Raw genomic sequence first — 72,089 nt, forward strand, 5'->3', positions numbered from 1 at the left:
CTCAACCATAGGGATTACCCAGTACAAATGTTCTCACAGCAGCCCAAGGCTGCATAACCTGGAAGGTTAAATGGCCTTACTCCCAATGTATGGTTCTTCAGATACACCAGGCTACACTTATAGAGAACATGGATTCCCCTATGGCGGGATTTTGAAGGCACTACCATACAAATCAATAAAGTATAGGTAAAATATATACCTTTATTACATATCCAAACAAAGAAAAGGATAACAAAATATATACAAATCAAAACAAAGAATATATACAAAAAAAAAGCATTTGAAGCAAAGTACATGTAGTTATGGATACGAATGGAAGTGTAATGGAAGAAGGACCATATATATAGGTTGAAAAGTCTCACTGAACCGACGCGTTTCAGAGAATCCTTCATCAGGGTTCACAGAGTGAGAATTCACATTTCCGATATATAAATGCTACATAGGTATCCATGGTATAAAAACAACTTCACGGAAGACTCCCAGGCAGTGTACACTTGAAAATTGGCTAGAGAGTATCTCTCCTTAGATCGTGGATAGTTGGTATGCCAGGGAGAAAAGAGTACGGCTGTGGACCTGTTAGGTTGGAGGGGGATACTGAGTTTATGCTTTGTTACCCGGCTGCTCAACCTGTTGGTTCCAAGCCCAGACTCTCAGTGGGTTTTTCCCCTTACCTGACAAGCTGAAGGCCATACCTTCGAACCTTGTTAACAGGTCCACAGCCGTTCGGACCCCAGCCTGCACACAGATGCTGCATCCAGTTTTGGGGTGCGGCGACTTTCAGCGCCATTTGGGGTACTCTTTTCTCCCTGGCATACCAACTATCCGCGACACTATCTAAGGAGAGATACTCTCTAGACAATTTTCAAGTGTACACTGCCTGGGAGACTTCCGTGAAGTTGTTTTTATACCATGGATACCTATGTAGCATTTATATATCGGAAATGTGAATTCTCACTCTGTGAACCCTGATGAAGGATTCTCTGAAACGCGTCAGTTCAGTGAGACTTTTCAACCTAAATATATGGTCCTTCTTCCATTACACTTCCATTCGTATCCATAACTACATGTACTTTGCTTCAAATGCTTTTTTTTTTGTATATATTCTTTGTTTTGATTCGTATATATTTTGTTATCCTTTTCTTTGTTTGGATATGTAATAAAAGTATATATTTTACCTATACTCTATTGATTTGTATGGTAGTGCCTTCAAAATCCCGCCATAGGGGAATCCATGTTCGCTTTTAGACATATGGGATGTGGCACACCCTCCTAACCTACTTTCTGTCAGATTCTCTCCAGGCTACACTTATAGACACTTTTTTTTTAGTAAAAAAAAACTCCAACCACTTCTTACTTGAATAAAATATATTTTACTGAAGAGCTTGAGGATTACAGATACATCACACATTAATCTTCACATACGTGTACAATTAGTTCACATAAACTGGCTGAGGCAGAACTGGCTGTGCTAGCGGTTCCCCAAAAGATAGGGTGCATAAGGAACATAGCGCGGACCATACCCATGATGGATACTGTCCATAGTCAATATTAACTGGAGTTCCTAAAGGTGGGCCCTTTTGAGGGGTAGCGACATCAGAGGAAAAATCACATTACAGCAGTCCTTCCTAACAACAAACTCCCATCGGTCAATAGTGGCCCTGGTCTAGTCCTCTAACAGCAACAGTTAGCACCTGTTTACAGTACATATGTCCTGAGTTCTTGTCACTTCCCACTTACTGTCTGAATCTGGATTGAGGTTAAATCTCCCTAATAAGGACACAAAGTCACTAAGGACCTGTCAGAGGCTTAAACATTTCCCCACTCAATCCAAAATAAAATGAAAAACACTTCCATTTGTATGCAGGTGGTAGTGGTAGAGGCTGCTAATCTGGAAGATTGACAGGTTGGGAGGTGATGCAACAAACTAGTGAAGTTACTTCCTGTTTTTTTTCCCAGCAGTAAACAAAGTGGTCACTTGACTACTGTTAAGGCCCCATTCACACCTGAGCGTTTTGTAGCTTGAAGCCTGAAGCTACAAAACACTGGAGGGGAAAAAATCATTTATTCTCTATGGAGATGGTTAACATCTCCACTACAAAACGCCTGAAGCCAGAAGCTACAAAACTCCTGAAGCTCAAACAAGTTCTGGAACCTTTTTTTTTTTAGGCAGATTTGGGCGTTTTTGTGCTTTTTACATTGGTGACCTTTTGCCCTGCACAAAATCGCGACAAATCGCAGTAAAAAAACGCTGCAAAATTGTGGTAAAAAACACTGTGAAAACTGCCGCAAAATCGCAGTACAATCGCGCAATTTTCTGCCTGAAAAGCTACGCTCAGGTGTGAATGCAGCCTTACTGCTCGCACTAAGGAAGGCCAGCATAAGACCAAACCTCTGCAATGGGCTCTGGGTGCCATCTTGGGAAAGCCTGTGTCTAGATGTGACACTTTAACCACTTGAGTTCCGGATGCTTTTACTCCTTTCGTGACCAGGGCATTTTTTTGCTATTCGGCACTGCGCTACTTTAACCGCCAATTGCACGGTTGTGCAATACTGTACGCAAATTCATTTTTTACCATTTTTTTCACGCAAATAGAGCTTTCTTTTGCTGGTATTTGATCTCCACTGGATTTTTTTATTTTTGATTACATAAATGAAAAAAGATCAAACATTTTGAAGAAAAAAAACACGTTTTTTACTTTCTGCTATAAAACATATCCAATATTTTTTTTTTTTTCATAAATTTAGGCCAAAATGAATTCTGCCACAAAAATAGCGTGATTTCAAAGCCACACTGGTGTGAACCATGGCATAGAGTGTTGGCATTTACCTCATGCAGAGCAATTTTGACATTGGTTTTAAGAGGATAGAGATCATCCTCTATCTCTCCCACTTGGCCCTCTAGGGCTGGTGTGTGCTCCTGCACCTTCAGGGGGTCATGGCAGAGCAGCAGCAGGTCCTTCCTAGCCCCCTTCACCTGGCCCGCAAGATTGTGCAGAGAAGCATTGCACTACTGCAAAGCAGAGAGTACATCCTCCAATTTGGGCTTTGAATTTGTGCCTGAATCTGTTCTTTTTAGGGGTTTTAGGGGCTTGAGCAGGCATAATCAGGAGTGGAAAAGACAAATCTTGCCATGTGTTGTTTGCAGCTAGAAAGGCCTCTACAGGTCTGTCTCCACAGAGAAGGGTGCCCAGTCTGTAATCAGGAGCAGGAAAGGGCATGTGACCACTTATTTCAGGTGTAGCAGATAGTTGGGCAAACTTTTTTAGTTTGGCAGCTGTCATGGTTTAGCCTGCAGTTTCCTGCCTGTGAAATTCTTACCTCTTTGTCACAGTGGTTCTGCTAGTCCTGTCATTCTATTCACATGTGTTGTTTGGCTTCTCAGTTCACGTATGGGTGTCACCTGCTGTACTGTGGGTGTTTTTTTCCTTTCCCTTCTATCACTTGCTTGCCCGCTTCCCAGTTTGCTTCCCCATATAAGACATGCTCAGTGCAGCCCACATTGCCTGAGCAACTTCTTAGTTCTCTGTGCTTTCATTTGCAGACATCCCAACCTGTGAAAACTAATTTCAGGGAGGTGGCAAACTCATTTCGCGCCCCACCTAATTTAACACAACTAGAGGATGATCAAATAAAATGGAATCAGTATACAGAGGTTTGCTTCTTCTGAGAGATATTAAAGGAACACTCTAATCACCATGACCACTACAGTGATTTGAAGTGGTCATGGTGGTAGGAGTCAGTATGTGCAGTGTTTCTGCTTGAAACAGGTAGGGGGGCTGAGAGAGAGAGAGACGTGGGGCTGAAAGAGGGGAAGGCTGAGAGAGGGGGGGTGCTGGGAGGGGGAGGGCTGAGAGAGGGGAGGGCTGAGAGAGAGAGAGGGGAGATGAAAGAAATCCCTAGCCATGTCCCTATCTGCAGTCCCTCCTCTGTCCCATTGTACCAGAGTCTATCTTTCAGCTGCTCCCGACCATCCTCTGTGCCCCAAGTCAGCCTGTCCTCACTCCGGGCTTCATGTGACCCTAGAGAGCGGAGGGAGTTGGAGCAATCCATGTTGCTCTGGAAGCGCGGGGTATGGTATGCTGCGCTCGCCCCGCTGCTTCTCGCCTCTTCGGGGGCGGTGTCAAGGAGGAAGAGGCGCTGCTGGTGGAGCTCTTATTTTGCGTCCTGGGCTCTCTCTGGCCTGCCAGCCTATCTGCCCTCGGCTTGCAGCAGGTAGGGGAGGGGTAGAGAATGAGGCACAGCCACTGACAAGCTCCAGGTGCCTCTCTCCTCCCAATGCCTGGAGAGTAGGTAAGCCTGCAGCCCTGGATCAGCGCTGCAGCCGGGATATTGCCCCCCACTTGCGGGTGTACAGGAGCCACAGCTGAAATGCGGGAGGCTCCCGCACCTCGCAGGAGACTTGGGATGTCTGCATTAGCCTAGTATTGCCTGTATTCAGTGTCTGACTTCCTGTGTACTGACCCCTGTTTTGTCTACCGCTTGTGTTTGCCTGACCTTGGTTTGTTTCCTGAATCTCCTTCTGTTTCCTGTCGCTTGTACTGTTCACACAGTGGTCTCTGCATCTTCAGCTGGATGTACTTGGAGGCCATGACCTGTTTCCAGCTTGCTGTAAGTCCATCCCCTCCATCAGGGGGCCCTGGGGAAGAAGCAGGCTGGGTCTTAGGCTTTACAACCTGGGGAACCCCAAGTTTTTTGGGACTTACTACCACTGAAACATGACAGCAGCCACAAATTCACATATTCACTCCCTGGTAGCCTTTCCTCCGTGCAGAGTCTAAGAGCTGCCACCACCATCTTGGACACCGAGATCTGTGGAGGCCACACTGTCTCTTCTTTTTTCCTTGCCATGCTGGATGATGGTAGGTCCAGTAGGGCAATAGCAAGAAGATTAGGGCAGCGGCGAGGTCTATTTCAGGATTAGATCAGGATGAGAAGGGTTGGTGCTTCTGTGCTGCAGACGCCATGTCTACCTAAAGGATTTTCCATAAGCCTGAAGATATCTACTCAGGAGGTATTCTTTCCATATATGACCTGACTTACTATCCGAGAGAGTGTCCTGACCAGCTGGCTTCTTCTGAGATCCTTATAGCCTTCAATTAGCATCTATCAAATTTCGTATACTACACTGTTATCAATTAACCTCTGAAGAAGAGTCCTCGAAACGCATTCATCTATATCACTTTGGGACTGTTCCCTTATAATCGCTGTTCTTTTATCTAATTTCTGTATATATATATATATATATATATATATATATATATATATATATATATATATATATCCATCGATTGTGAACAATATATAATCTAGGATGTCTATTCTAGGATGCTTTTTACTTTTTGTACCAATAAATGGCCAAAACCTTTTATTGTTAATACTCTTTAGTTTGTGCCTTTATAGTCCCATTCCCAAGAGGAGTATCAGTTCTATGTAGATCAGGATGGGATGCCAGAGCTCCAAGATGTGCGTCAACTCACATGAAGTAGTTGGACACACTCCCACACCTAGTATACCTCACCTCCCTTTTTTGTCAGTGAGTGCCTGTTTTTGGATATTTTTGATATATACCATATATTGATTTTGTATGGCATACATACATTGGGGAAAATATTTATTTGATCCCCTGCAGGTTTTGTAAGTTTACCCACTTACACAGAAATGAAGGGCCTATCATTTTTATCCTAGGTGTATTTTAAATGATAGAGACAGAAAATAAACCCAAAATCCAGAAAAAAAACACATGATGAAAATGTTATAAATTGAGTTGCAGTTCAGTGAGTAATTAGTAATAAGTATTTCATCCCCTACCAACCAGCAACAATTTTGGCTCCCACAGACTGGCTACAGTATGTGCTCATGTGGTACACAGATTAATCCTGTCAATTTAGGAAGGTGCTCCTAACGACAACTCGTTATGTGTATAAAAGACACCTGTCCACAAAATCTCTTTCTTCTATTCAAACCTCACCATCATGGCCAAGACCAAAGAGCTGTCCAAGGATGTCAGGGACAAAATTGTAGACCTGCACAAGGCTGGAATGGGCTACAAGACCATCAGCAAGAAGCTTGGTGAGAAGACAACTGTTGGAGCGATTATTCGTAAATGGAAGAAATATAAAATAACCATCAATCGCCCTCGGTCTGAAGCTCCATGCAAGATTTTGCCTCATGGGATAAGGATGATCATGAGAAAAGTGAGAGATCAGCCCATAACTACACAGGAGGAGCTTGTGAGTGGTCTCAAGGCAGTTGGGACTACAGTCACCAAACAAACCATTTGTAGTACAATACAATGCCATGGATTAAAATCCTGCAGCGCTGCAAGTTCCCCCTCCTTAAGAAGGCACATGTACAGGCCCATCTGAAGTTTGTCATTGAACATCTAAATGATTCACAGAAGGATTGGGAGAATGTGCTGTGGTCAAATGTGATCAAAATCTGTTTAGAGAAAGAAAAATGCTGACTATTACCCTTAGAACACCATCCCTACAGTCAAACACGGAGGTGGAAAGATTATGCTTTGAGGCTGTTTCTCTGCTAAAGGTACAGTCTGACTTTGCCGCATTGAGGGGCCAATGGGCGGGGCCATGTATTGTAAAATCTTGGATGAGAACCTTCTTCCCTCAGCCAGAATAATGAAGATGGGTTGTGGATGGATCTTCCAGCATGATAATGGCCCAAAATATACCGCCAACAAAGGAGTGGCTCAAAAGGAAGCACATTAAGGCCATGGAGTGGCCTAGCCAGTCTCCAGACCTTAGTCCTATAGAAAATTTATGGAGGGAGCTGAAATTTCAAGTTGCCAAGAAACCTTAAGGACTTAAAGAAGATCTGTAAAGAAGAGTGGACCAAAATAACTCCTGAGATGTGTGCAAACCTGGTAACCATCTACAAGAAACGTCTTACCTGTGTGCTTGCCAACAAGGTTTTCTCCACCAAGTACTTAATCATGTTTTGCTTGGAATCAAATACATATTTTACTCACTCAACTGCAACTCAGTTTATAACATTTGTATCATGTGGGGTTTTTTCTGGATTTTTGGTGTATATTCGGTCTCTATCATTAAAAAATCACATATGATAAAAACTATAAACCCTTCATTTCTTTGTAAGTTGGACAAACTTACAAAATCTGCAGGGGATCAAATGATTATTTTCCCCACTGTAGACCATCATTAGACATGCAGTACTGTAGTGACTTGAGAATTCTGTGCCCCAAACATGTTAAGTAGACCTATGGCACAATACAGGGACGTATTTCAGATTTTTTCATATGTCCCCAATGGTTAGAGCCAAAAATAACACGTATTTTCTTCTTACGGAAAGGCTTGTTGGCTCTTTGAACTGACATTAGTAACTTACATTAAATACAATAAGTTTTAAGTAGAATTCCACAGCCAGAGGATTTTTTGAATGCTATTCTCCAACAAAACAGCTCTACAGATGTATTGTCTCTTCTGACCTATGTGCTGGAGAGACAAAAGTCACTTTAAATCACTTTAGGGGGCAGATAAGGAATGCACCGAATAGCTTGTCATATACCTTATCAGGGAAGGAATGGGTCTGAACAGCAAAGGAAGAAAAACAATTCAAAAACTCAATGACTAGACTGTATTTGCGATATTTTGTTTCCTTGCTACTTGGCATCTTTAGCTACTTGCCCAACTAAGAACAATGATATCTGAGTCAGGAAGATGAATTGCAGAGCCCAGAGGAAAACAGGAATGGTCTACGGGGTTAAAGACTCCTTAGAAAATTCTGATGGGAAAGGGGAAATGGTAAAGGTCCCTGTGCTCACAGAGCACCAACAAATCTCATGGATGTACAGAACAGCTAGTTACAGGGAAATGCCAAAATTATTATTAATACAGATAGATTGCCCTTCTCGATAGCCTAAAAGGCAGGTAGACCGCGTAGTGGGAACAAGATGTCAACGAGACGCAGAAGTAATAGGGTCAGAGAGAGGCCAAGGCCAGACTACACGGGTATCCTTATTGTACACTATATTGTCAAAAGTATTGAGACGCCTGCCTTTGCATGCACATGAACTTTAATGGCATCCCAGTCTTAGTCAGTAGGGTTCAATATCCTTCAGAGGTCGAATATATCTTCAATTTCAACATTGATTTTTACATAAACACTTGTGATTTCATTTCACCTGTTTGGACTGTTTTATGTTTTTTTCTCTCATGGGTTATTTATTCACAATGCCATTTCACATATATGGATTTTTTAGTGATTTCAATCTATGAATTGTATTTATATTCGTTTATTGCTGTTTGCACATACAGTAATGCTGTGTACACACGGGCGGACTTTTCAGCATCAAAGGTCCGACAGTCTTTCCGACGGACTTTCGACAGACTTTTGACGGACTTCCGACGGACTTTCGAATGAATGGACTTGCCTACACACGATCGCACCAAAGTCCGACGGATTCGTACGTGATGACGTACGACCGGACTAAAATAAGGAAGTTGATAGCCAGTAGCCAATAGCTGCCCTAGCGTCGGTTTTCGTCCGTCGGACTAGCATACAGACGAGTGGATTTTTCGACCGGACTCAAGTCCATCGGAAAGATTTGAAACATGTTCCAAATCTAAAGTCCGTCTGATTTTCGACCGAAAAAGTCTGCTGCAGGTCCGATGAAGCCCACACACGGTCGGATTGTTCGACGGATTCGTCCCGTCGGACCAGTCCAGTCGAAAAGTCCGCCTGTGTGTACACAGCATTACACTTTATTTTACTTTGCACAGTCATTGTCTTATACTTACTGTTTGCATACTTGCACAATTTTTTAATATATACACACAATATGGATTAGCGCTACACTTATAATTCCCATTATCCACTCAATTTGTCTGATTGTAGTGTTTGCAGCTTTTCCTAATCTGTTGAGTAGCACAGTGCACATTTTTGAAATTTAGACTAATGCCGCGTACACACGATCGGACTTTCCAACTGGAGATGTTCGATGTGAGCTTGTTGTCAGAAAGTCCGACCGTGTGTATGCTCCATCGAACATTTGCTGTTGGAATTTCCGCACACAAATATTTGAGAGCAGGTTTTCAAATTTTCCGACAACAAAGGAAAGTCTGATCGTGTGTACACAAGTCCGACGCACAAAAGTCCACGCATGCTCAGATTCAGGTACGAGACGGAAGCGCTCGGTCTTGTAAAACTAGCGTTCGTAATGGAGATAGCAAATTCGTCATGCAGCAAATTTTGTAATCTTTCAATGCAGCGCATTCTTTTCTTCTTTATAATGCTAGAATTATGAAGCTGCTTTGCTGCTGATATTCACACAGAGTTCTGACAAACGGATTTTTTAGTTTTTCTTGTGATCTCATGAATAATCTTTGTTTTTGTTGTTTTTTTTTTTATCAAGATCTCCAGAATAATCTTTTTTTATTTTTTATAGTGATCTCCTTTTTTTTTTTAAAACATTTCTCCAGATCTCCGGAATCAATTTTTAATTTTTTTTTTCTAGTGATCTCCATAATATTTTTTTGTCGTTTTTGTGTGTCAAGTTACCACAACACCATTATTATCTTGTATTTTTTTACCTCAAATAGGTTGGTTGGTGTTGGTGTCCCTTGTTAATTTGACATTGTATTTTTGAAATGTACCTGCCTACTCACAAACAAACTGTCCTGTTTGAAGTAAAACACATAGCCAAGTATTTTTCAAAACAAAAAAATAAAATGTATTAGGTGTCCTAAAAAAATAAAAAGGAAGGCAATGCTGCAGAAACAGTTGGAATTGTTGATGCCTTTGTACCCCAGTGCAGACATCAATTATTTGACATGCCAAATTGGTAACCTGAGGAGTCCATTTAATAGGGAGCACAATACGGTCCAGAACTCCGAGAGATTGGGAGCAGCAGCAGATGACATATATGTCCCAAGGCTGTGGTCTTACAACAGTCTTTTGCCAGACAACACCAAACCCAGGCCATCACTCTCAACACTTCCTTCCACGCTTCCTTCCATGCTGCTGTCGTGGTTTGGGTGGCTGTGTTGTTGGAGGTGTTGCTGGAGGTGGTGGTGTTGCTGGAGGTGGTGGAGGAGTAATATGGTCCAACTCACACACGTGGCTTTTAGTTGTGAGTTGGCCCCTCATCCCCTTGTTTAGGGCCTGAAGTATTACCTCCTCACAGATGAAACGTTGGCCCTCCTCCATTTGTTCCAGTTTACTGGCTGTCAGACAGCCATATGACTCGGGGCCACCAGGGGTTGTTGTGAGGACCACAGTAGCCTGCCGAATCAAAACAGTCGCTGACTCCTCCAGGTTCTTCGCCTTCCTTTTCCTTTTTTTTGGAAGGCGGAGGGGAGGAACCTGGGATTCGGTCTGGCTGCTGGGCACGGCCACCTCCTGGCTGCCACTTTCCACGGCCACCTCCTGGCTGCCACTATCCATGGCCACCTACTGGCTGCCACTTTCCACGGCCTCCTCCTGGCTGAGACTTTCCTGTGTATGAAAATGGGACAGTTTTAGTTTTTTGGTCAGCAATCACACACAATTTTGAGCTCATGACTGTTGCAAATTGAATGTTAACACATTGAAAAGACTATGCTTCTGACCCCAGCATTTTGAATTCTTGTCCCAATCATTTTTGGCTACTATTGTCTATTGATATGTTAACCACTTTGTTAAATCGTAAATTAGTGATCAATAATAGCATCTAGTTAACATCATTCAATTTTTGACAAGAAATATGTTGAACAATGCTATACCTGGCTCAAGCTGGGCTCCTCCACATCTTCTTCCTGGGTGGAAGGCCCTGATTGGACTTCTGAAGCCTCATCTGATGGAAGGAAGTGTGGAAGGAAGTGTGGAAGGAAGTGTTGATAGCGATGGCCAGGGTTCACTCTGGTCTGACAAAAAATGCAGTCTGTCGTAGTACCACAGCCTGGGGACATAAACCTCATATGCTGCTGCTCCTGATCTCATGGAATCCTGGACCTTCTTGTGCTCCCTATTATATGTGCTCCTCAGGCCACCAATTTTGGCCTTCAAATAGTTGATGTCTGCCATGGGAGTCACCGGCTTCACTAATTCCAATAGTTGCTCTAGCACTGCCTTCCTCTTTAGCTTGTTGGAGTATTCTCTGTTTTTGACTTGCCAAAGACATAGCAGCTCCCTGTACATGTCTATGAAGTTTGGCAGGAAGTCTGGGTCAGTAAATTTATCCATTTTCTCTGCAAGACACAACACAAGACAAACCCTAATGTCAGGCTAAACTCTCCTAATCTTGTCCCAATATAGGCCTCAATCTATAAGCAGTATAGGCCACTAACCACTGATGCCCCGAGTTAAAATTGTACCTTCATTTGCACGATCGGCGCTTACGCTACTCCGTCCTCCGCTCACAGATCGTACGTACGACGCACGCGTGTTATGCTTTATATACACTGCGCATGAGTGAAACTCCGCCCCTGACCTTCTTTCTAGTGTATTCCCCGCCCCTTCTCTTTCGGCGCAGTGGGAGAGCACAAGGTGGAGAAGAGACAGCAGGTGCATGCAGAGAGCAGAACGAGGAGGACAAGGAAAGCCCGGAGCAAGAAACGTCCCGATCCAGGACGAGATATAAGGCCTCAAATATGTCCTTTGTAGAGATGGTGGAGATAGTGAACATCTTGAAGAGGGCCAACTATGATGGGAAGTATGGACCGTACAGCAACCAAAATGTGAGTAAATTTCAGTTAAAAGTAGAGCAATCATCAAGGGGAACACCTGGGACTCTGGGAATGGGGGGGGGGGGGGGGACTCTGATGACCAGAGACCACCTTCTGCAGAAAGAATACACTAAGATAAGGGGGGGGGTGAGTTAAAGATATAGGGGGAAACTTTTATATCAGTGCCCTCTTACATTATTATATTTACTCCCCCTTACATCAGTGACCCCACCCCCCCCTCAGACTGGCCTGGCGGTGCTGTCACTGACCTCCTCTCAGGTGCACCTTCAGGGATCAATCAGTTGGCTCCAGGTTGGTGGCTCTGGTTTTCCTATAGTCTCCTCTCCACAGTCCACACACGTCTGACTTCTCCCATGATCCCCATCCCGGCGGTGCTCCCATTCTTGACTCCTCTCCAGACTCCCTCAGAGACTGCAGACATTATGTAAGACAAGAGATGGTCAGAGGTTGCGGACATGATACAGGAGATGGTTAGAGGCTGCGGGCATAGTACAGAAGATGTCAAGATGTTATGGTACAGGAGATGGTCAGAGACTGAGGACATGATACTAAAGATGTTAAGAGAATGTAGACATGATACAGGAGATGGTCAGAGACTGCAGACATGGTACAAGAGATCAATGCAGCTTCACCAATGCCCATCAAATGCAGCCTCACTGTGCCCGTCAATGCAGCCTCACTGTTCCCATCATTGCAGCCTCACTGTGCCCATCATTGCAGCCTTACTGTGCCCATCATTGCAGCCTCACTGTGCCCATCATTGCAGCCTCACTGTGGCCATCTTTGCAGCCTTACTGTGCCCATCATTGCAGCCTCACTGTGCCCATCATTGCAGCCACTCTGTGCCCATCATTGCCACCTCACCGTGCCCATCATTGCCACCTCACCGTGCCCATCATTGCCGCCTTACTGTGCCCATCATTGCTGCCTTACCAAGCCCTCATTGCAGCCTCAACGTGCTCTCATTGCAGCCTTACCATCATTGCATCCTTACTGTGCCCATCATTGCCGCCTCACCATGCCCATTATTGCAGCCTCACATGCCCTCATTGCAGCCTCACCAGTCAGTGCGTTCATTATGCACAGCTGGCATCTCCTACTGTGTCACGGAGCTGAGTGTGAAAAGTTTGGCCGTGCTGTGATAAAAGTCCCGCCCTCTTCCTAGACCAGCTCGTGTGGTAGACAGAATGCTGCGTTTATTACACAAGCTGGTCTAGGAGGAGGGCGGGACTTTTATCACAGCAAACTTTTCACACTCAGCTCCGTGACACAGCAGTCTTCGCTGTGTGACAAGTAGGCAGGAGGAGGGGGGGGAGGAGGGAGGGGAGCACTACAGCCACAGCATAGATCAAAGCGGCCCTAGGGCAGGCAGCCTACCGGGAAATGTCCCGGTATCCTGGTAGACCAGTCCGGCCCTGGGTAAGCACTACAATGGAGCTGACAAAATACATTGTTAAGTGACTAGGCTAGGTGTGTATAGGCCCAGGATAGCATGCTGGGGAGGTTAGTGAAGGCAAATATGCATAAAGGACAAAAAAGGAGCATTAAAAGCCTCCAGCATGCATGAGGACAAAGAGGACATTCACAGCATATTACAATCATGGTAATTAGGGAATGATGAAATAAATACAATACATTAGCTAACATTAAATACATAGAATGTGATGGTAAAGGATAAAACTTACCTTAATATAGTCCTTCTGCAGGACCTGAATGATGGCAGAACAGGTCCCTGGAATAATGATTCCCAGAGCCTGGGGGGAGATTCCATTTGTAAACTTGATATCCTGGAGACTTCTCCCTGTCACCATTTACCGCAAGGTGGCGACGAGCCTCTGCTCGGGAGTGATGGCTTGCCACATGCAGGTGTCCTGCTTCGTAATATAAGGGGACAGCAAAGCCAACCGACGGTGAAAAACGGGGTCCGTCATCCGGAGATAATTCCTGAAATCATCAGGATTATTCTCCTGGATCCCTCGCAACAAAGGCATGTGAGAGAATTGGTCACGCTGGAGTAACCAATTCCTCGTCCATGAGCTCCTCCCCACCCTGTTCATGGACTGAACTTGGGTCAAAGCAAGAACTCCAACACCAAACCCAAGCACAGCACGAACTCTACAAGGAGAACGTACCCGAAACATGGCTTGAAAACGGTCGGCTGGTCAGAATGAACTGACAGAACGCACTGAAAATCAGAAAGGACCTGAGAAGAACGATCTGAAAATCAGAAACGATCGGACAAGAACGCACTGAAAAACAGAAGCAAACTATTAAATAGAACGCACTGAAAGACAGGAACGAACTGACAACATGCACTAAAGAACAGATACGAACCCACAAGCACAAACGGAAAAGCAGAAACAAACTGAAAAGCACGGGGCTGTAAAGCGCGAATCGTCAATCACCAAACATCTACTAACACGAGATAAACACGAGATTAGCAGAAGGAGCCCAAAGGGTGGCACACTGGCTATTGAACTTCCCTTTTATAGTGCCGTCGTACGTGTTGTACGTCACCGCGTTCTTGGCGTTCGGAATTTCCGACAACATTTGTGTGACCGTGTGTATGCAAGACACGTTTGAGCCAACATCCTTCGGAAAAAAATCTACGGTTTTGTTGTCGGAAAATCCGATTGTGTGTACGGGGCATAAGGCTGCTTTCACACTGAGGTGCTTTACAGGCACTATAGCGCTAAAAATAGCGCCTGCATAGCACCTGTAAAGAGCCTCTCCTCTCACTCCAGTGTGAAAGCCCGAGTGCTTTCACATGGGAGCAGTGCACTTGCAGGACGGTAAAAAAAGCCCGGCATGCAGCATCTTTGCAGTGCTGTAGGAGCGGTGTACACACCGCTCCTAAAGCGCCCCTGCCCATTGGAATCAATGGGCAGCGCCGCTAAACCGCCGGACGGTTTTAACCCTTTTTCGCCCGCTAGCGGGGGTTAAAAGCGCCCAGCTAGCAGCCGAATAGCGTCGCTAAAACGACGGTAAATTGTCGCTAAGTTGCGGCGCTTTACCACCGACGCGCCCAAAGCCCCAGTGTCAAAGCAGCCTTACTACAACGCAGTGCCAAAAAGCAAAAAATGGGGGGGGATAAATCTTCTGGAGCTGAAGTGGTTAAAAGGTTCCTGCACTATTTTGATGCAACTTTCTTGAGACTTGAGTGTCAGATAGTGTAAAGTTGCATGAAAGTCGCAGTCCAAGGTCGCACTTGAAATTGTACGACTTTGGAGTCGCACTAGTGTGAACGGAGTCTTATAGTGGAATAAAAATGACACAAGGAAAAGATCATAGGATTTGGGCTATTGTAAGGTCATGCTTAGGGGTTAAAACTGATGTTTAGGTACAAAAATTTTGCATGCTTGCATTGGCCCATTTATGAATGCATGTGCTACTCCAACGCTAGCTTCTGGGGTCCCGTGCTGAGCAGGTGCCCTGCATTCTGAGCACAGGAGGTCACTTGCTCGGCACGGACACCATATAGGGAACTCATTGCATTTTCTTTAAATATGCAAGCATTTTTATTCTTTTAGAGTTTACCTTCATCTTTATGTCAAGAGCAAATTAGTATATCATTGTTGTTTATGGTATACTTTATTACTCATTCTTAGCGACTCCACACTATTGACATGTTATTTACATGCTTACAATTGTGTTTTGTCATTATGGGATATGATGTTTCTTGTCAACCAGTTATAGTCCAGATCATAGGCGTGCGCAGGGGGTGTGCCAGGTGTGCCTGGGCACACCCTAATCTCTACATGCGGTGCCGATTCCCCCTACTGCCCAGGTTTACGGGCAGTATTGGCCTGACAGTGCTGCTGGTTTCCCTCCTCTCCTCTCCCTCCAGCTGCTGTGGGGGATATTTCAAAATCGGGGGGAAGGGGCTAGTAAATATGTAATTTACCAGCCCCTTCCTTTTTAAATGAACACACTCGCTTACCGTGTTCATAATCATAATCATAACTGAAGCATAGTAAAATGTGTTTACTATGCTTAATTTTTTGAATGAAGAGGAATCCACTGAGCATACAGCACTTCCCATTCATTCACTGCCCTGTGCAACTGAGGCTGCATGTGTGTTTCAGCTTTGGGGTGCACACCCTAATGCATGGGGCTGCGCACACCTATGGTCCAGATGCAAACCCTTAACTACTTCACGACTGCCCTACAGCAGATTTACTGCTACAGGGGTGGGCGCCGTGCAGGATCACACACATATATATATATATATATATATATATATATATATATATGTGAACCCGCACTTTCGGGTAGCAGGCACTCGATGTCTGCCGGCACCCGCTGATTGTTCGTTACAGAGGCAAAACGGCAGTCTGCCTATGTAAACAAGGCAGATTGCCGTTCTGTCAGGAAGGCATGGATCCTGTGTTGCTGCAAAGCAGGGACATGGATCCAAGTCTTCCCCTAGTAAAAGCTCCTCCCCCACAGTACACAAACACTGGCTAGGCACACAGTTAACCCTTTGATCGTCCCTGATATTAACCCCTTCCCAGACAGTGTCATTAGCATACTTCCCAACTTTTTGAGATGGTATTGAGGGACACCTATCAGCAAAAGTATGCAGGCATAGGACACACCCCTTGCCACGCCCCATTAAAGGAGAATTGTACAAAAAAAACAAGGTTGATTAAACCCACAAGTGTTTTTTTTACCACTACTATTCCTTTATATTGGCTTTTGAAAATGGAGCAATTTAGAAATCGGATGAAAGGTTTAGCGCTGGAAAACACTTTTTGATAGATAAAAAGTGCATTTTATATACAACTATATAGATTAGACCAAGATGAGGGACAAATGAGGAGGAAAGAGGGACAGAGGGACATTGCTTCAAATCAGGGACAGCCCCTCGAAATCAGGGACAGTTGGGAGCTATGTCATTAGTACAGTGACAGTGCATATTTTTAGCAACGATTCCTGTATTAGTGTCACTGGTCCCCAAAAAAGTGCCAAAAGTGTCAGTTAATGTCCAATTTGTCTGTCGCAATATCGCAATCCAGCTATAAGTCACTGATCACCACCATTGCTAAGTAAAATTTACATAAATATCACCCCCCCCACCAAACTGGGGAGCTCCCTCAAAGGCCACAACATTTAAGGAGGCCTGCCCCCTGCCAATCCAGATTGGGGATTGATCAGGTCTCCTCAGAATACTCCAGGCAGCTCCACCTCTCATCTCCTCCTGGCTTTCCAGAAGATTCTACTACCGTGTTTTCCCGAAAATAAGCCCGGGCCTTATATTAATTTTGGCAACAAAAGACACAGTAGGGCTTATTTTTGGGGTAGGTCTTACCATGTAATGTGCTGTCATCTCTCTCCCTCTCTCTCCATACCTGACATGAATCCCCAGTGTGAACTGATTTAAAATGCTTGTAAAATCCTATAATCCACTCGATTACAGTGGTATATAATGTACAATGTGTGTGTTTCTGTAATATAATTGTGCCAAATACCTTCATTATAGAGCCGCTCTGCGCTTCTGTGACCCGCTGGAGCTCTCTTCCCCACAATTATATTACATAAACAAACACATTGTACAGTAGATACTATGTAATAGAGTGGATTATAGGATTTTTCAAGCATTTTAAACTAGGGCTTATTTTCGGGGTAGGGCTTATATTGCAGCCCTCCTGGCTAATGCACTTGGGTGGCAAACATATGAACACAATCTATACACTGGAGGGAGAACCTCTGGGGGGATCTAGGATGGAAATAGACCTGGAGGTCCTAGTAGATGATAGGCTCAGTAATGGCATGCAATGCCAAGCTGCTGCTAACAAAGCAAACAGAATATTGGCATTAAAAAGGGGATCAACTCCAGAGATAAAACAATAATTCTCCCGCTCTACAAGGCTCTGGTCCGGCCGCACCTGGAGTATGCTGTCCAGTTCTGGGCACCAGTCCTCAGGAAGGATGTACTGGAAATGGAGCGAGTACAAAGAAGGGCAACAAAGCTAATAAAGGGTCTGGAGGATCTTAGTTATGAGGAAAGGTTGCGAGCTCTGAACTTATTCTCTCTGGAGAAGAGACGCTTGAGAGGGGATATGATTTCAATATACAAATACCGTACTGGTGACCCCACAATAGGGATAAAACTTTTTTGCAGAAGGTTTAACAAGACTTGTGGCCACTCATTAAAATTAGAAGAAAAGAGGTTTAACCTTAAACTACGTAGAGGGTTCTTTACTGTAAGAGCGGCAAGGATGTGGAATTCCCTTCCACAGGTGGTGGTCTCAGAGGGGGGTATTGATAGTTTAAAAAAACTATTAGATAATCACCTGAACGACCAGAACATACAGGGATATACAATGTAATACTGACACATAATCACACACATAGGTTGGACTTGATGGACTTGTGTCTTTTTTCAACCTCACCTACTATGTAACTATGTCTTATTTTCGGGGAAACACTGTTATATATTTTTTATATGTACCATAGTTTGTGGACTCTATAACTTTCCTACCAACTAAATAATATACACTGATTTGGGTTATTTTCATCAAACAAATGTAGCAGAATACATTTTGGCCTACATTTATGAAGAAAGATTATTTATGTGCAAAATTTTATAACAGAAACTAAGAAAAACATGTTTTGTTTTTTTTTTCAAAACTTTTGGTCTTTTTTCTTTTATTGACTACTCCAATACTGGGCATTTTCACCCCCCTCCTGCCCAGGCCATTTTTCAGCTTTCAGCGCTGTCACACTTTGAATGAAAATTGCGCCGTCATGCAACACTGTAAAATTTTTATCATTTTCTTCACACAAATAAATCTTTGTTTTGGTGGTATTTAATCACTCCTGTTTTTTTTTAATTTTTTTCCTTTAAAAAAAAATAGACCAAAAATTTTGAAAAAAATGAAAAAGTTTCTTAGTTTCTGTCAATATATTTTGTAAATAAGTAATTTTTCTCCTTCACTAATGGGCGCTGATAAGGCGGCACTGATAGGCTGCACTGATGGGCACTGATGAGGAGGCATGAATATGCCGCACTCGTGGGCACTGATAGGTGGCACTGATAAGCAGCACTGGTGGGCAGTGGCGTCACTAGGGTTGGTGTCACCTGGTGCGGTATAACATGGTGTCACCCCCCCCCACACACACACACACACACACCTCACCCTGGGCTCGGGCTGGCGGTGGACACCAGGACACCCCCCCGCACCTGTTCTGAATCTGGGCCCCGGGTGGCAGCTGGAGTCTGGAGAGGAGGGCAGCTTCACAGTGGGCAGAGATACTAGTAGTGTGTGTAGTGATGTCATCATCATGTCTGCAGTGCAGTGTGAGATGTGACAGGCTGAGGCTTACTGGCTCAGTAGGGTAGGGAGGAGGAGAAGAAGAAGAAGAAGAAGGAGGAGGACACACTTACACAGTGACAAACCAGGCGTAGCCGCGGCGCTGAAGGTGTGTTGTTCCAGCCCAGCGGGCTGCAGGGTTAATGGGTCAGCTGAAAAAAAAAAACAGGGCTTTCCTCACCGTCGGGAGGGTGTCACCCATCTAGCGGGTGTCACCCGGATGCAGACCGCACCCCCCTAGCAACGCCTCTGCTGGTGGGCACTGATGGGTGGCACTGGTGGGCACAGATAGGCAGTACTGGTGGGCACAGATAGGCGGCACGGATAGAAGGCACTGATGTGCACTGATGGGCGGCACTGATTGGCATTGATGGGCAGCAGTGAGGGGTATTGATGGGCAGCAGTGATAGCCAGCACTTACTGGCATTACTAATGCGTACTGATTGCTGGAACTTGTGGGCACTGTTTGCTGGCACTGGTGGGCACTCACTGCTGGCACTGGTGGGCACTCACTGCTGGCACTGGTGGGCACACTGTTGGCACTGGTGGGCACTCACTGCTGGCACTGGTGGGCACACTGCTGGCACTGGTGGGCACTCACTGCTGGCACTGGTGGGCACACTGCTGGCACTGGTGGGCACACTGCTGGCACTGGTGGGCACTCACTGCTGGCACTGTGGGCGTTTTATTGTAATCAGGGCACTGATTATCAGTGCCCTGATTACATGCCTAGATGTCCTCTGTGAGGAGATGCCGCTGATCGGCTCTCCTCTCCTCACACTCTCTGTCAGAGGCGAGGAGCACCAATTACCGGCATCTCCATGTTTACATGTGACTGGCTGTGATTGGACACGGCTCTTTACAGAGATCGGGGTTGCGCCGTGTCCTAGCAACACGTCATGGCCGTGATCGCCGCCCCCCCCGGGGGGGCGCGTTCTGGGCGCCGTCACATGACATCCACCCAGAACGAGAGCCGCACCGCCCCACTGTCATTTGACGGTGGGCGGGCAGCAAGTGGTTAAGCAAAAAATAAAAAAACCCCAGTGGTGAGTAAATACCACCAAAAAAATGATAAAAAATGAATTTATGTAAAGCATTGCATGACCGTGTAATTGTCATTCAAAGTGCAACAGCGCTGAAAGCTGAAAACTGGCCTGGGCAGGCAGGGGGTGAAAAGTGCCCGGTATTGAAGTGGTTAAGGTTAAGTCTAGCCTATTGGCGATATAATTGCTGACTGCAAATTTGATTCACGCTAACAAACTGCGTTTGTGAGATAATAAATCTTATGCAATAATAATTCCTTGTAATGTTCAGAGTATACTTTGAGCTATTCTTGTATGTAAACCTTCTCTTGAATTAATAACAATAAATCCTCTTGGTACCAGAAAGCACACTATAACAAAACGTCACAAGAAAACAAATCTCTGGGCTCATTTACACCACATGTAGTCAAATGCATTTTTAAATACGAATGCATATGTAAGAAAAACAAATGTCATTCGATGAACCTGGTTTACACCATTGTTTTGCATTCATGTGCATTTAAAAAAGTACAGCATGCTGCATTTTTTCATGTGAACATAAAGGAACGCACTTAAACACACCACAAACACATTGAATGCAACTCAGTAAAAAAAAAAAAAACCAGGAGGTGTGTTACTGACCAGCTCACCAGGTGAGAACAGAGGGGAAAAAGCCTAAGAAAATGAACGCACTCACCGCATCCAATGTTTGGTAAGCTGCAATATATTACATTTTTGGATTTAATACCACTTTGAACCTTAATTTTATATATCTTGATATAGATATACACTATATTACCAAAAGTATTGGGACGCCTGCCTTTAAACACACATGGACTTTAATGGCATCCCAGTCTTAGTCCGTAGGGTTCAATATTGAGTTGGCCCACCCTTTGCAGCTACAACAGCTTCAACTCTTCTGGGAAGGCTGTCCACAAGGTTTAGGAGTGTGTCTATGGGAATGTTTGAGCATTCTTCCAGAAGCGCATTTGTGAGGTCAGGCACTGATGTTGGACAAGAAGGCCTGGCTCACAGTCTCCACTCTAATTCATCCGAAAGGTGTTCTATCGGGTTGAGGTCAGGACTTTGTGCAGGCCAGTCAAGTTCCTCCACCCCAAACTCGCTCATCCATGTCTTTATGGACATTGCTTTGTGCACTGGTGTGCAGTCATGTTGGAACAAGAAGGGACCATCCCCAAACTGTTCCCACAAAGTTAGGAGCATGAAATTGTCCAAAATGCCTTGGTATGTTGACACCTTAAGAGTTCCCTTCACTGGAACTAAGGGGCCCAACCCCTGAAAAAGAACCCCACACCATAATCCCCCCTCCACCCAATGATTTGGACCAGTGCACAAAGCAAGGTCCATAGAGACATGGATGAGCGAGTTTAGGGTGGAGGAACTTGACTGACCTGCACAGAGTCCTGACCTCAACCTGATAGAACACCTTTGGGGTGAATTAGAGCGGAGACTGCGAGCCAGGCCTTCTCCTCCAACATTAGTGCCTGATCTTACAAATGCGCTTCTGGAAGAATGGTCAAACATTCCCATAGACACACTCCTAAACCTTATGGACGGCCTTCCCAGAAGAGTTGAAACTGTTATAGCTACAAAGGGTGGGCCAACTCAATACTGAATCCTACGGACAAAGACTGGGATGCCATTAAAGTTTATAAAGTCACTAAAAATAAAAGTAAACGTATTTTAGTTACTTTCCTCTAGATCAGGGATTTACTGTAACTATATTATATGTAAATAAAGGTAGTGAGTAGTGACATCTAGTGGATACATTTTATACTACAACATAACTTTTTCTTGTTAGATACAAAAAAGTTACTAAGGAAAAAAAAATTTTTGTTTACTGTAGATATTTTCTTCTGTGCTTTTTCCCATATATAACGTCACTAAATTATATTCCTGGTGAGTATCAGTTATGTTGAACAATGAAATTATTTGAAAATAATTACAAAAAAAAAACTAATTGCTAAGCTTATTAAAATATGAAAAACCCTGAATCCTTCTGTGCAAGCTTTTTGAATTGAGTCTTTTATGTGCAGTTTAAAGGATGGAATCTGCAAAGATCAAATCAAAATACATATAATACTTAGCCATATATTTACAGTGCCTTGCAAAAGTATTCGCCCCCCTTGGCTTTTTACCTATTTTGTTACATTACAGCCTTTAGTTCAATGTTTTTTTAATCTGAATTATATGTGATGGATCAGAACACAATAGTCTAAGTTGGTGAAGCAAAATTAGAAAAATATATACATAAAACTATTCTTCAGAAATAAAAAATTGATAACTGGCAAGTGCGTATGTATTCACCCCCTTTGTTATGAAGCCCATAAAAAGCTCTGGTGCAACCAATTACTTTCAGAAGTCACATAATTAGTGAAATGATGTCCACCTGTGTGCAATCTAAGTGTCACATGATCTGTCATTACATATACATACCTTTTTGAAAGGCCCCAGAGGCTGCAACACCTAAGCAAGAGGCACCACTAACCAAACACTGCCATGAAGACCAAGGAACTCTCCAAACAAGTAAGGGACAATGTTGTTGAGAAGTACAAGTCAGGGTTAGGTTATAAAAAAAATATCCAAATCTTTGCTGATCCCTAGGAGCACCATCAAATCTATCATAACCAAATGGAAAGAACATGGCACAACAGCAAACCTGGCAAGAGACGGCTGCACACCAAAACTCACGGACCGGGCAAGGAGGGCATTAATCAGAGAGGCAGCACAGAGACCTAAGGTAACCCTGGAGGAGCTGCAGAGTTCCACAGCAGAGACTGGAGTATCTGTACATAGGACGACAATAAGCCGTACACTCCATAGAGTTGGGCTTTATGGCAGAGTGGCCAGAAGAAAGACATTACTTTCAGCAAAAAACAAAATGGCATGTTTTGAGTTTGTGAAAAGGCATGTGGGAGACTCCCAAAATGTATGGAGGAAGGTGCTCTGGTCTGATGAGGCTAAAATTGAACTTTTTGGCCAAAGAAAACGCTATGTCTGGCGCAAACCCAACACATCACATCACCCAAAGAAACATGGCGGTGGCAGAATCATGCTGTGGGGATGTTTTTCAGCAGTCAAGACTGGGAAACTGGTCAGAGTTGAGGGAAAGCTGGATGGTGCTAAATACAGGGATATTCTTGAGCAAAACCTGTACCACTCTGTGTATGATTTGAGGCTAGGACGGAGGTTCACCTTCCAGCAGAACAATGACCCCAAACACACTGCTAAAGCAACACTTGAGTGGTTTATGGGGAAACATGTAAATGTGTTGGAATGACCTAGTCAAAGCCCAGACCTCAATCCAATAGAAAATCTATGGTCAGATTTAAAGATTGCTGTTCACAAGCACAAACCATCCAACTTCAAGGAGCTGGAGCAGTTTTGCAAGGAGGAATGGGCAAAAATCCCAGTGGTAAGATGTGGCAAGCTCATAGAGACTTATCCAAAGTTGTCTTGGAGCTGTGATAGCCGCAACAGGTGGCTCTACAAAGTATTGACTTTAGGGGGTGAATAGTTATGCACATTGACTTCTTCTGTTATTTTGTCCTATTTGTTGTTTGCTTCACAATAAGAAAAAAAACATCTTCAAAGTTGTGGGCATGTTCTGTAAATTAAATGATGCAAATCCTCAAACAATCCATGTTAATTCCAGGTGGTGAGGCAACAAAACACGAAAAATGCCAAGGGGGGTGGGGGGGGTGAATACTTTTGCAAGGTATGTTGTATGTACACTGTATGTTGCAATGTATTAATGAATGAACGAAAAAAGAAAAACAAACTGCGCTAAGGTCAAAAGAAAATTGAAAAAATTATGTTTTAAATCCCAATGATTAAGTGAAATACCATATATGCAAAGCAGCAATTCTCCTGCACAACGTAAATACAGTAATCAAATTGGAAAACATAAAATCGCGCTAAACATATAAAAATATATATAAAGTAAAAGTGCTCTCATGCACCAATTAGATGGTAAAGCAGGCCATATAATTGGTTTTCTGAGACCCTATATTGAACAAAGGAAATATACAAATCATAAATAACCTAACACCTAAACAGTTAATGTAATAAAGATATAGAAAATGTCCATATATAGCAAAGTGAATGGGCCAGATGAAATGATGTCCAAAGGCCCACACAGTGATAACACCCGTGAAGTAAAACAATGATTAGTGTCCATCCATAAAAAGTATAATCTTCACAGTTGAATGAAGGACTAGTGCGGAAATCCACCACCAAAATATAAGGGGTTACTGCTTACCGGAAGCCTGTGATCCCCCGTTACAGAGGATCAAGGTAAACCTGTATATAATAAGCCCTCCATAACGTGTCAGGTGCACCAACTGTCCTCGGTGTATTGGGGGTGATAAAAGGATCTCCAGAACCGCCCAAGGGCCCTCATAACATTTCAACACTCCTCATTTCATTTCAAACTCATGAATGGATGTATATGGCATGGAAAGATAAAAAGTGTTCCATAGTGTAAAACCTTCAAGTTTATTGAGTATAAAAACAGTATTGCACTTACATAAGCAAGCAGAAAAAAATGCCTTGGTGTGCGCCGGCCGGTAGCACACAGACTAACCCGTCCTTCTGGAACCGACAGTGGCAACACAAGGTGACGTCAGCGCGTCACTCCGCCCTACGCATTTCGTAATAGGTTACGTTGTCCAGGGGCGATGTAACCTATTACAAAACGCGTAGGGCGGAGTGACGCGCTGACGTCACCTCGTGTTGCCACTGTCGGTTCCAGAAGGACGGGTTGGTTTGTGTGCTACCGGCTGGCGCACCAGACACCAAGGCGTTTTTCTCTGCTTGCTTATGTAAGTGCAATACTGTTTTTATACTCAATAAACTTGAAGGTTTTACACTATGGAACACTTTTTATCTTTCCATGCCATCCATTCATGAGTTTGGAATGAAATGAGGAGTGTTGGAATGTTATGAGGGCCCTTGGGCGGTTCTGGAGATCCTTTTATCACCCCCAATACACCGAGGACAGTTGGTGCACCTGACACGTTATGGAGGGCTTGTTATATACAGGTTTCCCTTGATCCTCTGTAACGGGGGATCACAGGCTTCCGGTAAGCAGTAACCCCTTATATTTTGGTGGTGGATTTCCGCACTAGTCCTTCATTCAACTGTAAAGGTTATACTTTGTATGGATGCACACTAATCATTGTTTTACTTCACAGGTGTTATCACTGTGTGGGCCTTTGGACATCATTTCATCTGGCCCATTCACTTTGCTATATATGGACATTTTCTATATCTTTATTACATTAACTGTTTAGGTGTTTGGTAATTTATGATTTGTATATTTCCTTTGTTCAATATAGGGTCTTAGAAAACCAATTATATGGCCTGCTTTTGCCATCTAATTGGTGCATGAGAGCACTTTTACTTTATATATATTTTTATATATTAATGAATGAAGCCAGCAAACATTTAAAACCTTCATTCATACACACACACATCCCAACTTTAGAGCTGGAGAAACCCCGGTGTGTGACTCTGAGAAGCTGAAAGGATGGTTTAATGATGAGGTGGCTGCAGGATAGAAACACAGCGTGCAGCATGAAGACGCAGACATCGGACACTCCCGGAAGTATTGGATTGTAAAGCTCCTCATGATTCTGCAAGAGAGCAAATACTGGATTCACCATAAGCAGGACCTGGAAAGTATAACATATTTATTTCATAATAACACTGTCTCTTTGAGGGCCCATTCACACCTCACCAATCTCACATGTATTAAGGCAGACCATGAGCTGCTAATGCACCAAAATGGGTCAAAAATGCACATGAAACTTTGTAGCAACGCAGTGCCTGGTATGTACATTGAGGTTCTCTGTGGTGCATTGTGTTATTGTATAATGCCGCGTACACACGAGCGGAATGTCCAACAGAAAAAGTCAGACGGAAGCTTTTCATCGTCTATTCCGATCGTGTGTGTGCCTCATCGGACCTATTTTTTCAAAAATTCCGACGGACCTATAAATGGAACATGTTCTAAATATTTCAGATGGAACCAATTCCTATCGGGAAAACTGACTGTCTGTTTGCTGTTCCGATGGACCAAAAACGATGCATGCTCTGAAGCAAGAACAAGACGGAAGCTATTGGCTACTGGCTATTGAACTTCCTTTTTCTAGTCCCGTCGTACGTGCTGTACGTCACCGCGTTCTGGACGGTCGGACTTTGGACGGACTTTGGGTTGACCGTGTGTAGGCAAGACCGCTTGAATGGAAGTCCGTCGGAGAAACCTTCCGGAGTTTATTCCGATGGCAAAACCGGTCGTGTGTACAGGGCATTAGGGTACCACGGGCGATTTATGGCATCGCAACCTCCGCACATGGAGCAGGTGCATTGCCGTGCAATGTGGTAATGCATACGATTTACCGTATATTGCCACAACTCATAAGTGTGAAGTTGTTTTCATTACATTAACCACTTGCCTACCGGGCACTTATACATCTTCCTACCCAGTCCAATTTTCAGCTTCCAGCACTGTCACACTTTGAATGACAATTGCACAGTCATGCAACACTTTACCCATATGACATTTTTTGAATTTTTTTTCACACAAATTGAGATTTCTTTTGGTGGTATTTAATCACTACTGGGGTTTTTATTTTTCGCAAAACAAACAAAAAAAGACTGAAATTTGTTAGTTTGTTATAAAATTTTGCAAACAGGTATGTTTTCTCCTTTACTGATGTGCGCTCATGAGGCTGCACTTATAGTGGGCACTGATACAGTAGGTGGCACTAATGGGCACTGAGAGGTGGCACTGATATGAGGCACTGATGGGCACTGGCAGCACTGATAAATGACACTGATGACCACTGATGGGCACTGAAAGGTGGCGCTGGTGGGCACTGATTAGCAGCACTGGTTACAGAATTTTTTATGTAAATTAATAAATATATGTTTTATAACAAATTTAATTGATGTGCAATTTGCCTTTAAAGTCCCGTGTGCATGTGAGGGTATTCGCTTGTTCTATTCAACTACATTTTGTATTAGACATATGCAATTTGTTTCATTCCGAATTAGTTTTTTTTAAGGAATTTCGACAATTTCATTAATTCGAAAATATCCAATTCTATTGGAATTTGGAATGTTGGCAACACATAAACAGTTTTGAATGGTGGAAATATTTCAAAGTGTAATTGGAAAGACACTGCACTCCTTAACAGCCCGTGTACTGAATCAAGATAGAAAGCAGCCTCAGCCTAGGCTCTTCCTAAGCCGTAGCATTTGGCGCAGTCATCTCTATGATTAAGCCCTGTGGGTGGGGCAAAATGCATCGGAGGTGAGGCCTGGAAGGAGCCTAGGCTGAGGCGGCTTTCTATCTTAATTCAGGAGTGCGGCGTCATTCAAATACATTTTTATTTCAGCAACAGAGTCACTTCAAAGAAAACTTGGTATGCAAATAAGATCACTTGGGGAGTAAATCTCATACCGCTCCTAGGGCGGTGATGTTACTGGCCATGGAACACCTTCTTTGCTATACATGGAAGTTAGTGGAGCTATAAACCAGAATATTTTATTATATTTAATGCCCCTCTCTGAAGCAGACCCTGCACTTATGGCAAGACATCGCAGCACAGGATCGTGTTGCAAGATTTTGCCTACTCCAAGATATGGCCAGAAAGAGGATAATGTCAGCCTCGCTGCAGTGCGGCAGGAGGAAGCTGGGTGAAAGATAAGTGTATCTACCACCACCACCACTACCACCACCATCACCACTACCACCACTACCACCACCACCCTTTCCCCACACAGGTTTTTTTTTTCCAGCATTTTTGGGAGGGTTAGGGGGGAACCTTAAATAAGCAGACTTTGCCATTGAGGTGCAAAGTTTGGTTTAAATTAAAGCAGAACTTAACTACTTTCCAAAAAAAAGCCTCTCTGTCCTCCTTCCCTTCTTCCCAGTACTCCCTCTCTACTCCCTCTTACACCCAGTAGATACAGGGCCGGTGCTACCACTAGGCAAACTAGGCAGCTGCCTTGGGTGCACTGCTGCCACTGGTGTTTCTACTCTCTTCTCTCTGCAGCAAGCAACTAAGTATCAGCGGCAACGGAGGACTGTGTCTGTGTCTTGACTCCCGAATAAATGGAAGCAAGCAAACATTCATTGATGGGCACTGGAAGGCTGCATTGATGGGCGCTGGTGAGGCTGCATTCATAGGCGCTGGTGAGGCTGCATTGATGGGCGCTGGTGAGGCTGCATTGATGGGCACTGGTAAGCTGCTATTGATAAGCGCTGGTGAGGCTGCTTTTGATGGGCGCTGATGAGGCTGCATTGATGGGCACTGGTAAGCTGCTATTGATGGGCGCTGGTGAGGCTGCATTTGATGGGTGCTGGTAAAGGCTGCATTTGATGGGATCTGGTGAGGCTGCATTTGATGGGCGCTTCATTAAAAAGGTGGGACATGGGCATGGCAAAGGGGGTGGAGTCAGGGGTGGAGCCAAGGGGGTGGCGGTAAAATGAGGTTTCGCCTATGGTGTCAAAAATCCTTGCACCAGCCCTGAGTAGATACCCCTTACCACCAGTCTCCGGCTGGTCAAGTGACATGACAGGATCCTGTTTTCTCTGGCATCAGCAGAGGATGGTCTTCAATACTTCAATACTGCAGAGAATGGTCTTCAGTACTGGAGAGATACCTGCCATGTCATATCGCTAGCCATCATTCAACCAGGAAAAGGATTGGAAACTGGCAGAGAAGCAATAAAAGCCTGGGCAAACTATTAAAAAAAATGAAATCTACCCCCTCTCCCATGACAGACACCATCTGGTGCCATAACTAACCATTAGTGAGCTAGCCTGATGCTCTTTTTAGGGTTACCACCTCACCCCTTTAAAACCGAACACATATTAATTACACAGGTTCTGTGGCTAATTTATTTCACATAAGGCACTAAGTGAATTTAATTACCACCCTAATCAGCCACAGAACCTGTATAATTAATATGTGTTCGGTTTTAAAGGGATAAGGTGGCAATCTTAGCTCTATTCTATGTTGCAGTCCCGCCTAAAAAAGTTTTTCTGGCTATGGGGCACCTATGTGTACCTCCCTTGGCCTCCCACAGTGCAGTGCATGGTGATAGAGTAAGCACTCGCTACACCTAAATGGGTCATATGGGGGGGGGGGGTGCTTAGTAGTCAACTTCTGATAACCTTAATCCTCAATTTGGGCACATTGAAGATATGCCACTGACCCTGAGGGCTGAATAAAATCTTGTAGTGGGCTGGATGTGGTAGTTTGGAAACCCCTACTCTAGACAAAACCAAAATAATATTTTTACATAGTAGTGTATTTATTTAAAAAAATTGCACAACTGTTTGTCCATCTATATTGCATGTAAATTTGTTCTGTGCAAATGGGGCAAAATCAAATCTTCTCAGGCTATGAATGGGAAAAATACCACATTAAGGCCACTAGATGGAGCTAAGGAGCATACCTATTTCCTAGGATAGTCAGTGCCATCTAGTGACCATAATGCTATCGTTTCCACATCCACACATTTGAATTACAGGGAATGTAACCTGAGAACATTTGATTTTGCCCCATTCACGCAGAATGAATCTTTTATGCAGACTCCATATAGTCTGCATGTGTTTTTCCAAAATTAGAATTGGAGTACCCTGCAGTGGCGGCCCGTAATGCAGGGTGCACGGCACCCAACATATCCATGCGTCCAGCCCCCTAATCTACATGCAGGGCGCCGGATGCATGGATTCCAATGGGGTTTTTTTTTAAGCATGTGATTAGAGCCTGAGGCCATAGTAAGCTTAAAAAAATCCCACCCAGTTGTGTGACAATAGCGAATTAATATTTGCTATTGTCACACTGATGCTCCTCCCGGCCAAACAGGAAGTGGATCCTGAGACCCGTTTCCCGATTGGCCAAAAGGAGAAGCGAGCCCATTGGCCTAGGAGAAGGAAGAGGGTGGGGACGGTATGGCGACGGGGTCCTGCTGCTCTGTCCTTTGGAGGATGTGTACAGCATGGCCAAGAGCCTGGGCTCCGAGCTGCAGAGCCTCACCGAGCACTATGGCCAGGAGTCCATGTCCGGGGTGGTCCCACAAGTGGCTCGGGTGCTGGAGAGTTTCGCGGCCACTAGGAAAGAGAGCGGAGCTGTACAGAGGAGGAGCTGCTGATCAGAGCCGTGCAGAGAGGAGTGACAGTGTGTATACTGCACCTGACCTGTATGATTCCAGGGGGACTACAAGTCCCAGAGACCTCATGGTGCATCTGCAGGCACTGCATGACCTCTCTAGATATGGCATACCTCCCAACATTTTGAGATGGGAATGAGGGACACCTACTAGCAAAAGTATGTAGGCATAGGACACGCCCTCTGCCACACCTCCTTAAAGGAGAATTAACCCAAAAAAGGGTTAATTAAATCCACAAGTGCTTTTTTTTTACCACTACTATTCCTTTATATTGGCTTTTAAAATGTACAAATGCAGCAATTTAGAATTTGGATGAAATGTTTAGCGCTGGGAAACACTTGTTGAAAGATAAAAAGTGCATTTTACATACAACTATAGAGATCAGAGCAAAATGAGGGACAAATGAGGAGGAATGAGGGACAGAGGGACATTGCTCCAAATCAATGACAGTTCCTTGAAATCAGGGACAGTTGGGAGGTATGCTAAATCAATGGTTCTCAACCTCAGTCCTCAAGTACCCCCCCCCCACCAGGCCATGTTTTGGGAATTTCTCTAAGATAAAATAGCTGTCCAAAATACCAAATGCCATTGACTCTGATTTAAGGCACCTGTGCAAGATAAAGGAAAACCTGCAAACATGGCCTGTTGGAAGTACTTGAGGACTGACTTTGAGAACACCTTCCCTAAATAACACATGAGGGAGTCCTCTGCTTTAGTTAGATGCCTGCGCAAAACAGGTTCCTAGTGTTTCTGGGCCTCGGTGTTGATTGTGTATCCCGTTCCTGCTTCCAGGTCCCTGTTCTTCTTTTGTGTGTCCAGTTCCTGCTTCCAGGTCCCTGTTCTTCTTTTGTGTGTCCAGTTCCTGCTTCCAGGTCCCTGTTCTTCTTTTGTGTGTCCAGTTCCTGCTTCCAGGTCCCTGTTCTTCTTTTGTGTATCCCGTTCCTGCTTCCAGGTCCCTGTTCTTCTTTTGTGTATCCCGTTCCTGCTTCCAGGTTCCTGCTCTTCTTTTGTGTGTCCCGTTCCTGCTTCCAGGTCCCTGTTCTTCTTTTGTGTGTCCAGTTCCTGCTTCCAGGTCCCTGTTCTTCTTTTGTGTGTCCAGTTCCTGCTTCCAGGTCCCTGTTCTTCTTTTGTGTGTCCAGTTCCTGCTTCCAGGTCCCTGTTTTCCACATCCCGGTTCCCACTTCCAGGTCCCGGAGTTCCAGGGAGTGCTGTTGCTCCTGCCATGCCAGGTACTCCACTCCTTCGTCCCCACTCTGATGAACTGATCTCTTGGTTATGGTCCTGCTTTGTTTGCACCACCCGATTAAAGGAGTTGTAAAGGCAGAAGGTATTTTATCTTAATCCATTCTATGCATTAAGATAAAAAAACCTTCTGTGTAGCAGCCGCCCGAGCACCCCCCCTAATTACTTACCTGAGCCATTTCTCTCTCCAGTGATGTCCACTAATGTCTAAGCCATCAGGGACACTCCTCCTGATTGGCTGAGACACAGCAGCAGCGCCATTGGCTCCCACGGCTGTCATTCAAAGTCAGTCAGCCAATCAGGGTAGAAAGGGGGCGGGGGCCAGGTCGGGGGCTCTGTGTCTGAATGGATACACAGAGCTCTGATTTGGCTTGGGTGCCCCCCATAGAAAGCTGCTGGCTGAGGGGGGCACTCGATAGGAGGGAGGGGCCAGGAGCAGCAAAGAGGGACCCGAGAAGAGGAGGATCTGGGCTGCTCTGTGCAAAACCAACTGCACAGAGGAGGTAAGTACAACATGTTTGTTTTTTTTTTGTTTTGTTTTTTTTTAAAAACAAGACTTTACAATTACTTTAAATCTGTCTGCCCCCAGTCCCAACCTCCTGCCTGTTCCCAACTGTGCATCTACCTGTCCCAATACCTTGCCTTCACTTCATCCGTCTTCATAGGGTGAGCCTGAGTTCCCTACTCTGGGGAGATCAGCATACAAGACCAACACGATGGGGGTGACCTGGTGAAATACAGACTTCCCTTTTGTACTTTTCCACACTGTGACAATAATGAGGTCTGACAAACCCCTGTGGTGTGTAGAATGGGGAGGTTATAATGAACACGATGCTAACCTAATCTCTTTAAATTTCACAAGTTGGTAATAAAAGTGGTCAGATTTTGTTCTCATGTCTGTGGTTGGCAGCCAGGGAAGGTGAACATGGTTGATAAGCCACAGAACACTTTGAAGGCCCTTTGACAGGACACAGGCAGTGAAGATGGAATGAAAACCTCCTCTAGCAGAGTCTGCAAAAGACTTTTGAGGGACTCAATGAAAAATGGTCGTCAAACTGTCTAGTGAAGCAATACACATCCCGAGCCTATTTATTTTTGTTTTGGATAAGGCAAAAGTAAATACTAGCAATTGCACTAAATAAAATGTCACCAGGAGTGGGGCGCTCTTCCAGCTGACAAGCCGCCGGGACAGTGTCCGCTCCTGGCCCGAGCCAGCGATCCTCGTGTGTTTGGCGCTCCGGTTACAGATTGGCAGGACATCCACAGTGAGGGCTGAGCTGCTCCATCTTCACACAGACCAGAGGATCCTTGCATTGTTTTTTTTTTTTTTTTATATGTGTGGCACAAAGGCTTTTCATTGCAAGTGCAATTGTTTTTTTCATTTTTTTTTATTAAAGGCTTACTACTGCATTAGGGCAGTGCGCTCTCTTCTTTTTTGTGTTTTTTTTTTTGTTTTTTTTTTAATGCCAAAGCCCCAGCAATCCATATTACATGGTCCAGTAGACTAATAAAACATGTTAGATCTCCTAAGCAAGACATAAAAGATGTCTACATCTTCCCTCCATTATTGACAAAGACTCGGACTTTATTAGACAGATGGCACTCAGGCTTCCACTCCTGGTTCGGGAGATGCAATTTGCTTAAAATTAGTATCTTACCAAAATTCATTTACCTTATCCAAGCTTTGCCAATCCATATCCCTCCTTCTTTCTTTAAACAGACGCATGCACTCTTCACCAGATTCATATGGGCACACAAAAGACCACGCGTACGCCGTTTACAACTAACCTTACCCAAACATTATGGGGGATTGGCAATGCCAGATATTCGCTTATACTACATGGCCTCGCACTTAGGTCGTATACTAGACTGGAGGAGAAATAGCACCTCCAAATTATGGATAAAACTTGAACAATCACAGTTGGGAGTGCCTCTGGGGGGGGGGGGGGGGGGCGTTGTGGTGTGCTGGCGATCTCCCAAGCACTCTGAAAGCTCACCCTCTTATAGGAACCACCCTGAAAAATAGCCACCAAATTTCCTTTCACACAACTCTCACATCGAAGACCTCACCCCTATTCCCCATTTTGGGCAACCCAAAATTTGAACCAGGCATGGAAGCAGCGGAACTAACGTCTCTCAGAGAGGCAGGAAGGGATTGCGCAATCAAGTTTATCAACGGGGGGAGGTGGCCAACCTTAGCGGAACTCTCTAACCCAATGGGTATGTACCGACTCACTTTCTGGAAAGCATTACAGCTACACCACTTTCTCCACTCACTTCCAGATCCACATAACTTTACTCGAGACCTAACGTCATTTGAGACACTCTGTTCTGAGGACACCTCATTGGCCCACATCTTATCACAAACGTACTCACTCCTGAATACACCAACGACGCAACCGCATTTGACATGCCTTGCCAGTTGGGAAAAAGATCTACACCGTACCTTCTCACCCTCACAGAAAGCTCGGATCATTACCCTCTACCTCAAATCCTCGCTTTGTGCTAAAATACAGGAATCCAACTGTAAACTACTCACTAGATGTTATATGACACCATCTAGACTAAAGAAATGCTTCCCGGACTCCTCTGGGTCATGCTGGCATTGTGAAGATGAAGAGGGAACTCTGATTCATGTCTTTTGGACATGCCCTAAGATACAGACCTTCTGGGGTGAAGTTAGGCGAATTACACAAAAATTCACTGACGACGTGGTGCCAGAGGACCCCGCCTTTTTCCTTCTCCACCTCTCATCGGTACCCATGAAGGCATATAAAAAAATCGCTTGTGCGACATCTACTCAATACAGCGAAGGGGTGCATCCCCATTTTTTGGAAACAGACCCTCCCTCCTCCTATAAAACTCTGGCTCCAAAGAGTAGAGGATGTTAGGCGGATGGAGGATTTGATATTGACAGCGCAACATAAGCAAGAGACGTTTAAGCAAACTTGGGACAATTGGAATATGTTTATATTCTCTGATGAGGGACAACGACTCTTGAACTGACTCGGCGGGTCTCGTCCTTTTAACCGGATTTAATAAGCAGACCTATCTACCGTCATGTCTTCCTCCCCCCCCCCACCTCTTCTTCCCTTTACTCCCTTTGTACTCCCCCCCCCCCCCCCCCCCCCACTTCCCCTCCCCACACATTTCTCAGAATTCTTTCTTCCTACATTTCTTCGCTATCCTTTGGATACTTCTGTTCTTTTTAGAGTAAAGTGGAAATTGGGTGAGGACCACCATAAATAGACAACTCTGAAAAGTGTTGAGGATTGCCACAGAATATACCTTAATAGTGGACAAGACATATGTTTATGCACCTTATGTTCTCAAGCCTGTTCGGCGCTACAATGTATATTTTTTCCTCTGCAAATTACAATTGTAACACGGTTCTTTTTTTTTTTTTTTTTCTTTTCTTCTCTAAGTATAATTTTCTGTATCGGTGGTTCCCCGCCCATGTTTGGAGTTTAATAAACTTTATATTTGAAAAAAAAAAAAAAGATGTCTACATCATATTTGGTCTCTCTTAATATGTAATTGTGTGTGTATTCTGAATAATTGACATTAAAGGGGTTGTAAAGGTTTGAATTTTTTTTTTATTAAAATAACAAATATGTCATACTTATCTGCTTCTGATCAGATTGCTGGAAGAAACATTTTCCGCACCCTGCACAGGGAAAAGACCTCTCCCCGGTGTGAACTCGGTCGTGCTTTAGAAGATGAGGAAAAGCATTTGCCGCACACAGAACAGGAATAGGACTTGTCCCCCGTGTGCATGATCTGCTGTCTGCTGAGAGACGTTTTGCGGTTAAACCGTTTCTGGCGCTGGGAACACGAGTATGGCTCCCCCCCCCCCCCCCGTGTGAATCATTTCATGGATAATGAGAGCTGATTTGTATAAAAAAACATTTCCCGCATGCCCAGCAGGAATACGGCCCTTTCCCTCGTGTGAGCGCTCTCGTGTCTGAGAAGGTGTGATTTGTAAGGAAAACACTCTCCGCACTCGGGACAGGAATACAGCTTCTCCCCCATTTTACTGTCCTGCGATAAAACAGATTCAGTTCTCTCCATAAGACACTTACTGTGCTCAGAACATGGGAGCGTCTCTCCTCCTGTACTAACTTTCTGATTGGCGGCAGGGAGGATGTCGGGATAAAATCTCTCATAGGTGGAAGGAGGAGATGACAGATCTTCACAGTGATGTTCTGGATGGAGATCTGAGTTGATGGATTGTTTCCCTGAAGAATTAGATGAGATGTCATCATCTTATATATCAGGAAAGTCAATAGGAATTTCCATAATGTTATTGTTGTTGTCTCGTTCATCTGCAGGACAGAAGAAATGGGGGATTTAAGGTGTATGTAAATGATATTTTAAAGTGATTTCTTTAGAAAAGCCATCGTTAACTTGGGTTCCTCCATAGGTTCCTTGAGCTGTGGCTGATTGACCTCCCATTTCATGGTGGCTGTATAATTCCAGTGCCAACACCCCCTGGCAGAGCAATCAGCATGGCATCAATTATCTTTTTAGCCATCTGTATGAAGGACATTCTTCTCACTGATCACCAATGTAAGGAACATTCTTCCCACTGACCACCAATGTAAGGGACATTCTTCCCACTGATCACCAATCTAAGGAACATTCTTCTCACTGATCACCAATGTAAGGGACATTCTTCTCACTGATCACCAATGTAAGGAACATTCTTCCCACTGGTCACCAATGTAAGGAACATTCTTCTCACTGATCACCAATGTAAGGAACATTCTTCTCACTGATCACCAATATAAGGAACATTCTTCTCACTGACCACCAATGTAAGGAACATTCTTCTCACTGATCACCGATGTAAGGAACATTCTTCTCACTGATCACCAATGTAAGGAACATTCTCCTCACTGACCACCAATGTAAGGGACATTCTTCCCACTGATCACCAATGTAAGGAACATTCTTCTCACTGATCACCAATGTAAGGGACATTCTTCTCACTGATCACCAATGTAAGGGACATTCTTCCCACTGATCACCAATGTAAGGAACATTCTTCTCACTGATCACCAATGTAAGGGACATTCTTCCCACTGATCACCAATGTAAGGAACATTCTTCCCACTGATCACCAATGTAAGGAGCATTCTTCCCACTGATCACCGATGTAAGGAACATTCTTCTCACTGATCACCAGTGTAAGGGACATTCTTCCCACTGATCACCAATGTAAGGGACATTCTTCTCACTGATCACCAATGTAAGGAACATTCTTCTCACTGATCACCAATGTAAGGAACATTCTTCTCACTGATCACCAATGTAAGGAACATTCTTCTCACTGATCACCAATGTAAGGGACATTCTTTCCACTGATCACCAATGTAAGGGACATTCTTCCCACTAATCACCAATGTAAGGAACATTCTTCTCACTGATCACCAATGTAAGGAACATTCTTCCCACTGATCACCATTGTGTATAGATGTCATAACAGTCCTTCTATTCCCCCAGTCACATAATGTATAGTGACTATAAACATGGCAGGTGATGTGGGCAGTCAGCCTGGATGGATATAGGTGAGTTTTGCATTCAGAGGGGTTATGTGTGGTGACTGCCAGTCTACGTGAGTTAAGGTGGATAGCCAATGGTTCAGGTGGAAGGTCAATGGTTCAAGTGGATAGCCAGTAGTTCTGGTGGAAGGTCAATGGCTCAGGTAGAGGGTCAATGGTTCAGGTAGAGGGTCAATGGTTCAGGTAGAGGGTCAATGGTTCAGGTTGATGGCCAATGGTTCAGGTAGAGGGTCAATGATTCATGGGGAGGGTCAATGGTTCATGTGGAAGGTCAATGGTTCAAGTAGAGGGTCAATGGTTCGGGTAGAAGGTCAATGGTTCAGGTAGGTCAATGGTTCAGGTGGATGGCTAGTGGTTCAGGTAGAGGGTCAATGGTTTATGTGGATGGTCAATGGTTCAGGTAGAGGGTCAATGGTTCAGGGGGAAGGTCAATGGTTCAAGTGGAAGGTCATTGGTTCATGTAGACAGTCAATGGTTTCGGTAGCGGCTCAGTGGTTCAGGTAGGAGGTCAATAGCTCAGGTGGATGACCAATGGTTCAAGTGTAATAATGTAAATGAAGTAAAATTACAGGATTTTACATAGTAGTACATGGACATGGTTAGCTACTTCAGAGTCTACTCCCTGGTATAGTATAACTTCATAAGATAAGCTGCTGCAACCCTGTAGATTGATGAAATACCTCAAGCAAAGAGGTGCATGATCCACACCTGCACAACTGCAATAGTCAAATCCCAATAGATGATCCACAGCTCCATATAATGATCTTTAAAAAAATTTTTTATGACTATTCCACAGAAAACATTGCCTTAACACATAGAAGTTGATGCGTTTCAGGCCTCAATCGGCCTTAGTCATACTGTTATGATTGAGGCTGAAACACGTCAACTTCTTTGTATTAAGGCCGTGTTTTCTGTGGAATAGTCAATAAAAAATGTTTTTAAAGAGCATAATAAGGTACTCCCTGGTACGTAAGGCACACATCTTGTTCTGATGTGAATTGCATTCACTTTGAAGGCACTGATCGCTGTGCTCCAACCCTCCCCTCCAGACAGACCAACAACCAGTCAAGACATTGGCTTCCCCAACATGGTGGCTGTATCTCAAAACTGTAGACATTTGTGGATAAGTGTATTAATTTATGTCTCTCTGAAGTGCCTCATGTGGATGGTGACTACATGGAATTGCTTCTCAAAACATGACCTCCTCTTACCTGGTGGAGTGACAGGCAGCTGGTTCTCCATCATGATGTTTTTGTGTCCCTCCATATACTCCCACTCCTCCATGGAGAAATAGACAGTGACATCCTGAAACCTGATAGGAACCTGACAACACACAATGATACAGTCACCATCCAGACATAACGCTTCTGATCCCGGATGATGTCCCAGAATTCCCGGCACCGCTCTCCTCTCCCGTCAGAAGCTCTGTGATCTTGTTGATGACCTCCAGAATCTTCTTGTCGTTGTTTCTCTCTGGTATCAGAAATTGAGGTGGGGGATCCATGGCGGTTCTCTGGCTCCTGCTCCAATCTTCTGAGACATTGGAATGGCTGCTGAATGTCACATGATCACCAGATGTCTTCTTCACCATTGTGCATTCCTGTGTAATAAAAGAGCTACAGATAAGTCACTATAACAACTAGCACTGGACTTAATTTAAATTAGAGATGAGGACAATTTGGTAAAATTTCACACATTCTTTAAACACATTGGAGTCAATGGGAGAAGACAAAATGAACGTGGCCCTGGTGCTTTTAAAGCTCAAGTTTAACCTGCGTATATATTGTTTTCCCTGCCCCCCTCCCCCCCAATGATAATGACATTTATAAATAAAACCTTTCTACTACATTGTGTACCTTATTTCAGATCCAGTGATGTCATCACAGGCGCTCTGAGATATTAGATCTCATATATACTGAGAAGAATTTATATCTAAGAGACACTTTTTCCGGTTGGTAGACAAATGATGTCCGTGTGAAATTCCCAGAATCCTCCTCACCTCTCCCGTCATCAGGTAGATGAACTCCATAGTGAGGCTCCATATCCTCTCCACCATCTTCTTCCTCCCCTCCCCCATCCTCCGAGGACAGATCCCTGGAATATTCCGGGGGAACGTTTGTCCTGGAAAAGTAAATCAGTTGTAAGAAGAAGCCTTATATCCTTTATAACCAAAGTCTACAGCCGGGGGGGGCCCCAATCTTAGTGAGCCCTGGGGGGCCCCAACCTTAGTGAGCCCCGGGGGGCCCCAACCTTAGTGAGCCCCGGGGGGCCCGGGACAATTCTTCCAGATCCTTCCGTGACCCAACAGAAAGAAAACATTTATCCTCATATAATAAATGTACCGGAATGTAAGATATGGAGGGAAAAATGGGGGAATCCGCTGAGTTATTGTCATTCAAATAAACACAATGAGAAAATGTCTATAGAATAAATCATTGGTGTCAGTGTGATAGGGGCCCCCAGGAGTGAATAGCCCCCAAGTCAGCCCCCCCCCTTATATCAGGGTCCCCACAGTCCCCCTCCTCTTATATCAGGGTCCCCATAGTCCCCCTCCTTATTTTAGGGTCTCCACCGTCCCCCTCCTCTTATATCAGGGTCCCTACAGCCCCCCTCTGATATCAGGGTCCCCATAGTCCCCCCCCCTTATATCAGAGTCCCCACAGTCCCCCTCCTTATATCAGGGCCCCAACAGTCCACTTCTATCAGGGTCTCCATAGTCCCCCCCTTATATCAGGGTCCCTAGAGCCCCCCTTATATTAGGGTCTCCACAGTCCCCCTCCTCTTATATCAGGGTCCCCATAGTCCCTCCCCTTATATCAGGGTCCCTACAGCCCCCCTTATATTAGGGTCTCCACAGTCCCCCTCCCCTTAGATCAGGGTCCCTGTAGTCCCTCCCCTTATATCAGGGTCCCCACAGTCCCCCTCATCTTATATCAGGGTTTCCACAGCCCCCCTTATATCGGGGTCCCCAACAGCCCCCCCCCATCAGGGTCCCCACAAACCCCCTCCTCTTATATGAGGGTCCCTAGAATAAATCATTGGTGTCAGTGTGATAGGGGCCCCCAGGAGTGAATAGCCCCCGAGTCAGCCCCCCCTTATATCAGGGTCCCCATAGTCCCCCCCCCTTATATCAGAGTCTCCACAGTTCCCCTCCTTATATCAGGGCCCCTACAGTCCACTTCTATCAGGGTCTCCATAGTCTCCCCCCCCCCTTATATCAGGGTCCCTACAGCCCCCCTTATATTAGGGTCCTCACAGCCCCCCCTCTTATATTAGGGTCCCTACAGTCCCCCCCTTATATCAGGGTCCCTACAGTCCCCCCTTATATCAGGGTCCCCACAGTCCCTCCCCTTATATCAGGGTCCCCATAGTCCCCCTTTTATATCAGGGTCCCCACAGTCCCTCCCCTTATATCATGGTCCCCATAGCCCCCCCTTATATCAGGGTCCCTACAGTCCCCCCTTGTATCAGGGTCCCTTCAGTCCCCCCATCCCCTTATATCAGGGTTCCACAACAGTCCCCCCTTATCAGGGTCCCCACATTCCCCCACCTCTTAAATGAGGGTCCCCACAGTCCCCCCTTATATTAGGATTCCCACAGCCCCCCACGTATATCAGGGTCCCCATATAGATAACTAACCAATAACAATGACAGTACTGGTGGGCGGAGCCTGGTGTTGCAAAGTGCACACCCCGGACATCCCCCACATTCTCTACAAACTGTCCACTGTCACTATGATTGGAGAGGAATGGGCGGGCCCGACCTGCATGAAGTACACGCCTTTCCTTCCAGAAGTAAACATGTCCCCGGGTTACCATAGTAACTCCTGAAATAGTAGCGGCCATTTACTTGTAGCCACTCCGTGTTTATAAAGAGGCGGCCATTTTCTTGTAGCCATTCTGTGTTTACTTTCTCTTCTATGAATTGTGTGATGATAATCCATGGTATGATAGTTCTCTCTCCTCCTCCTATACATCATTAGTACATACAGCCCCCTCCTGCTTGTCCCTTCCTGTGATCTCAGAGCCCCAGCGCAGGCACCAGACACATGGGGGGGATTCATAAAAAATATGTCAAACATAAGTTCTATCCAACTTGGTGCCGTTGCCTATAGCAACCAACCATCTCTGATTGGCTGAGACAAATTTAGTGTCAGACACTTTTCATTGGTCCCCTCTCCCTCATTATCTGTACTGGGAAGTCTCTCTTCTGTTGTCTCATCATCAGGCGTGTCATCTGTTAGTGAGATTGTCATCATCTGTACATCAATATTCTCCAATAAAATTACTAGTAAAGAAAAAAAAATGAAATAAAAAATGTTTCTCCGCTTGCAGCGATATGTTTTTCGTCAAAATTCGGCATATTCGTTAATTCGTAAACATCTGAATTAACAAGAAAAGTTTAAAGAATTTTTCCGAAAATGAATTTTCGAAAAGAACAAAAAATTAGAAAGAAGGAAAATCCAAAATCTGATAGTTAGAAAGGAATAGAATTTGAAAAAAAAAACGAAAATCCCAAAATAAGAACGAAAATTCGAAAGAACAAAAATTTGAAAATTAGAAAATCCGAAAGAACAAAAAAAGTTCGGAAAATTTCTATTATAATTAAATGATTACATTTATTAACCATTATTATCGTTTTTTTATTATTATTATAAATAATAATAATAATAATAATAATAATAATAAAAACTATAATAATAGTTATAAATTATTAAACTATAGGTCTTGAATTTCCTTTCAAATTTGTCTGTTAGTGAATGTAAGAAATTATTAACCATTATTATATGTTTTTTTATTTTTATTAATATTATTATTAATAATAATAATAATAATAATAAAAACTATAATAATAGCTATAAACAAATAAATTATAGGTATTGGAATTTATTTCAAATTTGGCTGTTAGTGAATGTAAACTAATTATTAGCCATTATTATATATATATATTTTTTAAATTATTATTATTATTTATTAATAATAAAGTATAATAATAAAAACTATAATAATAGCTATAAACTAATAAAAAGTGGGTATTGAAATTTCCTTTCAAATTTGTCTGCCTGTTAGTGAACGTAATAAATACGAATTAAAAAAAAAACAAAAAAAAAACCGAATACCGCATTTATACAAATACCAAACGTACCGAATCCAAATTCTTCCAAATTTATGAATTAATTTGAAATAACGAATTTCGATCATAACGAATGATCCGAAAAATGAAAGAAAAAATCCCCCCAAAAAAACAAATAAAGCGAAAATAAATCCCCAAAAATTTCGGCCATGCACATGTCTACTTGCGGCGTCATTATTTGTTAATTCTACAAAGAACCTGCCTAGAAAAGACTCGCTTTGTCGCACAACAAATGCAGCAAATCACACAAACCGGAACGTGGCAAAATGGTCCAGAGGAGCTACTCTGTCCTGCAAAACAAAATCGGTATAATATTGCTTTTGTTAGCATTAAAATTCATTTTAGCATATTTGTTTTCGAATAATATGCGTTTGATAAATAACTGTGCAAATATCGTGTGACATAAAAGATTACAAATGCCGCCTTTTTATTCTGCAGAGCCTCTGCTCTCAGAAAATATATACTTTTTTGGGGGTTTTCTGCTCATTTTAATATGCAAAATACATTTGAAAAAAAAAGTCCCCGGCAGTGAAGGGGTTAAACAGTTTTTCACCAGACTGGCTGCAGATTTGAATTTTTGTCAGTTGGTGCTAAAAATAGAACAGCCAATCAGCTCATCCAGCTGGTGAAGCTGTGTGAATTCAGTCTACAGACAGGAAGAAAATGATTTTATTATGAAATGGATACATAAAAACACGGAGAAAGTGGATGTCAAATGAACAAAAATGTCCCCTATTTATTTTATTGGTGAAATAATTGATAAATAAACCCACATAGAAGGCTCAATCAATGGATTTGAGCTGTGGCTCAGAAATGTTGCTGTGGCTGGTCATGTGACCACCTCATTTGCATACGGCACCTGTGATGTCATAGTGTAGCTCCTCCACTTTTGCTGATATAACTGCCACACACAGCACCTGCAGCTCACTTGCTTCGTGTATTCTGACCGAGCAGGATGCAATCTCGATCTCTCTGCAGTGTTGTGAGTTCTATGAGAACAATGACACGATTTAGGAGAACGTACGGTTACAAAGCGAAGGATCTTCTGAAGAACAACAAAGAAGAATCTGTTTTATTGCTAAATGTGCGCCCTTTACCAGGGGAGCACCAGGCAAATCCACCTCCCCAAACTACCGCCCCTAAAAGGGGAGGAGCCAGGGCTATTGGGCAGAGGGTCAGGGCTGCCATAGGTAGAATCTGGCCCTGCCAGCGCCCCAAAATCCCAGAAGACGATGTTCATAGTAAGTAATATATTAGAGAATTATAATCCAAGGCCACATGATGGATGTTATATATATATATATATATATATATATATATATATATATATATATATATATATATATATATATATATATATATATAAAAATAATCCAGTATATAGGGTATATAGGATGAGGTGCAGAAATAAGCCACAGTGCAATGCAATCAAGCCTTCCCATAGGTCATATTTTATATATATATATATATATCTATATATATATATCTATATATATATAGATATATATATATATCTATATATATATATACACATAATAAAAAAAATAGTATATATATATATATATATATAAAACAGTACTTTTACATGAATTAATAAATAATATATATATGAATATATAGTATATATCTTTATATATATATATATATATATATATATATATATATATATATATATATATATATATATATATATATATATTTATATTAACAGTACTTATTTAATAATAATTACATGAAATGATAAATAATATATATATGCATATACAGTAAATCTATCTAAAAAAATAAATATATATATATTATTTATCAATTCATGTAATTATTATTTGATAAGTACTATTAAAAAAAAAAATATATATATATATATATATATATATATATATATATATATATATATAATTTTTTTTATATATATGTATATATATATATATATATATATATATATATATATATATATATATGTATGTATGTATATATATATATATATATATATATATATATATATATATATATATATATATATATATATATATATAATATATATATATATATATATATATAAACTATTTTTTTTTATTATGTATATCTATCGATCTATATAATTTTTATATATAAAACAGTACTTATTAATTCATAATTACATGAATTGATAAATAATATATGTATATACAGTATATATATATATATATATATATATATATATATAAAACGAGGGATCGCTGGACTTAAAATTTCAAAATGTTACAAAGACAAATGTTATATATATAAAAAATATATCTAAAAAATATATCTATATATATATACACATATATATATATAGATAGATATTTTTTATCTATCTATCTATCTATCTATCTATCTATCTATCAGTACTTATTAGTAAATAATTACATTAATTGATAATTACTAATCATAATGCTTTAATATGTAGACAGATAGATACTGTATTTATATATTGGGGGGGGGGTCACCTCTATATACACATAGTGGGGTCACCTCTATATATACAGAGGGGAAATCTAATGGGAACACGGCTTTTACTGTCTAGGAGGGGGCTGGGCTCACTTTGGGGAGATTTAAAGGGAAATAAAGGGAAATCTCTCCATTGGGACACAAATGACAATAATAAAAACTGACAGGGGTTCTACCATTCCCTCCTCCACCCAAAATGGGGAGCAAGTTTTGGCTTTAGGATTTCCTTTAGGGAGATATTTGTCACAATATATATTATAAAATATATATCACAGCAGTGGTATATACAGTATGTGCAGTGTATACTGGAAGTAGGCTCAGACATGGTTTAAACAGGATAATTTAGGCCACGCCCCAATAATTTGCGCCATATTTTGAAGCCACATCCACCTCTATTGTTAGTACATTTGGCACCATGTCTCACTGTATACAGTTTATTTAAGACGATACGTCATTATGAACATGTTGGCGGAAGAGCAGCGGTTTCTGTACGTTCGGGAGGTGATCCTGCCCCCCTCCTGTATTCAGTTTTAAAAAAAAAAAAATTAAATTTCAAGTGGGATTTTGTATTGAAATTCTGTGCCCCAACTGTGATCAAAGCGTACTGGCATGATCCTATTGTCTTCAATGGGCAAACTTGGGATATTCAAATCTAACCAAGGCTGCAGCATCTGTACCACCCTCTCTGGCTGCCATGGTAGGATTTACTGTAGGTGGGCTGCCGGAGGTGGCACAAATGCAGATCAATCTCTTTTTTGATAGGGACCCAGCAGTGTTAAGTGGTTTGACTTTGCCCTCTAACTGCCTCTTTTGCTGGACAGCTTGGTCTGATAAAAGAACTTGAAAAATAACAGACTTGCAGGCAGGATTACCAGGCAATAAAGCTGTGTTATGGGGGGGGGGACCCAGAAAAACAAGAACGTCATACCAGTGACAGACTACATCATAGATGTCATTTTTTATTTTGCCCAGAGTTCCACTTGAAGTATGGGAATTCAGGGGGGAAGTGCTGTTAGACATATACTTGTTCTGACATAGAAAGCCAGGCACTGAGAATGGACCCCTCGGGGCAGAAAACTCCCATATTGTCCATGTATATAGAGAATTACATAAAGGGAAACGCGTAACACCAGATTATTTCCATAGCACTTATTCATGACACTTATATATGGCGATACATCTAAATGTGCACAGATCCCATGTAAGATCGATCAATGACGTGTAAAGAGCAAGAATAAAAATGACTGTTTACTTCTCTCTGTAGGCCAAAACGATGAACGTCTCAACGTCAGACAGCCTTACATCTGGGTTCCATACATCAGTAAGGCTGAACTGGATAAAATGATGGAGGACAAACAAACACAAACAACTCCATCAACAAATGATGACCAGAAGACTGTACAGGCCTCAACTATGGAGGACAAAAACATACAAGTCACTCCATCCACCAATGAGGACCAGAAGACTGTACAGACGGTGTCTATGGAGGACAAGAACACACAAGTCACTCCATCCACCGATGGAAACCAGGAGACAGCACAGGCTGCAACTATGGAGGACAAAGAAACACAAGTCACTCCATCAACCACTGAGGACCAGAAGACTGTACAGGCCTCAACTATGGAGGACAAGAACATACAAGTCACTCTATCCACCGACGAGGACCAGAAGACTGTACAGACGGTGTCTATGGAGGACAAGAACATACAAGTCACACCATCCACCGATGAGGACCAGAAGACTGTACAGACGGTGTCTATGGAGGACAACAACATACAAGTCACACCATCCACCGATGAGGACCAGAAGACTGTACAGACGGTGTCTATGGAAGACAAGAACATACAAGTCACACCATCCACCGATGAGGACCAGAAGACTGTACAGACGGTGTCTATGGAGGACAAGAACATAAAAGTCACTCCATCCACCGATGAAGACCAGAAGACTGTACAGGCTGCAGCTATGGAGGACAAAGAAATACAAGTCACTCCATCAACCAAGGACATCAAAATTGAAATCAGTCCATCCACCAGTATGGACAAGAAACCAGCTAGATGCAGAAGCGTCAAATTGAGCAAATCTCTCTCACTCTCAGACATAATAAGCAATCTATCTTCATCTTTTTCACTCAGCAGTGATGATGATAGTCTTCAATCTTCATCCATCAGTAGCACAAACCATGAGATGGCCCCACCAATCCCATGCACCAAGGTCATCGAGGACCAGCCATGTGTACTCTCCTTTGAAAAGATGACCTGTCATAGAATCCTCGGAGAGGGATCCTATGGGCTTGTGCTGTTAGCCTCTCATCCCGCCATTGACCAGAAGCTGGCGGTTAAAATTGTGGAAAAGACAAAAATACTTAAATATGGTGATTGCGAGATGATTTTCATAGAACGTGACGTGCTGAAGGCAGCCAGCGAGAGTCCATTTATTACACATCTGTTTGGAACGTTCCAGACAAAGGTAAGTCTTTTCACCTTCCAATTTCTTCACCTCTTTCCTGTATTGCACTCCACTACTGATCCAGACCCCCTAAAATTGTTATGCAAATGGTGACTTTTTTGGGAGCTGGAATTTACACAAGGCTAAGCGTCCCCCTTCCCCCTCATATGACGGTCTTCACACCTGTCAAATAGTCCCTTAGGCACTGAGTGCTGAATTGTGAGAGGCGGAAGGGAGCTTCACTTGTGTCCCACACCAGGTTTTTCCTGAGGGGTCCGGCTGTAGTGGGGTAGAAAGCAGTATGGGGAAGAGCAGAACTCTAGAGTGCCTCCTTCAAACCTAGAGGTTGGTTAGGTAAACTGTACAGAGTAGAGGTTTTATTTAAAAAACTCATTTTAAGAAACTGCCATTGCTGGCCTGCTTTTGAAATGACTACCTGGTTGCTTCTGGTATCAAAACTTTGAGTCACTTAGAAAAAAGTCTGCAGCTAGCAGGACAGGAGAAGTCTTCTGATCTACATGGGGCTTTTAGGATGGTGAACCAAAAAATTAATTCATTCGATCACCAGAACAGCCAGACCAAGCTAGCATTGCAATAAGGACAGTCTAGCAATGACGACCTTCATAGTTTCTCTGTCCAGTTTTCCTAACTTGTGTGTGTGTGTGTCTCTGTCTATTACAAAATGAAATCCTGCATGTCTATAATGTAAACTTTACTTCTTATTTTTACACAGAATCATCTCGTCTTTGTCATGGAATGCCTGAGTAGAGGGGATCTCTTTGACACCCTCGTTTTAGGTCCATTTTCCGAGGACACCATCAGGTAAGATCAATAGCCGGGTCACTCTGGAGTGGGGGGGGGGTGACCGACCACTGAGGAAATGGCAATGATGTCATCACCCCCTTCATCTGAGCCCTGACCATCCACACCCCTATGTACTATAGGGGGAAGTCATTTCATCTCTAGATTTATTTGGTCTGCAATGATTTGGGATGCTAATTCATATATCTCTTTCCCCATCAGATACTTCATAGCAGAAATGATCTGCGGTCTGCAGTTTCTGCATTCTAGGGAGATCATCCACAGAGACCTCAAGCCTGAAAATATCCTCTTGGATGACGACGGCCACATCAAAATCACTGATTTTGGCTTGTCAGTTGCTGGAGTTACAGAGTCCAAGAGGACTGAAGGACGAGCCGGGACAAAATCGTACATGGCGCCAGAGGTAAGATATACGTGCTAACCACCTGATATTAGATCTAATTGTAATGTTTGTTATTATGGGATATAGAGATAAGACAAAGGGGGCTCACTTTTCACTAAATGAAGAGTTTCTCCACTGGTGCCCTGGTTGCTTTCAATGGGTTTCCAGACTGGAACTATGTCCCCAACAAAAGGTGGGAATTTATGAGACATTAAGGTCAGGTAGAGATAGCTGGCTCTGTTCGGCCCGATTCACACATATAAATGGGATAAAAGCTTCAAGGATTCTCCACCTGCTGGACTCCTTCTCGTTAACATGATGAGCGCTTGTGAACATTGAGCTATTGGGGTCAGTATACCTCTGTCTCCCCCTTTAAAAAGGACTATTAAAGTGTAGGCAAAACCTTTCTCTTTTTGTTTTGGTAAGAGCAGGGAAGGGTTTGATCCTCTGACAGTTTTACATAGGTGTCCCCATTGGGACCCCATCTGTTTGTATTGGTGACCACTATTATTGAGAAAGAAATTAAGATCCAAAGTTTTAGAGTTTTCCCCAGAACATGAGGTGGGGAGAAACCTTCAATGGGGACGCCTGTTCTGGGGACAATTCTTTAGGAGAGATATTTCCCTCAGTTCGGGAGACTTCAACCAATTTTAATTTGTATCTCTGGGAGACCCAAAGCCCCAATATTCGCAAGCTCCGCCTTAGTTTAATGTCTTTTGAGCGCTCCTGTTAGGTTTCATAGGTCACATATACCAGCATGGAGTCATCTCTGTCCTCTGCCTGGCCTGACAATGAGCTTATTTATCTTTCTCTTCTTTATGTTTTTACAGGTCCTTCAAAGATTGCCATACTTTGGCATGGTCGACTATTATTCACTGGGAATAATAGTATATATGATGGCGGTCGGCAGACATCCTTTCTTTAGTAGCCAAGAGTCCTTAAAGGAAGAATTGAAGATAGTGACCACCGTGGAACCGGATTATCCAGAAGACATGGACCCTTTCCTCTGCGACATCATAAAGATCGTAAGTATACATAGAGGTTTTATATCTTTTAAGGGACAAAGTCCTTTCCAGGTTACATATATCTTATTAGGATTTTAGAAGATACATTAGAAATTTCACATGTTTACCTGCACACATCGATTGAAGTCATAGCAGTACTTTCAGCAAGCTGACTGCTTAATGGAAGGATCTGTCTTCACCTTTCATAAGGAAAGCAGTAGCTCCTGTGTCCCTTGTGATGTCCAGTGAATGCCCAGTGAATTAAATTTCTGGGGACATTCCTTAGACAGCATATAGAATTCCCTGGGGCTGCCATCATCATAAGAGCGATATAAGAAACGTGTAACTGTCAGAATTACATATTAAAACGGGAGTTCTATTGTTCAGAGATTGTTCATGTTATTTCAGTGTTTCTTATTCTATTCTTTTCCTTTTTACAGTTTCTATGTAAAGACCAAGAGGAGCGGATGAGGCTAGTTAGCGACATCCGAGAACACCCCTTCTTACGGAAGGTAGACTGGAAGGAGACAGAGCAAGGGAAATCACCGCCACCATTTCCATCAGGAAATGTAAGTATACATATAAGGAAGGAGTCCCAGCACCATGGGGAGATTTCTAGGTATTTTTTTTCTGAATAAATCAGAAACATTGACAAGACTTTTTTCTCTTTCCAGATTCCTAAGGAAGATCTAGATGAAGAAGTGGCAGGGGATAAATTAATTCAATGTGAAGAAGACAATGAGACGCCGATAGAGCCAGAGGAGCAGAAGAAATTCTATGGCTTTACCTACATGAGTGAGCGTCTGAAGCTGTAGCCAGTGGCCTCATCACCACCATCGAAGAGCCAGGATCCTCACCATACAGCCTCATCACCACCATCGAAGAGCCAGAATCCTCACCGTAGCGCCTCATCACCACCATCGAAGAGCCAGGATCCTCACCGTAGAGCCTCAACACCACCATCGGAGAGCCAGGATCCTCACCGCAGAGCCTCGTCACCTCCATCGGAGAGCCAGGATCCTCACCGTAGAGCCTCATCACCACCATCGGAGAGGCAGGATCATCAATGTAGAGCCTCAGATCATTAGATTCTGAAGGATCTACAACCATCTAATGTGACATTTATTTTTCAGGGACAAATTTCAACCTTTTCAAGGTCCCAATGATATAGGTAGGAAGATACATTTTATTTATCATCTATGGATGACAAGACATAAAGACATTGTGACAACAACCATTGACTTCCCTATTACCAAGATCTCCAGAGAATGTGGTTGTGTCACAGATCCGACCACCCATCACATGTGATCTGACTGCTGCACGATAGCGGCGTATGACGGCACACGTGACATGGGCATGCGTACTGTACATTGGTAGAGCAGCCACAATCCAGAAGGCCATCCAGAGGGAAGCGTGATCTCAAGCTCCACCCCCAGGGAACAACCTGCTCAGACCACTCCCAAAGAGTCACTGCCACACATGTCATTGGCAGGACATGTGGAGGTGGAGAGGGCGATAGGGGAGGAGTCTAACCAGCATATAATTGGGGAAAAAAATAGGAGTGTCCATCTTCTTAAACCACTAAGGGCTCCTTCACACCTGCCAGCATTATAAAATTGGCCATTTTAGCATGCGGCAATGGCGTACTATCCATGGGTGCAAAGTGTGCAGTGCACATGGGCCCCATTGGGGGGTGGGGTCCACTGTGCTCTGACCCACACTGCACCTATGGAACCGTGACGGCTGAGAAAAGGAGGGAGACTGTGAGACACCTTTGTCCTGTTTTCCCACTTACATGCCGGATAGAATCCTCCCCCATAGCCCACTCTTCCTCCATATTTCCTGCCAATGGCATCTGCAGCATTGACTCTCTGGGAGTGATCTGGATGGGTTGCTCCCCAGGGGGGAGGGGGGACTTGGGAATGGGCCTCCCTCTGGATAACATTTCCCGGAATTCTATCCATGTAACCCCAGGAGATGTATGGGATTACATGGATGGAGGTCTTAGTAATAGGAAAGTCAGTGGATGTTGTCACAATGTTTTTATGTCTTGTTATCTGTAAATGAGAAATAAAATGTACGTTCTTATCTATACCGCCTTGATGGGGGGACCTTAAAAAGTCAGACTTTGTCCCTCTAAAATAAAAGTCAAATCAGCTGATCCGAGGCTCTATATTGATGAGAAATAGAACGTATGTTCTGATCTATATTGTCTTGAACAGTATAGAAAGTCGTGCATTTCACAGGGAGATGAACTGGTCACCCTAGACTGATGATTCAGGGACTATCCGATCGCCTTAGGGGGTCAGGAAGGAATTTTTTCCCCTTTGGAGCCCATCTGACTGAGGGGGTTTTCGCCTTCCTCTGAATCATCCTGAAGGTTTAGGAGTCTGAAAAGGCCCCGCCTCTGAGGAGTCAGAGGATAACAGTGATGGTCCGACCAATGTTCTCCGAAGACCTACAATAATTTTCTTGTAAAAAATGTTTCCTTGTAAAAAAATTTTAAATTTCAATAAAATTGTGTGCACCTTAATTGTCTTTTGTATGTGAAGGTTTTTTTTCCTGTCTCTGTATTTTATTATAATGATGAATGACAGCAGGGTGGGGAGTCTCATCCCACATTTCATGATTATATCACCCTTAGGCCATGGGATGGTGATGGGAAACACTATTAACATAGGGTTGCCAACTGTCCGAAATTCACCTGGACAGTCCAGGTTTTGAATCGTGTGTCTGGGTTTCAGTTCACCTCAAACCCGGACACATTATTCAGACAGGAACGTGGCTCGGAACAGGACCTGACAGCAGGGTGAGGGGGCACTATGTGTGCCGAATTACTATTCCTTTTGGAGCGCCCAAAGGTGTTCCAGGTCTGTTACAATCTTATAGTGTATACTAGAAAAAAAATTTGCTGTGCACCCCTAAAGTGTTCGGGTTTGGCTTGAAGAAAAAGTGGCAACCCTACATCAACACCAAAAGTCTAGTCTCTGTATATTAGTCATGTTTTGGCAGCAGATACACTATATTGTCAAAAGTATCGGGACGCCTGCCTTTTCACAGGCACATGAACTTTAACGGCATCCCAGGCTGGCAGTCTCTGCTCTAATTCATCCCAAAGATATTCTATCATGTTGAATGTCAGGAGTCTGTGCAGGCCACCCAAGTTCCTCCACCCCAAACTCGCTCTTCCATGTCTTTATGTACAGTACCTTGCTTTGTACACTGGTCCAAATCATTTGGTGGAGGGGTCCATAAAGACATGGATGAGCGAGTTTGGGGTGGAGGAACTTGACTGGCCTGCACACAGTCCTGACCTCAACCTGGTTGAACACCTTTGGGATGAATTAGAGTGGAGACTGTGAGCCAGGCCTTCTCATCCAACATCCATAGGTGTGCGCACAGGGTGTGCCAGGTGTGCCTGGGCACACCCTAATCGCCTTGTGTGGTGCATATTCCCCCCTGTTTAGACCACTGATATTTCATCCCAAAAAAAAAATGTTCCAAAATAAAATACTTTAAAAATAATAAAAATAAAACTACTGACACTGTCCACTGCCCTACTGACACCATCAGTACATATACACATGCATATGTCTTTGAGCTTTGGGGTGCACACCCTAATGCAAGAGGCTGCGCACACCTATGCCAACATCAGTGCCTGACCTCACAAATGCTCTTCTGGAAGAATGCTCAAACATTCCCATAGACACACTCCTAAACCTTGTGGACGGCCTTCCCAGAAGAGGTGAAGCTGTTATAGCTGCAAAGGGTGCGCCAACTCAATATTGAACCCTACGGACTAAGACTGGGATGCCATTAAAATTCATGTGCGTGTAAAGGCAGGCGTCCCAATACTTTTGACAATATAGTGTATGTTGTTTGCAGGTATAGGCCATGTGTAAGTAGGGGTTAGCATCAGTGGCGGCTGGTGCTCCATTTCGGAGGGGGGGGGGCAAACAGGGGCCGTGCGCATGGTTTAGGGGTCCGGCGCCCCATATGGACAGGCCACCACTGATTAGCACCCCTTTTAGTGAAGTCTCTGCCCTGGGAGGGTATGGCCAGCTTGGCGAGAACTGGCACTAGAGCTGCTTACACATGTAGATAGGTCTGGTGTGCATTCAGGGGCCCCCGTGCAACTGCCTGTCCTCGTCCTTTTCATATGACAACGCTGTACAATATACTAACCTTACTCAACCTTTTTACCCCAGGGGTAATAATTTTCAAGTCTTTGGGAACCCCTTCTGAAATTTCATTCTTGAGGGGTCAGTGGGAAGGATATACAAAAATGAGTGTAGCGCTAAATAATGCGACCAAATCAATGGAAACATCTGTGATTGTGACTAAAAGGTAAAGACACAATGAAGGGACTAGTGACAAGGAATGGCTGGTTTCTCAGTGGCAGTAATAGTGTCAGTATAAACCACTCAAACACAGGGGGAGAATGTCTACAAATATATGCAATGCAAAAAAAATAAAAAGTGAAACACAGTGTGAGTTCACAAATAGTGAACACCAAAGTCCGAACAAGTGCGTGAAAAAAGAAGAAGAATCATCTTCCAGAAAGGGTCTCGCCATGTAACCCAGGTGAAGCGATGAAATGCCTTCCAGGAATTCTCAGATAAGAAGTTGGGTACTCTTACTCGGATGCGATGGACACACATGCCATACGGCAGTGGGTCAGACCAGCTCTGAATCCTTGGTTCCTGGTAACTGGACTCTGCAAGGATGCCACGCTGGATAGGATGAGTGGTCTTGTGACTCCACGCCATAGAACGAGACAGCAATGGAAAACTGACAACCAGGTTAATCCAGGAGATGGTAGTGGGGAAAGGTGGTCACCAATGCCCAAACGTAAAATGGAATGGAAAGATAGGCTCCATATGGTGCAGGTCAACCAAATATGGTTTAATGAAATTTAAAATATCGTACAACAGAATGCAAGATATATTGGAATAAAAGTGATCAGGTGAATAAAATATATGAATAAAAGCAATGTGGGAAGCAAAAGAAAGCTGGTCCGACGCATTTCGACTCTATGGGTCTTCAACAGGGGCATGGTAGTGGGAAGGATACCCCTTACATTGGTGGTCATTGGGAAGGATACCCTTACATTGGTGGTCATTGGGAAGGATACCACTTACATTGGTGGTCATTGGGAAGGATACCACTTACATTGGTGGTCATTGGGAAGGATACCCCTTACATTGGTGGTCATTGGGAAGGATACCCCTTACATTGGTGGTCATTGGGAAGGATACCCCTTACATTGGTGGTCATTGGGAAGGATACCCCTTACATTGGTGGTCATTGGGAAGGATACCCCTTACATTGGTGGTCATTGGGAAGGATACCCCTTACATTGGTGGTCATTGGGAAGGATACCCCTTACATTGGTGTTCATTGGGAAGGATACCACTTACATTGGTGATCATTGGGAAGGATACCCGATACATTGGTCATTGGGAAGGATACCCCTTACATTGGTGTTCATTGGGAAGGATACCCCATACATTGGTGGTCATTGGGAAGGATACCCCTTACATTAGTGGTCATTGGTAGTAGTGCTCTCTGCTCATATCTCTAATAGATCTGATCTATAATAAATCTTCCTTATTAGTCAAAAATGTTGTACCCCAAGATGGTTTGTCACAGCTAATAACAGGGGGTCCTGTTTGTGAGTGGTTTCCCAGAATGGGGTTCATAGCATAAGAACACAACACATGGTGAAACGAGTCCAAATCACTTTAATGATTTATCATATGATCTCATTAACTGTCCAACACGTTCTGGGAGCCAACCCCCACCCCCTTCATCAGGATTTGCATTCATTATCAAGAGCTTAAGAGGACTCAGTAAGGCTCTCCATTCACACTCAGCGTTTTAGGATCTCGGGGCAGAAACGCTGTGATTTTGCCCTCGATCTCGAAACGCCCTACAAATCGCAAAATGCAGGTTCAGGGGCCATTATTTTCAATGGCACCTAAAACACAGAGCGGTTTTGCCAGGATTGTCTCACAATTTATCGCTCGGCAATCGCAGCAAAGCACATTGCGTGAAGCCCGTCTCCCAAAAAGGAGCAGGAAAAACCGTGTTCTAGGCGCCATTTAAAATAATAGCACCTGAACCTGCGTTTGGCGATTCTAGTACGTTTGGAGATCAAGGGCAGTATCGCATTAATTCTGCCCGAGATCCCAAAACGCCAAGTGTGAATGGAGCCTTACTGAGTCCACTTAACATATAACTAAAGGCAAACTCTTTTTTTTAAAAGTTTTGGATGGAGTGGAGAGGGATTAGAACCCCTGTTAGTTTTTATTGCTGTCTGTGCCCGTTAGGGAGATTCATCCTCTTTATTTGTCCTATTCTGTCCCAAATGTTTGATTGTCCCCAAACAAAGTAATAGGGGGGAATCTTCTAATGGGGACACCAGTTCTGGTGACCTGGGGGGGTCCCCAAGGAATTCCCTTAATTTGCAGGGATTTCCTCTCACTTCCTGTTTGGCTATGTGACAGGAATTGAAGGGAAATCTGCCCAATGGGAAAAAGATGGCAAAAATACAGCATACAGGGGTTATAACCCTCCCTTGCTCTATCCAAAATAATGATAAAAAAAGTTTTGCCTATAGTCTTACTTTAACCACCTGCCTACCGGGCACTTTCACCCCCTTCCTGCCCAGGCCAATTTTCAGCGCTGTCACACTTTGAATGACAATTACGCGGTCATGCTACACTGTACACATATGACATTTGTAGCATTTTCTTGAGAAAGATAGAGCTTTCTTTTGGTGGTATTTAATCACCGCTGGGATTTATACTTCTTGCTAAACAAACTAAAAAAGACCAACATTTTTCAAAAAAAAATGTTTTTGTTCGTTTCTGTTATAAAATTTTGTAAAAAAGTTATTTTTCTCCTTAACTGATGGACACTGATGAGGCTGCACTGATATGCGGCATTTATGGGCACTGATAGGTGGCATTTATGGGCACTGATATGCGGCATTTATGGGCACCGATATGTCGCATTTATGGGCACCAATATGCAGTATTTATGGGCACTGATATTCAGCATTTATGGGCACTGATATGTGGCATTTATGGGCACCGATATGCGGCATTTATGGGCACCGATATGCCGCATTTATGGGCACCGATATGCGGCATTTATGGGCACTGATATGCAGCATTTATGGGCACTGATATGCAGCATTTATGGGCACCGATATGCAGTATTTATGGGCACCGATATGCGGTATTTATGGGCACCGATATGCGGTATTTATGGGCACCGATATGCGGTATTTATGGGCACCGATATGCGGTATTTATGGACACTGATATGCGGCATTTATGGGCACTGATATGTGGCATTTATGGGCACCGATATTCGGCATTTATGGGCACTGATATGTGGCATTTATGGGCACCGATATGCGGCATTTATGGGCACCGATATGCCGCATTTATGGGCACCGATATGCGGCATTTATGGGCACTGATATGCAGCATTTATGGGCACTGATATGCAGCATTTATGGGCACCGATATGCAGTATTTATGGGCACCGATATGCGGTATTTATGGGCACCGATATGCGGTATTTATGGGCACCGATATGCGGTATTTATGGGCACCGATATGCGGTATTTATGGACACTGATATGCGGCATTTATGGGCACCGATATGCGGCATTTATGGGCACTGATATGAGGCATTTATGGACACCGATATGCAGCATTTATGGGCACTGATATGCGGCATTTATGGGCACTGATAGGCAGCAATGATTGGCACTTTTGGAGCTGCACTAATATCAGTGTCCTGATTGTCAGTGCAGATGTCCCCTGTGTGGATTTGCCGGTTTTCGGCTCTCCTCTCCTCACACGCTGTTCACGTGAGGGGAGAATTGCCGATAACTGGCAAATCCTGCTGACATCTGTGATCAGCTGTGATTGGCTCTTCACACCGATCTGCAATCAGCTGTGTCTGAAGGATGAAGCGATCACAGATCACTGCCGATTGCTTGGTGCACTGGTCCAAATCATTCGGTGGAGGGGGGATTATGGTGTGGGGTTGTTTTTCAGGGGTTGGGCTTGGCCCCTTAGTTCCAGTGAAGGGAACTCTTAAGGCGTCAGCATACCAAGACATTTTGGACAATTTCATGCTCCCAAAAATGTGAGGGTGTACTTACTTTTGTGAGATACTGTAGGGTACTATAATAACTAGCACTGGACTTAATTTAAATTAGAGATGAGGACAATTTGGTAAAATTTCACACATTCTTTAAACACATTGGAGTCAATGGGAGAAGACAAAATGAACGTGGCCCTGGTGCTTTTAAAGCTCAAGTTTAACCTGCGTATATATTGTTTTCCCTGCCCCCCTCCCCCCCAATGATAATGACATTTATAAATAAAACCTTTCTACTACATTGTGTACCTTATTTCAGATCCAGTGATGTCATCACAGGCGCTCTGAGATATTAGATCTCATATATACTGAGAAGAATTTATATCTAAGAGACACTTTTTCCGGTTGGTAGACAAATGATGTCCGTGTGAAATTCCCAGAATCCTCCTCACCTCTCCCGTCATCAGGTAGATGAACTCCATAGTGAGGCTCCATATCCTCTCCACCATCTTCTTCCTCCCCTCCCCCATCCTCCGAGGACAGATCCCTGGAATATTCCGGGGGAACGTTTGTCCTGGAAAAGTAAATCAGTTGTAAGAAGAAGCCTTATATCCTTTATAACCAAAGTCTACAGCCGGGGGGGGCCCCAATCTTAGTGAGCCCCGGGGGGCCCCAACCTTAGTGAGCCCAGGGGGCCCCAACCTTAGTGAGCCCAGGGGGCCCCAACCTTAGTGAGCCCCGCGGGGCCCCAACCTTAGTGAGCCCCGGGGGGCCCCAACCTTAGTGAGCCCAGGGGGCCCCAACCTTAGTGAGACCCGCGGGGCCCCAACCTTAGTGAGCCCCGGGGGGCCCCAACCTTAGTGAGCCCAGGGGGCCCCAACCTTAGTGAGCCCCACGGGGCCCCAACCTTAGTGAGCCCAGGGGGCCCCAACCTTAGTGAGCCCCGGGGGGCCCCAACCTTAGTGAGCCCAGGGGGCCCCAACCTTAGTGAGACCCGCGGGGCCCCAACCTTAGTGAGCCCAGGGGGCCCCAACCTTAGTGGGCCCGGGACAATTCTTCCAGATCCTTCCGTGACCCAACAGAAAGAAAACATTTATCCTCATATAATAAATGTACCGGAATGTAAGATATGGAGGGAAAAATGGGGGAATCCGCTGAGTTATTGTCATTCAAATAAACACAATGAGAAAATGTCTATAGAATAAATCATTGGTGTCAGTGTGATAGGGGCCCCCAGGAGTGAATAGCCCCCAAGTCAGCCCCCCCCCCTTATATCAGGGTCCCCACAGTCCCCCTCCTCTTATATCAGGGTCCCTACAGCCCCCCTCTGATATCAGGGTCCCCACAGTCCCCCTCCTCTTATATCAGGGTCCCCACAGTCCCTCTCCTCTTATATCAGGGTCCCCACAGTACCCCCCTTATATTAGGATCACCACAGCCCCCCCTTTATAATAGGGTCCCCTCAGTCCCCCTCCCTTATATCAGGGTTCCCACAGCCCCCTCTTATATCAGGGTCCCCACAGCTCCCCCTCGTATCAGGGTCCCCATAGTCCCTCTCCTCTTATATCAGGGTCCCCACAGCCCCCCCTTATATCAGGGTCCCCACAGTCCCCCTCCTCTTATATTAGGGTCTCCACAGCCCCCGTCTGATATCAGGGTCCCCACAGTCCTCCCCCTCCTATATCAGGGTCCCCACAGTCCCCCTCCTCTTATATTAGGGTCTCCACAGCCCCCGTCTGATATCAGGGTCCCCACAGTCCTCCCCCTCCTATATCAGGGTCCCCACAGTCCCACTCCTCTTATACTAGGGTCCCACAGCCCCCCCCCCTGATATCAGGGTCCCCACAGTCCTCCTTTTATATCAGGGTCCCCACAGCCCCCCCCCCTTATATCAGGGTCCCCACAGTCCTCCTCCTCTTATATCAGGGTCCCCACAGTCCCCCTCTGATATCAGGGTCCCCAGAGTTCCCCCTTATATCAGGGTCCCCACAGTCCTCCTCCTCTTATATCAGGGTCCCCACAGTCCCCCCTTATATCAGGGTCCCCACAGTCCCCCCCTTATATCAGGGTCCCCACAGTCCCCCCCTTATATCAGGGTCCCCACAGTCCCCCCCTTATATCAGGGTCTGGGTATAGATAACTTACCAATAACAATGACAGTACTGGTGAGCGGAGCCTGGTGTTGCAGAGTGCACACCCCGGACATCCCCCACATTCTCTACAAACTGTCCACTGTCACTATGATTGGAGAGGAATGGGCGGGCCCGACCTGCATGAAGTACACGCCTCTCCTTTCAGAAGTAAACACGTCCCTGGGTTACCATAGTAACAACAAGCAGCACACTCCTGAAACAGCAGCGGCCATTGTCTTGTAGCCACTCCGTGTTTATAAAGAGGCGGCCATTTTCTTGTAGCCACTCCGTGTTTACTTTCTCTTCCATGAATTGTGTGATGATAATCCATGGTGTGATAGTTCTCTCTCCTCCTCCTATACATCATTAGTACATACAGCCCCCTCCTGCTTGTCCCTTCCTGTGATCTCAGAGCCCCAGTGCAGGCACCAGACACATGGGGGGGGGGATTCATAAAAAATATGTCAAAACAAGTACTATCCAACCTGGTGCCGTTGCCCATAGCAACCAATCATCTCTGATTGGATGAGACAAATTTAGTGTCAGACACTTTTCATTGGTCCCCTCTCCCCCATTGTCTGTACTGGGAAGTCTCTCTTCTGTTGTCTCATCATCAGGCGTGTCATCTGTCAGTGAGATTGTCATCATCTGTACATCAATATTCTCCTCCTTGGTGAGAGCAATAAAATTACAAGTAAAGAAAAAAAATATATAAAATAAATGTAATAAAAAATGTTTCTCCGCTTGCCGACTGTATACATGATTCTGCTCTTCCAGGTCAGGGGTGTGCACGTGCGCTGCTGCCTGCGACTCGCTCCGGCTGTGATTGGATACAGAGGGAGACAATCAGCGGGTCCTACGGACCCAACGATCGTCCCCGAGATCGACAGAATGGCGGTCTTCTGATGTAAACAAGGCCGATCACCATTCTGTGATAAGGGAAGGTTGTGATCCTGTGTCTCTGCTGAGCAGGAACACGGATCTCTGTCTTCCCCACAGTACAAGCCCCTCCCCCACAGTTAGCAAGTACTCCCTAGGAACACATATAACCCTTTGATCTCCCCTGGTGTTAACCCCTTCCCTGCCAGGGTCATCATTAGTACAGTGACAGTGCATATTTTTAGCACTGATCAATGTATTGGCATCACTGGTCCCCAAAAAAGTGTCAGATATGCCTCGTTTCCACTGAGCGGATCGGTTCGGTTCGGTACAGTACGCTATTTTGGGTGTTTCCATTATGAAAGCGGCCCATACAACCGAACCGAACCGTTCCATTCAGGGTCCTGCTTCAGATGTGGGGCCATAGAAAATGGAACGGTTCTGTTAGGGCGGAGCTAGGATACATTCCACTGATTGGTGGACGTGTGACGCCATGACGCCATTTTTTCTAAACCCACGTATGGCCCCTGTCGGTCCGACTTGCAGTGGAAACGCTCGCCTGAATAGGCCGGACCATTCTAGGCCTTCCAAACTGATCCGATCCGATCCGCTCGGTGGAAATGAGGCATTAGGGGTTAATTTACTAAAGTTAGAGAGTGCAAAGTGAGTCACAATTCTGTATAGTAATCAATCGGCTTCCAAGTTTTCCAAGGGTCCCCACAGTCCCCCTCCTCTTATATCAGGGTCCCCACAGTCCCCCTCCTCTTATATCAGGGTCCCCACAGTCCCCCTCCTCTTATATCAGGGTCCCCACAGTCCCCCTCCTCTTATATCAGGGTCCCCACAGTCCTCCTCCTCTTATATCAGGGTCCCCACAGCCCCCCCTTATATCAGGGTCCCCACAGTCCCCCCCCTCTTACATCAGGGTCCCCACAGCCCCCCCTTATATCAGGGTCCCCAAAGTCCCCCTCCTCTTATATCAGGGTTCCCACAGTCCCCCTCCTCTTATATCAGGGTCCCCACAGTCCCCCTCCTCTTATATCAGGGTCCCCACGGTCCCTCTCCTCTTATATCAGGGTCCCCACGGTCCCCCTCCTCTTATATCAGGGTCCCCACAGCCCCCCCTTATATCAAGGTCCCCAAAGTCCCCCTCCTCTTATATCAGGGTTCCCACAGTCCCCCTCCTCTTATATCAGGGTCCCCACATTCCCCCTCCTCTTATATCAGGGTCCCCACGGTCCCTCTCCTCTTATATCAGGGTCCCCACGGTCCCCCTCCTCTTATATCAGGGTCCCCACGGTCCCCCTCTTCTTATATCAGGGTCCCCACAGTCACCCTCCTCTTATATCAGGGTCCCCACGGTCCCCCTCCTCTTATATCAGGGTCCCCACAGTCCCCCTCCTCTTATATCAGGGTCCCCACGGTCCCTCTCCTCTTATATCAGGGTCCCCACGGTCCCCCTCCTCTTATATCAGGGTCCCCCGGTCCCTCTCCTCTTATATCAGGGTCCCCACAGTCCCCCTCCTCTTATATCAGGGTCCCCACAGTCCCCCTCCTCTTATATCAGGGTTCCCACGGTCCCTCTCCTCTTATATCAGGGTCCCCACAGTCCCCCTCCTCTTATATCAGGGTCCCTACAGTCCCCCTCCTCTTATATCAGGGTCCCCACAGTCCCCCTCCTCTTATATAAGGGTCCCCAAAGTCCTCCTCCTCCTATATCCGGGTCCCCACAGCCCCCCCCTTATATCAGGGTCCCCACAGTCCTCCTCCTCTTATATCAGGGTCCCCACAGTCCCCCCTTATATCAGTATCCCCACAGTCCCCCCCTTATATCAGGGTCCCCACAGTCCCTCCCTTATATCAGGGTCCCCACAGTCCCCCCCTTATATCAGGGTCTGGGTATAGATAACTTACCAATAACAATGACAGTACTGGTGAGCGGAGCCTGGTGTTGCAGAGTGCACACCCCGGACATCCCCCACATTCTCTACAAACTGTCCACTGTCACTATGATTGGAGAGGAATGGGCGGGCCCGACCTGCATGAAGTACACGCCTCTCCTTCCAGAAGTAAACACGTCCCTGGGTTACCATAGTAACAACAAGCAGCACACTCCTGAAACAGCAGCGGCCATTGTCTTGTAGCCACTCCGTGTTTATAAAGAGGCGGCCATTTTCTTGTAGCCACTCCGTGTTTACTTTCTCTTCCATGAATTGTGTGATGATAATCCATGGTGTGATAGTTCTCTCTCCTCCTCCTATACATCATTAGTACATACAGCCCCCTCCTGCTTGTCCCTTCCTGTGATCTCAGAGCCCCAGTGCAGGCACCAGACACATGGGGGGGGATTCATAAAAAATATGTCAAAACAAGTACTATCCAACCTGGTGCCGTTGCCCATAGCAACCAATCATCTCTGATTGGATGAGACAAATTTAGTGTCAGACACTTTTCATTGGTCCCCTCTCCCCCATTGTCTGTACTGGGAAGTCTCTCTTCTGTTGTCTCATCATCAGGCGTGTCATCTGTCAGTGAGATTGTCATCATCTGTACATCAATATTCTCCTCCTTGGTGAGAGCAATAAAATTACAAGTAAAGAAAAAAAATATATAAAATAAATGTAATAAAAAATGTTTCTCCGCTTGCCGACTGTATACATGATTCTGCTCTTCCAGGTCAGGGGTGTGCACGTGCGCTGCTGCCTGCGACTCGCTCCGGCTGTGATTGGATACAGAAGGAGACAATCAGCGGGTCCTACGGACCCAACGATCGTCCCCGAGATCGACAGAATGGCGGTCTTCCGATGTAAACAAGGCCGATCACCATTCTGTGATAAGGGAAGGTTGTGATCCTGTGTCTCTGCTGAGCAGGAACACGGATCTCTGTCTTCCCCACAGTACAAGCCCCTCCCCCACAGTTAGCAAGTACTCCCTAGGAACACATATAACCCTTTGATCTCCCCTGGTGTTAACCCCTTCCCTGCCAGGGTCATCATTAGTACAGTGACAGTGCATATTTTTAGCACTGATCAATGTATTGGCATCACTGGTCCCCAAAAAAGTGTCAGATATGCCTCGTTTCCACTGAGCGGATCGGTTCGGTTCGGTACGGTACGCTATTTTGGGTGTTTCCATTATGAAAGCGGCCCATACAACCGAACCGAACCGTTCCATTCAGGGTCCTGCTTCAGATGTGGGGCCATAGAAAATGGAACGGTTCTGTTAGGGCGGAGCTAGGATACATTCCACTGATTGGTGGACGTGTGACGCCATGACGCCATTTTTTCTAAACCCACGTATGGCCCCTGTCGGTCCGACTTGCAGTGGAAACGCTCGCCTGAATAGGCCGGACCATTCTAGGCCTTCCAAACTGATCCAACCCGATCCGATCCGCTCGTTGGAAACGAGGCATTAGGGGTTAATTTACTAAAGTTAGAGAGTGCAAAGTGAGTCACAATTCTGTATAGTAATCAATCGGCTTCCAAGTTTTCCAAGGGTCCCCACAGTCCCCCTCCTCTTATATCAGGGTCCCCACAGTCCCCCTCCTCTTATATCAGGGTCCCCACAGTCCTCCTCCTCTTATATCAGGGTCCCCACAGTCCTCCTCCTCTTATATCAGGGTCCCCACAGCCCCCCCTTATATCAGGGTCCCCACAGTCCCCCTCCTCTTATATCAGGGTCCCCACAGCCCCCCCTTATATCAGGGTCCCCAAAGTCCCCCTCCTCTTATATCAGGGTTCCCACAGTCCCCCTCCTCTTATATCAGGGTCCCTCCCCCTCATATCAGGGTCCCCACAGTCCCCCTCCTCTTATATCAGGGTCCCCACAGTCCTCCTCTTATATCAGGGTCCCCACAGCCCCCCCTTATATCAGGGTCCCCACAGTCCCCCTCCTCTTATATCAGGGTCCCCACAGCCCCCCCTTATATCAGGGTCCCCACAGCCCCCCCTTATATCAGGGTCCCCAAAGTCCCCCTCCTCTTATATCAGGGTTCCCACAGTCCCCCTCCTCTTATATCAGGGTCCCCACAGTCCCCCTCCTCTTATATCAGGGTCCCCACAGCCCCCCTTATATCAGGGTCCCCAAAGTCCCCCTCCTCTTATATCAGGGTCCCCACGGTCCCTCTCCTTTTATATCAGGGTCCCCACGGTCCCCCTCCTCTTATATCAGGGTCCCCACGGTCCCCCTCTTCTTATATCAGGGTCCCCACAGTCACCCTCCTCTTATATCAGGGTCCCCACGGTCCCCCTCCTCTTATATCAGGGTCCCCACAGTCCCCCTCCTCTTATATCAGGGTCCCCACGGTCCCTCTCCTCTTATATCAGGGTCCCCACGGTCCCCCTCCTCTTATATCAGGGTCCCCACAGTCCCCCTCCTCTTATATCAGGGTCCCCACAGTCCCCCTCCTCTTATATCAGGGTTCCCACGGTCCCTCTCCTCTTATATCAGGGTCCCCACAGTCCCCCTCCTCTTATATCAGGGTCCCTACAGTCCCCCTCCTCTTATATCAGGGTCCCCACAGTCCCCCTCCTCTTATATAAGGGTCCCCACAGTCCCCCTCCTCTTATATAAGGGTCCCCACAGCCCCCCCCCTTATATCAGGGTCCCCACAGTCCTCCTCCTCTTATATCAGGGTCCCCACAGTCCCCCCTTATATCAGTATCCCCACAGTCCCCCCCTTATATCAGGGTCCCCACAGTCCCCCCCTTATATCAGGGTCCCCACAGTCCCCCCCTTATATCAGGGTCTGGGTATAGATAACTTACCAATAACAATGACAGTACTGGTGAGCGGAGCCTGGTGTTGCGGAGTGCACACCCCGGACATCCCCCACATTCTCTACAAACTGTCCACTGTCACTATGATTGGAGAGGAATGGGCGGGCCCGACCTGCATGAAGTACACGCCTCTCCTTCCAGAAGTAAACACGTCCCTGGGTTACCATAGTAACAACAAGCAGCACACTCCTGAAACAGCAGCGGCCATTGTCTTGTAGCCACTCCGTGTTTATAAAGAGGCGGCCATTTTCTTGTAGCCACTCCGTGTTTACTTTCTCTTCCATGAATTGTGTGATGATAATCCATGGTGTGATAGTTCTCTCTCCTCCTCCTATACATCATTAGTACATACAGCCCCCTCCTGCTTGTCCCTTCCTGTGATCTCAGAGCCCCAGTGCAGGCACCAGACACATGGGGGGGGGGATTCATAAAAAATATGTCAAAACAAGTACTATCCAACCTGGTGCCGTTGCCCATAGCAACCAATCATCTCTGATTGGATGAGACAAATTTAGTGTCAGACACTTTTCATTGGTCCCCTCTCCCCCATTGTCTGTACTGGGAAGTCTCTCTTCTGTTGTCTCATCATCAGGCGTGTCATCTGTCAGTGAGATTGTCATCATCTGTACATCAATATTCTCCTCCTTGGTGAGAGCAATAAAATTACAAGTAAAGAAAAAAAATATATAAAATAAATGTAATAAAAAATGTTTCTCCGCTTGCCGACTGTATACATGATTCTGCTCTTCCAGGTCAGGGGCGTGCACGTGCGCTGCTGCCTGCGACTCGCTCCGGCTGTGATTGGATACAGAGGGAGACAATCAGCGGGTCCTACGGACCCAACGATCGTCCCCGAGATCGACAGAATGGCGGTCTTCCGATGTAAACAAGGCCGATCACCATTCTGTGATAAGGGAAGGTTGTGATCCTGTGTCTCTGCTGAGCAGGAACACGGATCTCTGTCTTCCCCACAGTACAAGCCCCTCCCCCACAGTTAGCAAGTACTCCCTAGGAACACATATAACCCTTTGATCTCCCCTGGTGTTAACCCCTTCCCTGCCAGGGTCATCATTAGAACAGTGACAGTGCATATTTTTAGCACTGATCAATGTATTGGCATCACTGGTCCCCAAAAAAGTGTCAGATATGCCTCGTTTCCACTGAGCGGATCGGTTCGGTTCGGTACAGTACGCTATTTTGGGTGTTTCCATTATGAAAGCGGCCCATACAACCGAACCGAACCGTTCCATTCAGGGTCCTGCTTCAGATGTGGGGCCATAGAAAATGGAACGGTTCTGTTAGGGCGGAGCTAGGATACATTCCACTGATTGGTGGACGTGTGACGCCATGACGCCATTTTTTCTAAACCCACGTATGGCCCCTGTCGGTCCGACTTGCAGTGGAAACGCTCGCCTGAATAGGCCGGACCATTCTAGGCCTTCCAAACTGATCCAACCCGATCCGATCCGCTCGGTGGAAACGAGGCATTAGGGGTTAATTTACTAAAGTTAGAGAGTGCAAAGTGAGTCACAATTCTGTATAGTAATCAATCGGCTTCCAAGTTTTCCAAGGGTCCCCACAGTCCCCCTCCTCTTATATCAGGGTCCCCAAAGTCCCCCTCATCTTATATCAGGGTCCCCACAGTCCCCCTCCTCTTATATCAGGGTCCCTCCCCCTCATATCAGGGTCCCCACAGTCCCCCTCCTCTTATATCAGGGTCCCCACAGTCCTCCTCCTCTTATATCAGGGTCCCCACAGCCCCCCTTATATCAGGGTCCCCACAGTCCCCCTCCTCTTATATCAGGGTCCCCACAGCCCCCCCTTATATCAGGGTCCCCAAAGTCCCCCTCCTCTTATATCAGGGTTCCCACAGTCCCCCTCCTCTTATATCAGGGTCCCTCCCCCTCATATCAGGGTCCCCACAGTCCCCCTCCTCTTATATCAGGGTCCCCACAGCCCCCCCTTATATCAGGGTCCCCACAGTCCCCCTCCTCTTATATCAGGGTCCCCACAGCCCCCCCTTATATCAGGGTCCCCAAAGTCCCCCTCCTCTTATATCAGGGTTCCCACAGTCCCCCTCCTCTTATATCAGGGTCCCCACAGTCCCCCTCCTCTTATATCAGGGTCCCCACGGTCCCTCTCCTCTTATATCAGGGTCCCCACAGCCCCCCTCCTCTTATATCAGGGTCCCCACAGCCCCCCCTTATATCAAGGTCCCCAAAGTCCCCCTCCTCTTATATCAGGGTTCCCACAGTACCCCTCCTCTTATATCAGGGTCCCCACAGTCCCCCTCCTCTTATATCAGGGTCCCCACGGTCCCTCTCCTCTTATATCAGGGTCCCCACGGTCCCCCTCCTCTTATATCAGGGTCCCCACGGTCCCCCTCTTCTTATATCAGGGTCCCCACAGTCCCCCTCCTCTTATATCAGGGTCCCCACAGTCCCCCTCCTCTTATATCAGGGTCCCCACAGTCCCCCTCCTCTTATATCAGGGTCCCCACGGTCCCTCTCCTCTTATATCAGGGTCCCCACGGTCCCCCTCCTCTTATATCAGGGTCCCCACGGTCCCCCTCTTCTTATATCAGGGTCCCCACAGTCCCCCTCCTCTTATATATAAGGGTCCCCACAGTCCCCCTCCTCTTATATCAGGGTCCCCAAAGTCCTCCTCCTCCTATATCCGGGTCCCCACAGCCCCCCCCTTATATCAGGGTCCCCACAGTCCCCCTCTTATATCAGGGTCCCCACAGCCCCCCCCTTATATCAGGATCCCCAGAGCCCCCCCCAATATCCGGGTCACCACAGTCCTCCTCCTCTTATATCAGGGTCCCCACAGCCCCTCTCTGATATCAGGGTCCCCACAGTCCCCCTCCTCTTATATCAGGGTCCCCACAGCCCCTCTCTGATATCAGGGTTCCCACAGTCCCCCTCCTTATATCAGAGTCCCCACAGCCCCCCCTTATATTATGGTCCCCACAGTCCCCCCTTATATTATGGTCCCCACAGTGCCCCCTTATATCAGGGTCCCCACAGCCCCCCTTATATCAGGGTCCCTTCAGTCCCCCCTCCTCTTATATCAGGGTCCCCACAGCCCCCCTTATATCAGGGTCCCCACAGCCCCCCCTTATATCTGGGTCCCCGCAGCCCCCCCCTTATATCAGGGTCCCCACAGCCCCCCCCCTTATATCAGGGTCCCCAGAGTCCCCCTACTCTTATATCATGGTCCCCACGGTCCCTCTCCTCTTATATCAGGGTCCCCACGGTCCCCCTCCTCTTATATCAGGGTCCCCACGGTCCCCCTCCTCTTATATCAGGGTCCCCACGGTCCCCCTCCTCTTATATCAGGGTCCCCACAGTCCCCCTCCTCTTATATCAGGGTCCCCACAGTCCCCCTCCTCTTATATCAGGGTCCCCACAGTCCCCCTCCTCTTATATCAGGGTCCCCAAAGTCCTCCTCCTCCTATATCCGGGTCCCCACAGCCCCCCCCTTATATCAGGGTCCCCACAGTCCCCCTCTTATATCAGGGTCCCCACAGCCCCCCCCTTATATCAGGGTCCCCAGAGCCCCCCCCCCCCAATATCCGGGTCCCCACAGTCCTCCTCCTCTTATATCAGGGTCCCCACAGCCCCTCTCTGATATCAGGGTTCCCACAGTCCCCCTCCTTATATCAGAGTCCCCACAGCCCCCCCTTATATCAGGGTCCCCACAGTCCCCCCTTATATTATGGTCCCCACAGTGCCCCCTTATATCAGGGTCCCCACAGCCCCCCTTATATCAGGGTCCCTTCAGTCCCCCCTCCTCTTATATCAGGGTCCCCACAGCCCCCCCTTATATCAGGGTCCCCACAGCCCCCCCCCTTATATCATGGTCCCCGCAGCCCCCCCCTTATATCAGGGTCCCCACAGGCCCCCCCCCTTATATCAGGGTCCCCACAGCCCCTCTCTGATATCAGGGTCCCCACAGCCCCCCCCATATATCAGGGTCCCCGCAGCCCCCCCTTATATCAGGGTCCCCACAGCCCCCCCCTTATATCAGGGTCCCCAGAGTCCCCCTACTCTTATATCAGGGTCCCTACAGCCCCCCCCCCCTTATATCAGGGTCCCCACAGCCCCCCCCTTATATCAGGGTCCCTACAGTCCCCCCTTATATCAGGGTCCCCACAGTCCCCCCTTATATCAGGGTCCCCACAGTCCCCCCTTATATCAGGGTCTGGGTATAGCTAACTAACCAATAACAATGACAGTACTGGTGGGCGGAGTGCACACCCCGGACATCCCCCACATTCTATACAAACTGTCCGCTATCACTATGATTGGAAAGGAATGGGCGGGCCCGACCTGCATGAAGTACACGCCTCTCCTTCCAGAAGTAAACACCTCCCCGGGTTACCATAGGAACAACAAGCAGCACACTCCTGAAACAGCAGCGGCCATTTTCTTGTAGCCACTCGGTGTTTATAAAGAGGTGGCCATTTTCTTGTAGCCACTCCGTGTTTATAAAGAGGCGGCCATTTTCTTGTGGCCACTCCATGTTTATAAAGAGGCGGCCATTTTCTTGTAGCCACTCCATGTTTACTTTCTCTTCTATTAATTGTGTGATGATAATCCATGGTGTGATAGTTGTCTCTCCTCCTGTGATCTCAGAGCCCCAGTGCAGGCACCGGACACATGGGGGGGATTCAAAAAAAATATGTCAAACACAAGTTTTAGCCAACCTGGTGCCATTGCCCATAGCAACCCATCATCTCTGATTGGCTGAGACAAATTTAGTGTCAGACACTTTTCATTGGTCCCCTCTCCCCCATTGTCTGTACTGGGAAGTCTCTCTTCTGTTGTCTCATTAGGCGTGTCATCTGTCAGTGAGATTGTCATCATCTGTACATCAATATTCTCCTCCTTGGTGAGAGCAATAAAATTACAAGTAAAAAGGTGTAAAGAAAAAAAATATATAAAATAAATGTAATAAAAAATGGTTCTCCGCTTGCCGACTGTATACTGTATATATACGGTGGCTCCCCTGGGCGGGATCTGTACACGATTCTGCGCTTCCGGATCAGGGGCGTGCACGTGAGCTGCTGCAGGCGATCCGCTCCGGTTGTGATTGGATACGGTGGGAGCCAATCAGAGGGTCCTACAGACTCGACGATCGTTCCCGAGAGAGACAGAACGGCGGTCTTCTGATGTAAACAAGGCCGATCGCCGTTCTGTGATAAGGGAAAGTTGTGATCTCTGTGTCTCTGCTGAGCAGGAACACGGATCTCTGTCTTCCCCACAGTACAAGCCCCTCCCCCACAGTTAGTAATCACTCCCTAGGAACACATATAACCCTTCGATCTCCCCTGGTGTTAACCCCTTCCCTGCCAGGGTCATTAGTACAGTGACAGTGCACATTTTTAGCACCGATCAATGTATTGGAGTCACTGTTCCCCAAAAAAGTGTCAGTTAGGGGTTAATTTACTAAAGCTAGAGAGTGCTAAGTGAGCCACAATTCTGTATAGTAATCAATCGGCTTCCAAGTTTTATTACCAAAGCTTCATTGAATGATCTGATGTTAGAAGCTGATTGGTTTCTATGTAGAAACGTGACTCATTTTTAGTAAATAAACCCCTTAGCCTCGGTTTCCACTATTGCGACATGAAAGTCGCATGATATTGCCCGCAATTTTGATGCGACTTGAAGCAATGCCTGTGTATTCCTGAGGTCTATGGACCTTCAAGTCACATCAAAGTGGGACCAAAACAGTGCCGGGACTACTCTGAAGTCGCACAGATATGAACGATACTCATTGGAAATCATTGGGGTACCACTTGTCATGTGACTTTGCCGTCCCAAGTCACATGACAAGTCACACAAGTGGAAACCGAGCCCAACAGTACAAACGATGAGATTATCGGACGGATGATCGTCTGTTTATTTTTACATGTTAATCTCGAATCTGATGAGTTTACTAAAGTCACGAAAATTCCCGTATGACAGAAAAAAAAAATTGGGAAGTGATGTCATGTGTTGTATTGCATTTTTGAACGATAGCTGTACTGATTAAATGAAAATGCGATCCGGCATCGTACGAAAATGTTTTTTGTGCATGTCCGATAGAATAATATCGGATGCACTGTCATGATCGGCTCTCGGAAGCTCTGTACTAACGATCCGATTATCGTACGATCGATCCGAAAGCGATATTTTCTGTACGATTTTCTGATCGTGTGTACGATTTGTCCGCCGCAATGTCGCAGTCCCGCTATAAGTCACTGACTGCCGCCATTACTAGTAAAATAAATATATAAATAAATAAAAACTCCGGAACTCCATCCCATTGGTTGTAGACGTGATAACTTTTGCCCAAACCAATCAATATTCGCCTATTGGGTTTTTTTTTTTTTTACCAAAAATATGTAGCAGAATAAATATTGGACTAAATTTATCAAGAAATAAAAAAAAAAAATTAAATATCTTTTTTGGATTTGTTCACACCACATGCAGTCCAGTGCGTTTTGTTTTTCCTCTGCATCAGAAACGCATGGATAGGAGATCACAGGGTTTCCAATGACACATCGAAAAGAAATAATTACTGAATGTCTGAGAATCATCAGCACCAAATCCCTTGATTGAAAATGACAGCAAAGAAGCAGGAAATGGGATTTTTACAGCGGTTTTCCAGCCGCAAACATTTTTTTTTTTTTTTACCACTTAACAACTGGCCCATAGCCGAATGACGGCTACAGGGTGGTTTCTTAACTCTGGGAGGGCGTCCAGGGACATCCTCCCAGAATTCCCCTCTCGCGCGCCCCCTGGGGCGCGCACCTGAACACATCCGTGACCGCCGGGTCCAGAGGACACGGCGCATCACGGATCCCGATATATGGC

The 72,089-nt window shown here is 45.2% G+C and overlaps 1 protein-coding gene and 1 long non-coding RNA gene across 4 annotated transcripts; both read right to left on the bottom strand.

Annotated features, from left to right (window-relative positions):
• Window positions 1-9,682: 9,682 nt before the first annotated feature.
• On the bottom strand, window positions 9,683-12,860 carry LOC141129331 (uncharacterized). Its single transcript, XR_012241809.1, has 2 exons — window positions 11,948-12,860; window positions 9,683-11,201 (listed from the first exon to the last, which is right to left on the bottom strand). It is a non-coding gene; the product is annotated as an uncharacterized lncRNA (long non-coding RNA).
• A 12,654-nt stretch (window positions 12,861-25,514) lies between these two features.
• Window positions 25,515-59,754, bottom strand: LOC141129332 (uncharacterized). 3 transcript variants are annotated; one of them, XM_073617303.1, is made up of 7 exons: window positions 59,583-59,754; window positions 57,890-58,011; window positions 43,045-43,174; window positions 39,052-39,173; window positions 38,264-38,652; window positions 35,571-35,813; window positions 25,515-25,694 (listed from the first exon to the last, which is right to left on the bottom strand). In XM_073617303.1, the coding sequence occupies exons 1-5, from the start codon at window positions 59,650-59,652 to the stop codon at window positions 38,398-38,400; spliced, it is 699 nt and encodes a 232-aa protein (XP_073473404.1). In that variant the 5' UTR covers window positions 59,653-59,754; the 3' UTR covers window positions 25,515-25,694; window positions 35,571-35,813; window positions 38,264-38,397. The 3 variants fall into 3 exon arrangements, with proteins under 3 accessions (XP_073473404.1, XP_073473405.1, XP_073473402.1); XM_073617304.1 differs by lacking the exon at window positions 35,571-35,813; XM_073617301.1 differs by lacking the exon at window positions 25,515-25,694 and having other exon boundaries at window positions 35,351-35,813.
• Window positions 59,755-72,089: the final 12,335 nt, after the last annotated feature.

This window comes from Aquarana catesbeiana, linkage group LG02, assembly GCF_042186555.1.
Source record: "Aquarana catesbeiana isolate 2022-GZ linkage group LG02, ASM4218655v1, whole genome shotgun sequence".
NCBI classification, from domain to species: domain Eukaryota; kingdom Metazoa; phylum Chordata; class Amphibia; order Anura; family Ranidae; genus Aquarana; species Aquarana catesbeiana.

Bases quoted from the DNA above. Each gene is read 5' to 3' on its own strand.
- LOC141129332 (XM_073617304.1), bottom strand. From the start codon at position 59,652: ATGTGGGGGATGTCCGGGGTGTGCACTCTGCAACACCAGGCTCCGCTC. The intron at 58,012-59,582 runs GTAAGTTATCTA...TTACTTTTCCAG, and splicing joins CAGTACTGTCATTGTTATTG to GACAAACGTTCCCCCGGAAT. The intron at 43,175-57,889 runs GTGAGGAGGATT...TTGTTCTCATAG, and splicing joins TCTACCTGATGACGGGAGAG to AACTCACAACACTGCAGAGA.